We start from the raw sequence: 72,089 nt of genomic DNA on the forward strand, positions 1-72,089 counted from the left end.
TGAATACCATTATTCCAACTTAAAGCATATTGTCTACCGAAATTTCGGCAGCACTTCCCCTATACATGTAGCACCCCGAGAATTCAACTCGGCTAGAAATCATCAACAACAACCCAAACAACAACATTACATCAACCAAGAACATCAAAAACACAAATATCCTTCAACTAGTCATTTTTTTCTCACAAGTTGGCATAACCTTCATTCTAATCCAAACCTTCACTAATATCAATGATTTCATATCCATTATCACTCAAGATCATCACAATATAGATTTAGAGACATTTCATATCATTTTCCTTAAGTTATACACTTGATATACATAATATACAACTTTCCGCCAAAGTCATAATTTATGGAAAACATCAAATCTTTGGCATACAATTTCATAACAAGTTTCCAACTTCCAATTTCATCAATGATCATCATAATTCACAACCAAACAACTTCATTTCCTTAATGTCGGAAAACCATACTAAAACGACATAAGTTTCTACATTCCAATTCAATACAAACTTATATCATTCTAACTTCATTTACATATCAAGCATCACAATAACACTTTAACACACTAAACAACTTAATTCATTTCTATCACAATTCCAACATACTATACGGCCATATGCTTATTTTGGCAACTTCAACTAAATCATTCAACTTCCAATCCCAATATGAATTCCACCATACTTACAACTAGAATATAACATAGTTCAACACATTATAGGTATACAACACATAGACCCTCACGGCTACACACCATATTCCAATCCCACTTTGAAATCTTCCAATTTTTCCATACAATCAACTCATTCCCACATACTACAACACAAACAAAACATCGTAACACAATAAAAAGAGATAAATTCTTACCTTATTTTCTAGTCTTCTTCACTTGAATGAATGGTCACCTTGAAGAATTGAGTGCTTCTCTCTGCAAATCAACTACACCAAGTTGTAAAGGGACTTTGAATTAGTGAAAATCCGACAAGAGAATAATTTTTTTGGTAAGATTTTTGGTGGTTGAATTTCACTAGGGTCAGCCGAAACCCTCCTCCTCTTTGCTCTTGCTTGTTTTGTTTTTCTCTTGTTCAATGCTTCTTGAATTTTCTTGCAACTTAACCCTTTTTTATAATTAGTTGGTCACATGCTAAGTCACATGACCAACATCATGGGTTTGGGCCAAGCCATGGCATGGCCGGCCACCCCCCACTTATGGGCCTTATTTTACTTCTTATTTTACAAGCCCAAATGGCTACAAATTTTATTTTTGCAATTCCCGAAACTAATTTCCGAAATTCCACGTTTTGCCCTTAGCCTTAGTCAACACTTCCACATTAATATTCTTTCATACACAACTCCTATGTCAAATAAAAATTTAGCTATGACCTTATTTCTTACAAGCCAAGAATATGTCCAAATTTTTCCAACGTGTTAAAACACGGGATATAACAATCCTGGATGTGGGATTCCCCGGACGCGTGATGATGATGATATGATGAAAACACCGAGCCTATATGGCTGGCTACGGTATTATATATGTATGTATGAAAATGTTTTTTTTAAAAGCTAAGCATGCATGATATCTGCCTTAAGAGGCATTTAGAGGTACAAATTGATCTCTTTATCTTATGTTATCTTGATCCTTCCATTATTTTGTTACTCATGCCTTGCATACTCGGTACATTATTCGTACTGACATCCCTTTTTATTGTGGACGCTGCGTTCATGCAGGTACACAAGGAGATGGACCAGACCCCTAGGCTGCTTCTTCAATGATTGTACATGAGCGCTCTATGTGTTCAGGAGCTGTGGTTCAGCTGGTATTATTCTTTTTTGTACATATATGGGCACGGCGGGGTCCTGTCCCGTCTTTCTGATGTTATGCACTCCATGTAGAGGCTCGTAGACAGATCTGTATAGTTTGATGTTCTGTGCCCTTTACGGTTCACATTATGTCATATCATTTTGGCAGCATTGTCGGCTTTTGTGTATATATATATATTGGCATAGTGTGTTAGCGAATTAATAGATGTGCTTTTAATTCTTGGACTCCTGCCCTTACAGATTATGATATTTATGAGTTATCTTTGTGTTCCGCCTAGATATGATTATGATATGTATGTCAAGAGGTGCTCGGCAAGTTAGCTCTGAGTGCCCGTCATGGCCCTCCGGTTAGGTCGTCATAGTCATAGAATATCACGCCCCAAATCTGGAGTGGCGTGACTGTCACGACCCAGCCCCGTGGGCCGCGACTGGTGCCCTTCCGGGACACCCCAAACGAACTCACACCCAGATCATCGTAATCAGACTCGACCAAACTCAACGTACGTTATTCGAACTCAACATCGTAATCAGATCTCTGCCGACCACTTATCCTAAGCAGTCGCCCGTACAGATCAGACAAATCACAAATCAGAAAGGAGGCGGAATATACATCGCCAAATTTCACACACACACATCAGAATGGTGGCGGAATGCACATCGCCCCCAAGTACATACACATACATACAAACTCAGAGGCCGACTTGGCCATAGCAGCGTACGGGCCGCTTAAGAATGCAAAACAGACTCACATGCAAACACACCGGACCCACGACCCACAAATCTGACCACAGGCCTCTAGACAAAACAGAACATATGAACATATGACGAGACAGGGCCCCGCCATACCCACACATCCACAAATGTACAGAATACAGACACAACAAAAGACATGTACCAAAGTAGGCTCCGGATCAAAGGGGAGCTCTCCAACACAGCAGAATGAGTAGCCTAAACTGGAGGACCACCCAAACGAGCTTCTGTACCTGCGGGCATGAAACACAGCCCCCGAAGAAACGGGGGTCAGTACGGGAGAAGTACTGAGTATGTAAAGCAGAAGGTACAGAAATCACAACCACAGCTGGAGTCAGAAAGAACCAACACACCAACATCGCAAACAAAGCAAACCTGTGCGGGAGGCGAACGTACAAATGCAAATCAAATCATGTATAGGGTTTAGGAACGTGGTCACCCCCCGACGCTGGTGCCACAACACATCATAACTCCAGAAGGTTTCAAATCTCCGTACAATCTCCAGACACATCATATCACACACACATCATATCATCAGAACGTATCAAATGCCATATCACATCATAACTCCATAAACGGTAACCGGCCCTATGGCGAGGCCTCGGAAACCGTAACACATCATAACTCCCGAATATATTATAGTGCGCACGATCACAAAGTCGGCCCGGGTACCGACGAACGAAGTCATAGCAGGCAGCACGAACAGAGTAGTGCAGAAATCATATGCATATCAAAAATAATTTGTCGGACTTAACATATAGTTTACGTAGAGGTATATACTGACGCCCGAAGGATCGGAGTAGGAATCAGACTGATTAAAGTATGCGTATAAAAGTTACGAAGTTCCAAACTGCCAAATTCGCAAGAAAACTGTTCATAAGTCATTTTCCGAAAATCTCACATCATTCAAAGTACAGAACGTACATTAATGGCATAGAAAGTTTCAAACACATCCTTGGGTCCTAAACAGACGGTTGTGGATCATAACGGACACAAATGAATCAAACAAACCGAATAAGGGGAGCCTCGGGGCTCGCGGGCCCACCTCGAGTCAAATTGAGGTGGCGGACACAAATCACAGACTTTCGGCTCCATAGAGCCATCTACAAAAGTTTCGAAGAGTTTCGGACACAACAGCACAAGTTATGGAGGTACGAACATTCTTTTAACCAAATGTGACAAAGAGGGTTCAATCGCGCTGAGTGAATAGTGCTCGAACTTGAACCTCGATTTCCAAGAGTAAGATTATTCCCGAGGGGCCGATCTTAACCTAGTATATCTAGGACATGCCAAAAGAATGATAGGTAGGCTTTACATACCTGGTTGGCGCCTTACGCTCATCAAATCGCAATTCCCGTTTCGTCCAGAAACTGCAAATGGTCACTTTTACCAGTTACTATTTATGAGAATTAACATTTTAGTCTTTGGGCTATATTTGGCTACCGAAATTTCGGCAGCACTTCCCCTATAAATCTAACACCCCCGAGACTTAGCTCGGCTCAAAATATAACAACATCAACAGCCCAAACATCAATACACAATACGAATCACAATCAAACACACTAACTTCACAATTGCACCTCATTCCATAAGTTGGTAATCCTATTTCCAAACTTCACAATTTCAACTCATATCCACATTATTGTATTCATTCTTTCAAGATTATTCCATTACATAACAAACAAGTTCCAAACCACATACAAACATCCCCAAAGTTCACTACTTTCCCATTTTCATTCAAAACACCAAAAGTTACGACGAACGTTCTAACTTGCGTCGTTTCATTCCAAACTCATTATCATCAACCATAAATCATATTTAAAGTCTTTAGTATCATATATATACTATGATATACACAAATATACCAAAGGTATACACTTTCCGATAACGTCCGAAATTATTTTCTAACACCAACTCAATTCCTTAATCAATCCTTTACAACATAATGACCACAACAACACATCATTCAAGCTAAATAAGATCAAATTCTTATGCCTTAAACCTTATAAAACCCACGGCCAAACACACTCTTTTTGCACACACACGCCATGCACAAACACAACACCATTCCAAAATCTTCATGCCAATTCAATCACTAACACATATGTATCCATTTCATAGCATTAAAACATAAAGATCTTACCTTTTTCTTGAATTTCCGATTTGCCGCAAACGAGCACCTTACGCCAATCTAATTATACCACCACGAAGAGCACCTCGAACTCATCAATCATTCCAAAAGAGACTAGGTTATTGGATTAGAAACAAGCCACGAAAGTTTTTTTCTTTCTCTTTCTTTTTCGGCCGATAGCACCTTCAATGGTGTTCTTGAGATTTTTTTTTTTTTGATCTTGATAAAGCTAACATATATCATATATATCCACTCCTAGGTCATGAGCATAGCACATGACCTTAATAAATGGACTTGGACTTGCTCCCTTGGGCCGGCCAATTCACTTCCTTTGGGCCTCAATTTTTGTATTCCATTTTCTTAGCCCAATTCATAAAATGTCCCGTTTTGTAATTCCCGAAACTAATTTCCGAAGTTCCAAATTTACCCTCGGCCTTCCCCGACGTCTTAACATTAATAACTCCATAACCAACATATTCATATTCACCAAAATCAAAATATTTCCTCAACACACAAGTCTTCTTTATTTCTTGATTTCCCGTTATACGAAAATACGGGACATAACATTCTCCCCCGTTTAGAACATTCGTCCTCGAATGTTGAATCGACCTCAAGGGTGTCGTACTACTCCGGGAGGGTTCTCTTGATAGGTCCTTTATTGATTTCTCCGACATGTCTTCTTTACCAATACTAGGGTAGATTTTTCACATCACTGACCCAAATACCTTCATAATACATTTTCTCATACTCTACGTAATCACCGAACTCTGCACTATATCCTCGTAAGGGACGGACGCTTTCCAGACATCATCGTCAATATCATCTTCTTTTCACACTCCTGAGTTTCCTTACCACATCGTCGTAATCTCACTTTACTTCATATCAGACACTTCATGCCCAACAGATTCAGAACTAAAACCGAACGGATTCATAATCGGAAGCAGACATACTCAACTATGGCGGTTGGATTCGTAGTCAACATCGAAGGTACAGAAGCATATCAGACACATCTGAGATCGGAGTCAGACGTATAAAGGCGTATCAAACGAACTCGTAGGCAGAATCAGACACACTAAGATATACCAAACAGATTCACAATCAAAGCCAGTCGTACGGAATCATATCGAACAAACCCGAATTCAGAAGCAAACATACAGAGTGGTTTCATACCGAATCGTGATCAGACAAACCGAAGGGTATCAAACACACACGCGGTCAAAATCAAACGCATCGAAGCATATCAGACGGATTTATATCCAGAGTCAGACCCACAGAGGTGCGCCAGACAGAAACGGATTCGGAATCAAAGCGCACAAAAGGTTCATCGGACGGGAACCTAGTCGAGCGCAGAAGTACAGAGGTGTACTAGGTAGAGCCTCATCGGAATCGGAAGTGCAGAAGCACCACAGATGGGATGTCAATTTAGAATCAAATCATTCATATTAAAGCTCCAATAATTCATGAGAATGCCCCTTGATTTGCAAACTCATTCACCAAGTCGTCACACAATTTACCTTGCGTCTTACGTATCGATTCCTTCAAATTTCCAATTACTCACACTGCTTATCTTTTCTTTATCACAACATTAGTCGCCGGGCTCAGCTCTTAGCCCTCCTAGGCACCAAATGAGAATCATACACACACATACACATACATATACACCTACACACGTTTACTCATACCTTACCGGCGAACATCTCTGGCTGTTATTCAAATTCGTTCAATTTCCCAAGAGGTGTTGTATCCTTTCCTTTTCGCCCATTTAGTCCGCCTCGTTCCGCGCGACTCTCGAAAGGGCACTAATTATTCTCCACACATTCTATTCACCTTTGGTTACCCCAAATTCCCATTTACGTTAATCATACTTACACTTGTGCAAAATTTTGCGTTACTTCCCAGGGGGTCACCCATCCCAGAATTGCTCTGGCTTGAGCACGCTTAACCCTGAAACTTTTACACATTTTGACGCGTTAGGGCTGATATAATTTCGCCAATTGCCTCGCACGACCTTTGTCACGTAATTTTAGGCCAAACGGGGTCTTAGCAAATTTTTCGGAAATTTTTCGTAGCGGGTCCCATTCTGACCCAAAGAGGTCGTTTGCTTTTCTGGCTGTGAGGTCTATCGTTCTAGTCTTCCAAATCCCATATATTTTCCTCCCACATGTACAGATAACTGCCTCGGATATTTTCATTAATTCGGATTCTTACCTTACCTTTACTGACACACACAAAAAAAAGTATATCTCATAATACTGAGGTACAAACCTACCATTGCACATATTCATTAAACAAAAAGGTTAGTAATATACCTGGGTCTGCGTCTGGGGGTGCCTCTGGGTCCCGACGACCAGTCAGAGCATAGATGCGGTTCGAGGGACCGCTAGAATCTGAAGCCCCACCACGGCCTCTACCGCGGCCCGCTGGTGCTAGCATACCTCGCCCCGTAGAGCGCGTGGCCGAAGGGGTAGATGACGAACCAGCAACGGATCTCATCGGCGGTGCTGCGCTGCCGGAACCGCCTGCCCACGGACAATCCCGCATGATATGGCCCTGGCGGCCGCAAGCAAAACAGGCCCCCGTGGCCCTGAAGCACTGGGGGGTGCGATCTTCCGCAATACGAACACTGGGGTATGGGTGGCCTAGACTGACTGGGACCCCTGCTCGACTGAGGACCTGGGGCTCTGGAACTCTGGTCTGCCCTGGACGGTCCTGCTCCATCAAACCTCTTACCAATAGACTGTGTGTCCCGGCCTGACGGCGGAAAGTGCCCGCTGGACTGATACTGCGGCTGCCCGCCCCGTGAATCTCCAGGATACCCCGCTGATCTGGCCCTCTTGGGCCGTCTCCCATCATACTCTCGGCTGGGCCGATCTGCTCGGTGCCGGTTCTCCATCCCCTGGGCGTAGGCCTGTAGACGGGCAATGTCCATATCTGTCTGCAATGATACCGCCATGCACCCGTCAATCAAGTAACGATCCAGCCCCATAACATACCTATGCATCCGATCTGTCATATTTGCCCCCACGGCAGGGGCATACCGGGCCAGGGAATCAAACTCCAAATTATATTCACGGACGCTCCGACCCCTCTGCTGCAGATGCAAAAACCGATCAGCTCGCTCCCGTCGTAACTCTGGGAGCAGAAAGTGGCGGGTGAAAGCAGTCACAAACTGATCCCACATAGCTGGAGGAGAACCCTCACCCCGGGATAGCTCCCAAGTCTCATACCAATGCGCGGCAACATCCCGAAGTCTATGCGAAGCTAGCTCAACCGACTCGGTCTCTGAAGCCCTGACCAAGTCTAATGCACGCCGCATCCCCCGAATGAAGTCATGGGGGTCCTCGTCGGGCTTAGACCCGAAAAACTCTGGAGGGCCGCATAACAAGAACTCCCGAACTCTCAGGCTTTCCCGCCTGTCCTCATCATCATCGTCCCTCCGCCCGCGCCTGCGAGCCTGTCCGGCTACAATCGTGGTCAGCAACTGTATAGCCTCCCTCAGGGTCCTATCCTCCGCCCCTGGCTGAGGAGCTGGAGTCTCAGGAGCGGGTACACGGACCTCTGGAGCTGCTGAAGGTCCCGCTCCAGGCTGTACTAATGGGGGTGTAGCAGACCCCTCAGAATGAGGTGTAACCCCCGGCAAATCATAAACACGAGCCCGAGTAGCCCGTTGTGCCCGACTGGTCTCTCCCATCTTCGCCTTGCCCTTCTGGGCCGCCGTTGCCTTCTTCGGAGGCATCACTGCAAACACAACAACGGGTCAGATCAGAATGACCCTATTAACACAGCTCTATCGCACGATCTAAGATTCCAAAGAAAGGGCAACACAACATCCTAGATGTCCTGTAGCTCCTTGTTTATAGATGTGGTGCACAACACATCGATAAACAAGACTCTACTAGACACGGCCTGTAGACATTCCGAGGACAAACCGCTCTGATACCACTTTTGTCACGACCCAGCCCCGTGGACCGCGACTGGTGCCCTTCCGGGACACCCCAAACGAACTCACACCCAGATCATCGTAATCAGACTCGACCAAACTCAACGTACGTTATTCGAACTCAACATCGTAATCAGATCTCTACCGAACACTTATCCTAAGCAGTCGCCCGTACAGATCAGACAAATCACAAATCAGAAAGGAGGCGGAATATACATCGCCAAATTTCACACACACACATCAGAAGGGTGGCGGAATGCACATCGCCCCCAAGTACATACACATACATACAAACTCAGAGGCCAACTTGGCCATAGCAGCGTACGGGCCGCTTAAGAATGCAAAACAGACTCACATGCAAACACACCGGACCCACGACCCACAAATCTGACCACAGGCCTCTAGACAAAACAGAACATATGAACATATGACGGGACAGGGCCCCGCCGTACCCACACATCCACAAATGTACAGAATACAGACACAACAAAAGACATGTACCAAAGTAGGCTCCGGATCAAAGGGGAGCTCTCCAACACAGCAGAATGAGTAGCCTAAACTGGAGGACCACCCAAACGAGCTTCTGTACCTGCGGGCATGAAACACAGCCCCCGAAGAAACGGGGGTCAGTACGGGAGAAGTACTGAGTATGTAAAGCAGAAGGTACAGAAATCACAACCACAGCTGGAGTCAGAAAGAACCAACACACCAACATCGCAAACAAAGCAAACCTGTGCAGGAGGCGAACGTACAAATGCAAATCAAATCATGTATAGGGTTTAGGAACGTGGTCACCCCCCGACGCTGGTGCCACAACACATCATAACTCCAGAAGGTTTCAAATCTCCGTACAATCTCCAGACACATCATATCACACACACATCATATCATCAGAACGTATCAAATGCCATATCACATCATAACTCCATAAACGGTAACCGGCCCTATGGCGAGGCCTCGGAAACCGTAACACATCATAACTCCCGAATATATTATAGTGCGCACGATCATAAAGTCGGCCCGGGTACCGACGAACGAAGTCATAGCAGGCAGCACGAACAGAGTAGTGCAGAAATCATATGCATATCAAAAATAATTTGTCGGACTTAACATATAGTTTACGTAGAGGTATATACTGACGCCCGAAGGATCGGAGTAGGAATCAGACTGATCAAAGTATGCGTGTAAAAGTTATGAAGTTCCAAACTGCCAAATTCGCAAGAAAACTGTTCATAAGTCATTTTCCGAAAATCTCACATCATTCAAAGTACAGAACGTACATTAATGGCATAGAAAGTTTCAAACACATCCTTGGGTCCTAAACAGACGGTTGCGGATCATAACGGACACAAATGAATCAAACAAACCGAATAAGGGGAGCCTCGGGGCTCGCGGGCCCACCTCGAGTCAAATTGAGGTGGCGGACACAAATCACAGACTTTCGGCTCCATAGAGCCATCTACAAAAGTTTCGAAGAGTTTCGGACACAACAGCACAAGTTATGGAGGTACGAACATTCTTTTAACCAAATGTGACAAAGAGGGTTCAATCGCGCTGAGTGAATAGTGCTCGAACATGAACCTCGATTTCCAAGAGTAGGATTATTCCCGAGGGGCCGATCTTAACCTAGTATATCTAGGACATGCCAAAAGAATGATAGGTAGGCTTTACATACCTGGTTGGTGCCTTACGCTCCTCAAATCGCAATTCCCGTTTCGTCCAGAAACTGCAAATGGTCACTTTTACCAGTTACTATTCATGAGAATTAACATTTTAGTCTTTGGGCTATATTTGGCTACCGAAATTTCGGCAGCACTTCCCCTATAAATCTAACACCCCCGAGACTTAGCTCGGCTCAAAATATAACAACATCAACAGCCCAAACATCAATACACAATACGAATCACAATCAAACACACTAACTTCACAATTGCACCTCATTCCATAAGTTGGTAATCCTATTTCCAAACTTCACAATTTCAACTCATATCCACATTATTGTATTCATTCATTCAAGATTATTCCATTACATAACAAACAAGTTCCAAACCACATACAAACATCCCCAAAGTTCACTACTTTCCCATTTTCATTCAAAACACCAAAAGTTACGACGAACGTTCTAACTTGCGTCGTTTCATTCCAAACTCATTATCATCAACCATAAATCATATTTAAAGTCTTTAGTATCATATATATACTATGATATACACAAATATACCAAAGGTATACACTTTCCGATAACGTCCGAAATTATTTTCTAACACCAACTCAATTCCTTAATCAATCCTTTACAACATAATGACCACAACAACACATCATTCAAGCTAAATAAGATCAAATTCTTATGCCTTAAACCTTATAAAACCCACGGCCAAACACACTCTTTTTGCACACACACGCCATGCACAAACACAACACCATTCCAAAATCTTCATGCCAATTCAATCACTAACACATATGTATCCATTTCATAGCATTAAAACATAAAGATCTTACCTTTTTCTTGAATTTCCGATTTGCCGCAAACGAGCACCTTACGCCAATCTAATTATACCACCACGAAGAGCACCTCGAACTCATCAATCATTCCAAAAGAGACTAGGTGATTGGATTAGAAACAAGCCACGAAATTTTTTTTCTTTCTCTTTCTTTTTCGGCCGAGAGCACCTTCAATGGTGTTCTTGAGATTTTTTTTTTTTTTTGATCTTGATAAAGCTAACATATATCATATATATCCACTCCTAGGTCATGTGCATAGCACATGACCTTAATAAATGGACTTGGACTTGCTCCCTTGGGCCGGCCAATTCACTTCCTTTGGGCCTCAATTTTTGTATTCCATTTTCTTAGCCCAATTCATAAAATGTCCCGTTTTGTAATTCCCGAAACTAATTTCCGAAGTTCTAAATTTACCCTCGGCCTTCCCCGACGTCTTAACATTAATAACTCCATAACCAACATATTCATATTCACCAAAATCAAAATATTTCCTCAACACACAAGTCTTCTTTATTTCTTGATTTCCCGTTATACGAAAATACGGGACATAACAGTGACCGGCACTCGACGCCAAACTTGGCCCGAGCGAACCAATCTAGATCTGAAACTCTGGGGAATAACTCCCAACTTAAGCTGGTAAGGCCCACCTGCACACAGACAATACCAACAAGCCGGCGAGGCCACAATCTGGATATATGTAAATACTGACTATTTCTTCTGAACTGGGCACACACACCAAATATATATATATATATATATACAACTGAACCAGCCTACGAGGCTGCTATGGTCGTACAAAGCTAACAATATCCGAACAACCATATACAAGCCGACGAGGCTGTCACACTGACACACTATAAACAAAACTCGTCAACAAGCCTCTAGGGAATGCATGATTTTACCACACAATCTGTAATCAAAAGGAGAGACTCCAAGGACCGGGCAACTCCGAATAAAAAGAGAGCTCACCAATCAGCTGATATCCGATTCTACCTACTGAGGAGGTCTATCAGTCTGTCGATCTGTACCTGCAGGCATGAATGCAGCACCCTCGGCAAAAAAGACATCAGTATTAAATAATGTACCGAGTATGTAAGGCAAATAATAACTAAAACTGAACTGAAAACAATACAATCTGGAGGCCAAAGAATTCTCAGAATGTCCCTCTGATCTGTCTCAAATAAAATGCAATAGCATGATATCATATGTCTCACTGACCAAGTGGCTAGGCTAAATAAAAGTCTCACTGACTCGTCAGCCAGACAATTCTTTTTAACTGACCCGTCGGCCAGGCTAAATAAATGTCTTACTGACCAAGTGGCCAGGCTAAATAAAATTCTCACTGACCAAGTGGCCAGGCTAAATAAAAGTCTCACTGTCCAAGTGGCCAGCCTAAATAAAAGTCTTACTAAGCAAGTGGCCAGGCTAAATAAAATATATGTCTATCATGTATGTGCAAAAGAATACCGATACTGTAACATGTCTCTTCTGTCTCTCTATGAACTCAAGGACATAGGAAGGGAATATAGTCCCTCAGAAAGAATAACAGAACACTCGGAAATCATGTAACAATATGACAAGCTCTACTTAGACAATTTCTGGTCACAAGGTTATTACGCTTTTAACTTATATGAAATCATGCCAAGAAAAGAAGGAACAACCTTAACATACCTTTTGGGTCTCCTTACTACTTAACGCTTATCCTCCCAAGCTCGTAAATCTGCATTCAAGAGAATTCATACTATTGTTAGGCTTATCGTTATATGCTGGTCTTAAGCTTCCAAATTAAACCACTTTAGAATCTATCGAAATTTGGGCAGCATCTCTCCTATTTATATCCCTAGCCCGAAATCACAGTATCAACAACCAACAATAACAACAACAACAACTCTAACATCAACAACATCATCATTAGTACCAACATACTCCATACAATATTCCATATGATGTTTACCCGATTTCTGAACCAACTCATTTACTACACGATGATTTAATAAGTCTATCTTTGTAAATAACCCTAAATCAATATCAATAAAGAGAGATCCATACCTTGTTCTTACTAGAACAACAATATTTTCAATATCTACTTTGAATCCAAGCCAAAATCCATCGCAAAACGATACTATAATCACAACTATACGTTACTCGAGCCTTGATTAGTACTCCGCCACTTAAAATCACTAAAATCCCTTAATTCTATGGTACATATATGTCTCTCTATGTTTTCTAAGATTTTTAGGAAATTGTTTGGATGAAAAATGGGGATTTTTGTCCTTATATAGTGGGTTGAAGTCGGTTGGCACTGACTTAAAAATTTCTCTGCGCATTCGCGCTTCCTTGTGGCGAGTTCGCGCATGGTCGCTTCGTGCCCCCTCTGCGCGTTCGCGCTACCATTAGGTGCGTTCATGCAGGGTTATTTCCCTGCTCTGGTAGTCCGTCTTAAAATGCTCACAACGTTTGATTCCGATGTCGGATCGATGCACATTTTGTTGCATTGAAAACTAGACTTCCCGAACTTCAATTTAGGCTTTTGTTTCACTTCAAAACTCTTGATACACTACGAGATATTCTTTTCTCAAGTTAGAACAAATTATTGTACGAAACCTTGCCCATCCTTTCTCCAAAGTTCCAACAAACTTAATTCCCTTAAGTCACTTGCCCTCCAATCCTTCCATGACCTAGTTCATGAACTTAAACCCTTAAAACCATAAAATAGGAGCATATAATCTCACATATCCTAGACAATAACTCCAGTGTCTACAATTGAACAACTAACACCTAACAAATCTCAATGTACAAAACTACGAGGTGTAATTCCTCCCTTCTTAGAAACATTCGTCCTCGAATATTGAGCTCTTAGGAATTCTACAAAAACTTTCGCCTGAGTTTCCCCTGTAATTGTATCACTACAGTCCTGCCACAACAATATGTAGTGCCTCACAGGGCTACAAAATCATACCCATATTGGCCACAAACGACCAAGAAATCATTCAAAGAAGCATCACATACTTGAAGACAGTGATGTCTCTGTCTGAACTTCTTCTGGGAGTGGAAACAAATGTGGATACCTAGACTTCATATCTTTCTCAGCTTTCCAAGTCATTTCTTCCCGATTATTGTTTCTCCAAAGAACTTTAACTGAGGCTAAATCTTTAGTTCTTAGCCTCCAAACTTATCTATCCAGGATTGCAATGGAACTTCTTCGTAGGATAATGGTTCAGTGATCTGGACATCATCCACAGGTACAACTTGTTATATCTCGTATTTTGCATATTCGGAAAAATTTGAAATAATTGTGACTAGTAAGAGATAAGGCAATATTTTAGTTTTATTTAATATATATGTTGTTCATGAAAAATATTGAGGCGGAAATATAGAGGAAGGCTAAGGGCAAAATTGGAATTTTGAAAATTAGTTTCATGACTTACAAAATATTAACTAAAGTAAATGGGCTAGGAAAAAAAATGAAAAAAGTCAAAAAAAAAAAAAGGCCCAATGGGTGTAAGTGGCCGGCCATAGAAGGGCAAATGGCCCAAGCCCATGTGATAGATTTAATCCAAGTAATAAATAAAAGGAAGGGGCCACTAGTCTTCAACACACTAGAACTTTCAAGACAAAACAAAAGAGAGAGAGTGAGAGCAAGAAGAGTTCGGCCAAGGGAGAGAAAGAGAGGAAATTTTTTAGCCCATCAACCTTTGATCCAAAAATCATAATTTTCTAGTATTCTTGCTAAGTTCAAGACCCTCTTCAACGTGGTATAATTATTTAAGCGAGAAAACTACTTTTGTGGCAAGTGGAAAATTGAAGAAAAGGTAAGGATTCTATCCTTTTTATGTTATGGAAGGTTTATATATATGTTGTAGTGAGTAGAATTGAATGAAAATCATGGAAATGTCGTGTGTTGTGTGTGGGTCGTGTGGGTGTGTTGTGTGTGTGTGGCCGTGTGGTTCCTATTGGTGAAGGAAGATGAATTAAATTTATTTAGTATGTTAATTGTGTTGTTGTGGCCTTGTGATGTAAATGGAAGACTAATGGTTCAAGTTGGCATGAAAATTGGTTGAAGTTGTTGTAGGAAATTATGTGATTTTAATATAGTTTTTATGTAATTATGGAAATGGAGTTGCTAAAGTGTGAATTGTTGTTGTTGTTGATGAAATTGGAAGAAGAAAATGCGACGTTGTAGCCTTGTTGCATTTGTGGAGATTTCGGGTGGAATATGATGTTGGTGGGATTTTTTGAACATTTTGTAGATTATTTGAAATGCTTTTGAATTGTATTTGAATGATCTTGGATTAGTAATGAATATGTGCGCGTTGATATTGGCTTGAAAATACGTAGTTAAATTGAATGTGATTAGCTACGTAGAGATAGAAGGTTACTAATATTAGAATGCACTTTAAATTGATTCTTGATGTTATTGGTATGGTTGTTGGTATGGTTGCTGATGAATTTGGCCGAGTTAAATTCTCGGGGATGTTGAATTTACAGGGGAGATGCTGCCGAAATTTCTGTAGACAAGTACTAGTTAGAATTGGATTTTTAAGTACTTGTAGCTAATGTTTGGTAATTGATAACGTTATTGTAGATATTGGAGAGCCCGAGACTTGAGTCGGGATTTGGTTAGCGAGCAATCGAGGTATGTAAAGCCTACCTTTCCTTTTGTCACGACCCAGCCCCGTGGGCCGTGACTAGTGCCCTAACTGGACACCCATACAGACTTGATTACCAGATCGACATATCAAAGACTTATTCAAATTTAACATACGTTATTTATACGGATACTGAGAAACAGACGTCACCTTAAGCGGTCACCTGTAACAGAAATATCATACAAAAGCCGGCAAGCTGGCGGAATACACATCGCCCGGATATACATGCATATACAAACATATGGGCCGTTTTGGCCATAATACCAAACCGGACCGCTTAAGGCACAAGTCACAGACATAATCGAACAAACACGACCCATGACCCACATATATGTCTACAGGCCTCTACAAACCATAACAGAAACATATGACGGGACAGGGCCCCGCCGTACCCTCAAATAGTCATATATACAGAAATATGTATGACAAAAGATATGTACCAAAAATATGATTTCCGGAACAAAGGAGTACTCCAAATAGCATAATAAGTGTCCTACACTGGCGGGTCACCAGAACGAACGTCTATACCTGCGGGCATGAAACGCAGCCCCCGAAGAAAGGGAGTCAGTACGAAATATGTACTGAGTATGTAAAGCATGAAATACAGTAATCCGAGTCATAACTGAAGTGAGAGGTACAGAAAGTGGATACAGAATTAGTATATCAAAACCTGTGCTGAAAATATAAATAATGCAAATAAAAATCATGCATAGGGCTCAGGAACGTGGTCGCCACTCCGACGCTGGCGCCACAACACATCATACTCCAGAAAGTTTCAAATCTCCATACAATCCCCGAACATATCGTATCATCATAACATATCACAACATCAGAACACATCATATGCCATATCACATCATAACACCGTATATAAGCGGTACCCGGCCCTATGGCGAGGTCTCGGGGAACCGTAACACATCATACTGCCGAATATAACATAGTGCGCCCGATCACAAACCGGCCCGGGATCCGACGAACGATATCATAGTAGTATGCACGAGCGGAGTAGTGAGGAAACCATATGCATATAAGTACATAAATAAATTTCAAAACTCAATGGACAAATATATTTACCGACATCTGAAGGCTCAAAAATAAGATTCGGGTCAATCGGAATTAGTATAAGAAAGTTACGAGTTTTTGAAGTACAAAACCCTCTGACAAACATTTCATAAGCCATACTTGAAAATTCAAGTATCATTCATATTAGAAAACTTTTGAACATCATTATGGATCAAATATTCATATTAGGAAACTTTCAAATAACATTATGGATCAAATCAAATGGAGACTTTTGGACCATATTTACGTACCAAAATATTCATCAAAGACTTTAGCCATCTCGATTTTCTTTCGAACAACATTCGGAAACATAACAACTAGAGTCTTCGAATATCACAAATATGTATCAAGCCATATGAAATAGCTTATGGAAGTCAAAGATGTTAGCCATCCTAGTGGCTCTAAGAGTAGGATTTTCTTTATAAGCATACATATACATTTTTGTTCATTTCAAAAGGATCATGCCAAAAGAAGGAAAGGTAGGCTTTACATACCTCGATCGCTCGCTAACCAAATCTCGACTCAAGTCTCGGGCTCTCCAATATCTACAATAACGTTATCAATTACCAAACATTAGCTACAAGTACTTAAAAATCCAATTCTAACTAGTACTTGTCTACAGAAATTTCGGCAGCATCTCCCCTGTAAATTCAACATCCCCGAGAATTTAACTCGGCCAAATTCATCAGCAACCATACCAACAACCATACCAATAACATCAAGAATCAATTTAAAGCGCATTCTAATATTAGTAACCTTCTATCTCTATGTAGCTAATCACATTCAATTTAACTACGTATTTTCAAGCCAATATCAACGCTCACATATTCATTACTAATCCAAGATCATTCAAATACAATTCAAAAGCATTTCAAACAATCTACAAAATGTTCAAACAATCCCACCAACATCATATTCCACCCGAAATCTCCACAAATGCAACAAGGCTACAACGTCACATTTTCTTCTTCCAATTTCATCATCAACAACAACAATTCACACTTTAGCAACTCCATTTCCATAATTACATAAAAACTATATTAAAATCACATAATTTCCTACAACAAATTACAACCAATTTTCGTGCCAACTTGAACCATTAGTCTTCCATTTACATCACAAGGCCACAACAACACAATTAACATACTAAATAAATTTAATTCACCTTCCTTCACCAATTGGAACCACACGGCCACACATACACAACACACCCACCCGACCCACACACAACACACGACATTTCCATGATTTTCATTCAATTCTAATCACTACAACATATATATAAACCTTCCATAACATAAAAAGGATAGAATCCTTACCTTTTCTTCAATTTTCCACTTGCCACAAAAGTAGTTTTCTCGCTTAAATAATTATACCACGTTGAAGAGGGTCTTGAACTTAGCACGAATACTAGAAAATTATGATTTTTGGATCAAAGGTTGATGGGCTAAAATTTTTCCTCTCTTTCTCTCCCTTGGCCGAACTCTTCTTGCTCTCACTCTCTCTCTTTTGTTTTGTCTTGAATGTTCTAGTGTGTTGAAGACTAGTGGCCCATTCCTTTTATTTATTACTTGGATTAAATCTATCACATGGGCTTGGGCCATTTGCCCTTCTATGGCCGGCCACTTACACCCATTGGGCCATTTTTTTTTTGACTTTTTTCATTTTTTTCCTAGCCCATTTACTTTAGTTAATATTTTGTAAGTCATGAAACTAATTTCTAAAATTCCAATTTTGCCCTTAGCCTTCCTCCATATTTCCGCCTCAATATTTTTCATGAACAACATATATATTAAATAAAATCAAAATATTGCCTTATCTCTTACAAGTTACAATTATTTCAAATTTTTCCGAATATGCAAAATACAGGATGTAACATCCTCCCCCCCTTTAAAACTTTCGTCCTCGAATGTTAAACTAGCCTTAAAGGGTCTTGTACGCATTTCGGGGGAGTTTCTTTTTATGGGCAGCACATATAAATCATTTACCAATTAATATAACCAATTAAGAAATTTAGATTACCTGTAGGCATAGGAAACAAGTGAGGATACTTCTTCTTCATCTCGTCCTCCGCTTCCCAGGTCATTTCTTCCCGGTTATTGTTCCGTCACAAGGCTTTAACAGAAGGTACATCTTTGGTGCGCAGTCTCCTCACCTGACGATCCAAAATAGCTACAGGCTGTTCTTCGTAGGACAATTCCTCTGTTACCTGGATATCCTCTATAGGAAATATTCTGGAAGGATCACCAATACACTTACGGAGCATTGATACATGGAATATCGGATGTACTGCCTCCAGATCAGATGGTAAGTCTAACTCGTAGGCGATCTCGCCTATTTTTTGAACAATCTGATAAGGCCCAATATATCTCGGACTGAGCTTTCCTTTTCTGCCGAATCTCATTACACCCTTCATAGGCGACACTTTCAGAAATACCCAATCACCAATCTGGAACTCTAAAGATCGACGTCGTTTATCTGCATATGATTTCTTTCAACTCTGGGCTGCTAATAACCGTTCTCGGATGAGTTTCACCTTATCGACTGCTTGCTGGATCATATCTGGACCAATCAATTTATTTTCACCCACGTCGAACCAACCAATCAGAGACCTACATTTTCTACCATATAGGGCTTCATACGGCGCCATCTGAATGCTGGAATGATAACTATTATTATAAGAAAATTAAATAAGCGGCAAATGATCATCCCAACTACCTCTGAAATCAATAACACAGGCCCGTAGCATATCTTCCAGCGTCTGAATAGTACGCTCGTTCTGCCCGTCGGACTGAGGATGGAATGCTGTACTAAGACTCACCAGAGTTCCTAACCCATCCTGAAACGACCTCCAGAAGTTAGCCGTAAACTGGGCACCCCATTCGGTTATAATAGATATAGGAACTCCGTGAAGTCTTACTATCTCTTTAATGTATAACCGGGCATAATCCTCAGCCGAATAAGTAGTCCTGACCGGAAGAAAATGGGATGATTTTGTCAGCCTATCAACAATAACCCATATAGAATCATACTTCCGAGAAGTGCGCGGAAAACCTGTAATGAAATCCATATTAATTATTTCCCATTTCCAAGCTGGAATTTCCATTTCCTGTAACAATCCACTGGGCTTCTGATGCTCGATTTTAACCTGTTGGCAATTTGGACACTGAGCAACGAACTCTGCAATGTCTCTTTTCATACCATCCCACCAATATAAACATTTGAGGTCATGGTACATTTTTTTGGATCCAGGATGAACAGAATACCGAGCATAATGTGCCTCTCCCATAATCTGTCGCTGCAACCCTGCAACGTCAGGCACACATAACCTACCTCCATATAATAATACCCCGTCAGGTGAAATTTTGAACTGGGTCCTTTCCCTATCGAGGGCTGTGTCTCTGTACTGTACCAGAATAGGATCCTCGAACTGACGTCGTGTTACTTCTTCCATAATAGATGATTTCGCAACTTCTCGAACAGAAACCCCAATATTTCCAGAATCGGCCAAACAGACTCCAAGACTGGCTAACTAATGAATCTCACGAACTAATTCTTTCCTTTCTGGCTGCACGTCGGTCAAACTGCCCATAAACGTGCGGCTAAGTGCATCTGCTACAACATTGGCTTTTCCAGGATGATACAAAATGTCGACGTCAAAGTCTTTCAATAATTCGAGCCATCTTCTCTGCTGCAAATTCAACTCCTTTTGCTTAAAAATATACTGAAGGCTTTTGTGGTCCGTATAGATATCAACATGAACCCCATATAAGTAATACCGCCATATCTTCAAAGCATGAATTACCGCGGCTAATTTCAGATCATGAGTAGGATAATTTCTCTCGTGCGGTCTGAGCTGCCGGGAAGCATATGCTATAACTTGACCATGCTGCATTAGTACACAACCTATCCCAATACCGGAAGCATCACAATAAATAACATACCCGTCTGACCCTTAAGGAAGAGTTAAAACTGGAGCTGTAATCAATTTTTCCTTCAGCAACTGGAAGCTGCTTTCACAAGCATCGGTGAACTGAAATTTTGCTACCTTCTGAGTTAGCTTCATTAATGGTGCTGCAATCGAAGCAAAATTCTCCACAAATCTCCTGTAATATCCGGCCAATCCCAGAAAAGTGCGTACCTCAGTCGGTGTCGTAGGCCTAGGCCAATTCTGTACAGCCTCAATCTTCTGTGTATCGACCCGAATACCATCTGCTCCAACGATATGCCCCAAGAATGTCACTGAGGTTAACCAGAATTCACACTTGGAGAACTTAGCATATAATTTCTGTAGTCGAAGTATGCCAAGTACTGTCCTCAGATGATCTGAATGCTCTTCTGCTGATCGTGAATAAACCAGAATGTCATCAATAAATACGATCATGAACATGTCTAGAAACGGCCTGAATACCCGATTCATCAAATCCATAAACACTGCTGGGGCGTTGGTCAGCCCAAAAGACATCACCCCGAACTCATAATGCCCGTATCGGGTCCTGAAAGCAGTCTTCGAAATATCTGCCTCTCGTACCCACACCTGATGATAACCCGAGCGCAAGTCTATCTTCGAAAAATATTTAGCACCCTGCAACTGATCAAATAAATCATTAATCCGGGGAAGGGGATATTTATTCTTTAGTCACCTTATTCAGCTGTTTGGAGTACTCCTTTGATCCGGAGCTCATATTTTTGGTACATATCTTTTGTCATACATATTTCTGTATATATGACTATTTGAGGATACGGCGGGGCCCTGTCCCGTCATATGTTTCTGTTATGGTTTGTAGAGGCCTGTAGACATCTATGTGGGTCATGGGTCGTGTTTGTTCGATTATATCTGTGACTTGTGCCTTAAGCGGTCCTGTTTGGTATTATGGCCAAAACGGCCCATATGTTTATATTTGTATGTATATCCGAGCAATGTGTATTCCGCCAGCCTGCCGGCTTTTGTATGATATTTTTGTTACAGGTGACCGCTTAAGGTGACGTCTGTTTCTCAGTATCCGTATAAATAACGTATGTTAAATTTGAATAAGTCTTTGATATGTCGATTTGGTAATCAAGTCTGTATAGGTGTCCAGTTAGGGCACTAGTCATGGCCCACGGGGCTGGGTCGTGACACAACTCTAGAAGGATCTCCGACACACTTACGAAGCATTGACACATGAAAGCCTGGATGGACTGTGTTACACCTCAGAACTTTGGGTTGCTAAGCGATGAAGGGACCAATGTAAATTTTCAGAGAAGTTAAAGACAAGGGAGAAAAGTCCGTTAAATGAAACTTCACCGCATTCCTGCGAGAAGGGGGTTCGATGGTCGTCTCTTGTACTGTCGAACAGGTCGACGTCCCGTCGATGGCGCCGTAAAACTGAGCTGGAACAAAAACCACTCGACGAACAGGTCGACACTCCGTCGATCAGTTCGACGGACCGTCCTTCTCACCGTCGAATGAGGAGAAATGACAGATTGTTCACTGGAAATTTGACGATATCGACGGTCAGATCGATGCCCCGTCGATCCAATCGATGCTCCGTCGATCATACCATACATCACGGACGGGACTGATTTCATGAATTTATATATAAGACTCCTCCTTCATTTTTATTTCATTTCATCTTCGACTCTTCTCTCTTTAAGAACTCTCTAGAACCTTCTCCACCATTATTCCACAAGAAATCAAAGGAAATCCATGGTCAAGTACACCAAATACATGAAATCAAGTTTATGAGACCAATTAAAAGTTCATCTAAGCCAAAAAAACTCAAGAAGAGTGAGTTAGGGTTTTGGGTGCAAGAAAAGAAGTTCCACTCAAAAGCTGTTCATCCATCATCTACGGTGAGTTTTATGACCCTTTTATATGGTTTGAGTGGTTGAAAGTTGAAACACTTAAATTGTGGAAAGACATAGAAATTGGGTCATGAATGTGTGAATAGTGATTGGTGTGAATTATGAATGTTGGTATACTGTGATTGTGAAAATGTTATAAGTGACATTTAGACCATGCAATAAGTATTATATATGAGAAAACGCGATAACGAGTTATAATCATAATTATGGAGAAATTTAAGAGAAATGGTGAATTGCGGTAAAAGTAGACAAATGAGGATTGTTGATGCTATATTGTGGATGTTGTTATTAACGTTGGGAGTTGATATCGAATGTGGGAAAAGTAGTGTAAACAAAGGAAGTGCTGCCAAATTTTTCGTAGAAATAGTGAACTGATTTTATAGACGATTAACTAATGTTAGTGCGAATTCTGTCTTGACGGTAGAAACGTGATATCGAGGGAGAACAAGCAAGCGATATCTTAGCTAAACGACAAAGGTATGTGAGGCTAGTCCTTTCCTTCTATGGCATGAATCCTATAATGTAACTTTCTTTCTTCTCCATGAATCTCTTGAGTTCCTAAAAGATACGAGCTGATATCTCTAATTTGCTACACAAGGTAATAAGTTAGAGTATAGGAGTTTTAAATGTTCATAATACGATGTCATTATTACTTACACTCACCTCATATACTATTCCCTTCAAGGTGAGGCAGGATGTTAATGAGTGCCCATAATGGAATCGGGGATCACGACCTTACGTCACCCCGTCAAAGCATTGTTAACCTTGAACCTTTATGCATGCATCATGATGAGTATGTTATACTGATGATATCACACCGCGCCTATTTGGCCGGGCAATCACCGCTAAGGGGGGCAGCTATACACCATGGCCAGACGGCATGGGCAGACACCACTAGTGGGCGGCAGGAGATGATACCCCGGACGCGGGAGGCCTGGACGCAGGCTAATGCTAATGATTATCACACCGATCCAATATGGACGGGAAGCTTATATATTTATGTATTTATGATATGATGATGATTACGAGTAAGCCATCATGCATCACTCATTTTCTATGTGACAATCAGATACAGATGTTCCTCATTGATGTTTCCTTTATTTCATTGATGTGATATTATTGCTTATGCCTCTCATACTCAGTACAATGTTCGTACTGACGTCCTTTTCCTTTAGACGCTTTTTTCATGCCCACAGGTAGACAGGGAGGTGATCTTGCTCCAGACTCGAAGGAGCTGTCAGCTGTTGAGAGCACTCCATTGTTCCGGAGGTGTTTATGGTTATTCCTTTTGTGTACATGCATGTTTTGGGCACGACGGGGTCCTGTCCCGTCCATATGTCTAGTACTCTAGAAGAGGTTCGTAGATACGCAATGTGGGTGGTATGGTCTCACGAGCTTGCTACTACGTGTACATATATATGTGTGTGTATATTTTATTTCAATGACCAAAAGGCTTGTGCACATAACAGTATTTATATTTTCGAAGGAAAGATGATTTTCTTGTAGCTTGGGTATAATATTGATAAAATCATTAGATGAGAGTGATAAGCAGTAGAATGAGGGGTGCTCGGTGGTTAGCCCCGGGTACTCGTTGCGACCCCTGGTCGGGTCGTGACAGACTACCTCCAATTCTGAGGGTAGATCTAACTCATAGGCTACTTGACCCACTTTGCTTACAATCTTGTAGAGTCCAATGTATCGAGGGATAAGCTTACCCTTCTTACCAAATCTCATAACGCCTTTTATCAGCGACACCTTCAGGAATACCTAATCATTAACTTGGAACTCTAAGTCTCGTCGGCGATTATCCGCATAAGACTTCTGTTGACTTTGGGATGTTAATAATCGATCCTGAATAAGCTTAACTTTCTCCACCGCTTGTTGGATTAAATCTGGCCGTACTAATTTCATCTCTCCCACTTCAAACCATCCAATTGGTGATCTACACTTCCGCCCATATAAAGCTTCATACGGGGCCATATGAATACTGGAGTGGTAACTATTGTTGTACGCAAACTCAATAAGTGGCAAGTGATCATTCCAATTACCTCTAAAATCTAGCACACATGCCCTTAACATATCTTTAAGAGCATGAATAGTACGTGCTCAGCCTGTCCGTCTATCTGGGGGTGAAATGCTGTGCTAAGATTCACCTGAGTCCCCAAATCCTCCTGAAAAGATCTCCAAAAGTTACCTAAAAACTGCGCACCCCTGTCTGAGATAATGGATACAGGAACACCATGAAGTCGGACTATCTGCTTAATATAAAGCTTCGCATAATCTTCGGCGGAGTAAGTTGTCACACCCCGATATTACTAGGGTGTGATGGGCACCCGACCCCATACTCGGAGCCGAGCGAACCCGCTGACTCTTATTACACACATAGTCTCCTTGAACTCTTAAGTCTAATATAATGAAATACATAGTAAAGCTTTCAAAATCTTTCTTTTCATCGTACTCAATTCAAATAAATTCTATCGTCACATGAAACTTGTAACATGAAACACAATAACACATCGGCTGGTGGAGCCGCTTACAATACCGACATTCTATACCCACGACTCTGTCTGCAAAGTCTTTAACTTCGAACAAGACATCACAGCATAATACTCTGACCCGGCAACTCTCCAGGGGCAAATGGAGCTTGCCAACTTCGCTGGAACATCTTCTATAATGGCTTCTACTCATCTGGGTGTACCTGCGCGGCATGAAACGCAACCCCCGAAGAAAGGGGGTCAGTACGAGCATTGTACTGAGTATATAAGGCATTTATGATAACATATAAAGAAGTATAAAAACCATAGGAATAGAGTATGACTGTATCTACTTGCCCCTTAAGGCGGAGTCATGCATGCTCATTCTTACCGTTTCACATATCACATATTCATAAATAACGGTCTGAATCGAATAACATCATTAGCCCGCGTCCGGGTCTCCCGCGTCCGGGGTAATCATCCCACGCCGCCCATTAGTGGTGCTGCCCGTGTCATAACACGGTGTTATTATCCATAAGCCACCCGCCTTAGCGGTGCTGCCCGGCCGTATAGGCGCGGTGTAATCATCCATAAGCCGCCCGCCTTAGCGGTGCTGCCCGGCCGTATAGGCGCGGTGTAATCATTAAAACTTAAGCATGCATAAGAGCCCAATCAAAAGCTATAACTCCATCGGAGTGACGTAATGTTGGCAAGCTCCGATTATATTATGGAATAATCATCATGACTTTGTCTCACCTTGAAGGAGCAATTTTTATAAGATGAGACTAGCAACGAATAACAACGTTAAGAGAACATAGAATACGATCATAAATCTCATAAGGCGTCGCTTCATATACATATGCACATAGAACAAAATTTTTTAACACTCGATGGGTACGTACATAGCTCGACACTTGAAGGCTCAAAAATAAGTTTCGGGTCAATCCGACTTAGTATAAGAAAGTTATGAGCGTTTGAAGTACAGATTCTTCTACGAACGTTTCAAAAGCCATTCTTGGAAAATCAAAGCAATAATCATATCAATTACCTCTCAAAGTTTTCTATGGATCAAATTAACATAAAGCTTTTGGAACCACACACTTGTATCAAGACATAGCAAAATAGTTCTTCGGAAGTCAGGAACATTAGCCATCCTAGTGGCTCCAAGAATAGGAATTTCTTTAAAATCATACATATACTTTGTCGTGTTGGTTTCACAAAGACCATGCCAAAAGAAAGAAAGAGTAAGTCTTACATACCTGTCCCACGTCCAATTAGCTACGCTTATTTGTCCAAACTTGCTAGTCTACATTCAAGAGAATTGACATAATCATTAGACTCATCGACTTATACTTGTCTTAGTCTTTCAAATGAATTCATTTATATTCTACCGAAATTTCGGCAGCATTTCCCCTGTAAATACACCATCCTCGAGAATCTAACTCGGCCAATTTATCAACAATAATCCGAGAATTCAACTCGGCCAAATTATCAACAACAATACCAACAATCATATCTCCGACTTCAACAATTATTTCAAAATACATTCTAACATTAACAATTCTTTCTACACAATCCGACGACATCCCATTTATACTCAATTCAATCACATGAAATCCAGCCAATACCAATGATCTCACATTCAAGTACTTGCCCAAGACCTTACAAGCAAAATTCAAGAATACTTCAAACAATTCACATAATATTCCAAACAACCCAATCGACATATTACTTCACCCGAAGCCTTCCGAATTCAACAAAAACAATGACACACATTTCCTTCTTTCAAATTCAATTACAACAACCCAACTTACAATCTTCCAAACACATGTCTCACTTTCAAATTCATGAATTATATTTACAACCTACACATTAGCAACTCTATTCTTATAATTATAAGGAACCATACTAATATCACATTAACTTCTTCAACAATCCACAAACGACTTCCACTTCATTTCAAACCATTAAATCTTCATTTTACATCATAGATTCTACCACAACAACAATTAAAATACTAAGTAAACTCAATTCATCACATCTCACCAATCCAACCCCTGTTCGGCCACATCCCTATACACACCTATTTCATGAATTTCATCCATTTCTACATACAAAAACATGCATAAACCATTCATAACATATATAAAAGAAGATTGAATCTTACCTTCCTCCACTTGTCTTCTTACTTGGCTAGGGTTTATAAATCACCCAAATGAATGCTTGGCTTGCTCCAACAACTCCCTCATGTTAGTGAGGACCTTCCAATTGGTGGAAATAATAGAAGAAATAATTTTTTTGTGATTGATTCCCATAACTCCAAGTTCGGCCAACCATGGCCGAACCTCCCTCTCTCTTCTTCTTTTTCTTTTCTCTCCAAGCTTCTTGATTTAAAATGATGACTATGTCTTATTTGGTCATCAATTGTATATATATATATATATATAAATATATATATTTTCTACCAACACAAGGTGGACACATGTCCCCTTTCTTGAAGTTTCTTAAATTAAACAAATATGACCACTTGGCTTGTTACATAAGCTTGGTCCATATATATTTATAATTAGCCCCATTTAATAAAATATGGACATACACCACACGGCCAAGAGAGACTTGGCTTGAGCATTCTTGAAAATTTTGTGAAATTCCCATTTTGCCCCTAGCCTTCCACAATATTACCATGAACCTTCTTGTGAATTTCCCTTTTTACCCTTAGACTTTATCAATATTTCCATACTAATAAATAACTTGTACAATAAAATAATTTTGGAAAATAGTCTTGTCCTTAACCTCTCGCAATCGTCTTGAATTATCCGAACGTACAAAATACGGGCTATAACATAAGTAGTCCTGACAGGTAGAAAATGTGCTGATTTTTTCAGTCTATCAACAATTAGCCATATAGAATTAAACCTAAGCTGAGACCAAGGTAAGCCTGAAAGGAAATCCATATTAACTACTTCCCACTTCCATGTCGGGATCTCCATAGCCTGCAATAATCCGCCAGGCTTCTGATGTTCAATCTTCACCTGTTGACAATTAGGACACTAGGCTACGAACTCCGCTATATCTTTCTTCATTCCATCCCACCAATAAACCTCTTTGATATCGCGGTACATCTTTGTTGACCCTGGGTGGATAGAATAGCGGGAGCAATGAGCTTCCGCCATAATCTTCTGTCGTAACCCTGTAACATTGGAAACACACAACCTATCTCGATATTGGAGGACTCCATCTCCAGTAACCTCGAATGGTGATTTCTTCTTTTGTGGAGATGTATCCTTGTAATAGGTCAATGAAGGGTCTTCATACTGACGCCTTTTCACCTCAGCCACTAAGGATGATGTGGCTATAGTCTGAATAGTAACTCCTACATCTCATGAATCTATTACTCTGACCCCCAAGTTGGCTAACTGAAGAAGCTCTTGAGACAACTCCCTTTTTCCAGCCCGTAGGTATGCTAAACTACCCATAGATTTGCGGCTGAGGGTATCTGCTACCACATTCGCTTTCCCCGGGTGGTACAAAATATCAACATCATAATCTTTCAGCAATTCTAACCACCGCCTTTGCTACAAGTTTAGCTCCTTCTGCCTGAAGATGTACTGAAGACTCTTATGATCTGTATAAATGTCAACATGAACGCTATATAAGTAGTGTCTCCAGATTTTAAGTGCATGAATTACGACTACTAACTCTATGTCGTGAGTCGGGTAGTTCTTTTCATGCTTCCTGAGTTGTCTAGAAGCGTAAGCAATCTCCTTGACGTGCTGCATTAATACATAACCCAACCTCTCGAAGCGTCACAATAGACAACATAACCCTCGGATCCCTCTGGAAGCGCCAAAACTGGTGTTGAAGTCAACCTATCCTTCAATTCTTGAAAACTCCGCTCACAAGCATATGTCCATTGGAACTTGGCTGCCTTCTGAGTTAACTTCGTAAATGGGGAAGAAAGAGAAGAGAATCCCTCTACAAACCTTCTATAATATCCTGCTAAACCCATAAAACTATGAACCTCTGTTGGCGTCGTAGGTCGAGGCCAAGTCTTCACAGCCTCTATCTTCTGAGTATCCACTTTGATGCCCTTATCTGAAACAATATGCTCTAGGAAAGCCACAGAGTTTAGCCAAAATTCACATTTGGAGAATTTCACATACAACTTCTCGTCTTGAAGGACTCTGAGTACCGCACACAAATGATCTACATGTTCAGTCTCTGATCGAGAATAAACCAGAATATAAACATAATCACGAACAGGTCTAGGAAGGGTTTGAATACACGATTCATCAGATCCATAAATACAGCTGGAGCATTAGGCAACCCGAAAGACATGATAAGGAACTCGAAATGACCATATCTAGTCCTAAATGCTGTCTTCGGAATGTCTTTTCCTCTGATCCTGACCTGGTGATAACCCGACCTCAAGTCTATCTTCGAGAAATATTATCACCCTGCAGTTGATCAAATAAATCATCTATCCTCGAAAGTGGATACTTATTCTTAACAGTCACCTTATTCAACTGTCTATAGTCGATACACATCCGTAGCGAACCATCCTTCTTTCTTACAAATAATACTGGGGCTCCCCACGGTGATGTACTAGATCTTATAATGTCACGACCCAACCGGAGGGCTGCGACGGGGACCCGGTGCTAACCCACCCCGGGCACCCCTTAACGTACCTTTATATTTACATCTAGGTGAGCCATATATTAAATCATACTATTTCCATTGGGCAACAACACATACATACATATCACCATTAATAGCAATGCCCATAGCAATGTACAAAAGCCGACGAGGCTAACAAAATGACATCCAAAATATAGGCCGACAAGGCCAATTACATCTAACCATACATACATGTCTACGAGCCTCTAAGGAGAGTATGCCATATCATATAAGAGGGATAGGACCTTGCTATGCCCATAAATATATACACAAAAGAATGAGTACCAAAAACTTTAGCTTCGAAAGAAATGGAGCTCCGCTATGTAGTCCCTGAGTAATGTAGCTATGAGTCAAGTCTGTCTCCCTGGCCACCTGTGGGCATGACGCAGCGTCCACAAACAAAAGGACGTCAGTACGAAGAATGTACTGAGTATGTAAAGCATGATCAATAGCATTATAGAAGCATAATAAGCAACATAAGAAATAGCATAAGATGGGAGATAGTAGTATCATCGTCATAAGCACTTACTTACTTTTCATAGGGACTTTCCATTTCTAATTCGAGATTTTTGTACATACATCTGTGTTCAAATCCGTACTCATATCCTTACTCATTTACATTTCGTATCCATAGTCGTATTCATATACATATTCTTACTCATATTTGTATCATATTCGTATTCATACTCATATCTATATCACATACATATCCATATCATATACATAGCATTTACATAGCATGCCCGACCACGAAGGTTCGGTGTTTCACGTACCCGACCATGGCTTGGCTCGGTTATCATACATACCTGACCAACTAAGGCTTTAGGGTTGCACATACCTGGCCCTACCAAGGCTTCAGGGTTATTCGTACCCAACTGCAGAGGTGCGCGCGCGTTACATAAATATATACATATTCTACCCGACCTTATAAGCTCGGGGTTCCATAATAGTCATACATAGACACATATACATAATAGCTCATAAGCATCTTTAGCATCATTACTATTTTCATCGTTTTCATTTTCGTTATCACCATTATTGTGGTCATCATTATCGTCGTTCATTACATCTATCCTTATAGGGTTATTCGTCATATGAGGAATTTAGTACAATCGTAATACATATCAAGAATTATAAGCTTTGTAGCTTTTTGAAGATAGAATCATTTGGAGAGCATCATAGGCTCGTCGAAGAACAGATATTTGGCCAAAGAACCATGAATTATGAAAGAAGAGTTAGCCTTACATACCTTTCCATTCAACTATTCTATCACTTGCACGTTCTCCTTCAATGCTCATGTCTATACCTTCATTAGAGTTATACTATCATTAGAAAACCTATAGCTAGCATACATGACTAAAGCTAGAGAAAATTGGAAAGCATCTCCTTTATTTATACGACATTCCTCCATATCGTAAATCAACTCCCAAACGTCAATAATACATTCACAATATCATAACAATAGTCTTTATTCATTCACATTATCTATATTTCTCAATTCACTTCCAATCATCCATACCCATGGTCATAACACACGACTACGTTCATTCATATACAATGGCTATCCCATTTTCTTAACACCATTTATAACATAACCATATCACAACACATCAAGAATCATGACTCAATTCAAGCTATTACTCACAAACATCACTATTCTCACATGCAAGACCCATTTTCTATATCCTTCTACAATCCAAGTGTTTCAACTTTCAAATACCTTAAAAAACATGGAAATACCATAAATATTACCTTATATGGTGTAGGGATGAACCTTGGGTGAAAACACATCACTTGAGCAAAACCCTAGTTTCACCTTCACTTAGATTCCTTGCCTTGGATGAACTTTAATGGGTTTCTTACACTTGATTCACTTAGTTTGATGTTGTTGATCACTAATATCTCTTGAATTCTTATGGGAGAAGTGTAGAGAGATGTTTTAGAGCGAAGGGGTGTGAAAGGAAATGAAATGAAATAAGACTTGGATCCCTTATTAATAAAACAATTCTTTCCCGACCAGTTTCTACGGACCAACATACGGTCCGTATAAATTATACTGACCGTATGTATGGCCGTAGATTTGGTCCAGAGAGGGGTGCTATTCTGGGCTTATTATACAGTCCAACATACGGTCTGTATGTTTTATACGACCAGTATGTTTGGCCGTATAATCCCCAGTTTCCCGAAGTTCGTTTTCGTCGGCTCGTTTGATCTCCAATCCTTATGGAACCTTCTTAGCACTTGTTTATCACCTCATTAACAATCTAAGGGGTGCTATAACTCTTCTCCAAAGCATTATTAAATCCTCGTTAACATGTTACTCATAATCCCTTTTCGATACCTATTGTATGCCTTGCCTTCTCTTGGCAAGCTTTCTTCCCCTATCTTGAACATCTTTGAAATATTAACTAGGGTCATCAAATGTAATTCCTTACTTATTGAAATACCTTATACTCGTTCTATTCATTGGTCTATTCACTGTGCAATAACGGAAAATTTTCTGAGGTGTAACATTCTTCCCCCCTTAAGAACATTCGTCCTCGAATGTTAAGTTCTCAGGGATTCTATAAATTTTTTGCCAGAGTTTCCCCTATAATACGGCACTACCATCCTGTCACAACAGCCCATAATAACAATGCCTCACAGGGCCACAACATAATAGCAATACAATTTGGCCACACACGACCCAAATGTATGAAAAGAAAGCGTACATACCTTATGATCTTGATGTCTTATCATGGATTTCTTCTAAGGGCTGAAATAAGTGTGGGTACTTGAATCTCATAATTTCTTTCGCTTCCCATGTCATTTCTTCTCATTTGTTGTTTTCCATAATACCTTAACTAAGGCCACTTCTTTGTTTCTAAGCCTCCGTACTTGCCTATCTAGTATGGCAATGGGTACCTCTTCATAAGTCAAATTTTCTGTCACTTGAACATCATTTACTGGCATGATCCTAGTGGGATCTCCAACACATTTACAAAGCATCGAGACATGGAAAACTGGGTGAACTGACTCCAAATCTAGAGGTAGATTTAACTCATAGGCCACTTTGCCTACTTTGCGCACAATCTCATAAGGCCTAATGTATCAGGGACTAAGTTTCCCCGTTTTGCCAAATCTCATTACACCCTTCATTTGTGACACTTTTAAGAATACCCAATATTTCACTTGGAACTCTAAGTCCCTTCGATGATTATTTGCATAGGAATTTTGACGACTTTGAGCTGCTAATAACCGATCTTGTATGAGCTTGACTTTCTCTATGGCTTGCTAGATCAAGTATGACCCTATCAATTCAGTCTCTCCTACCTCGAACCACCTAATTGGGGATCTACACTTTCGCCCATATAAAGCCTCATACGGTGCCATTTGTGTTATATCCCGTATTTTACATATTCGGATGATTCCAGATAATTGTGACTAGTAAGAGATAAGGCAATATTTTGATATTATTTAATACATAAGTTGTTCATGAAAGTATTGATGCGGAAATATTGAGGAAGGCTAAGGGAAAAATTGGAAATTTGGAAAAAAGTTTCATGAATTACAAGAATTACTCACAAATAATTGGGCTTGGAAAAAAAAAAGGGAAATAAGCCCAAAGTGGCCGGCCAAAAAGTGGGGACATGGGCCAAGGCCCATGTAAAGGCTAATTAAGTAAATAAAAGGGAAAAAGGGCCACTATTATTCACCATCATTCAAGAACTTTCAAGAAAAGAAATTGAGAGCAAGAGGAAGAGGCCTTTCGGCCAAGAAAAGAATTTTTTTTTCTTGAAGCCTTCAACTTGATTCAAAAAAATAATTTCTTCTAGTATTCCTACTAATTCAAGGGTCCTCTTTAACATGGTATAATTATTGAAGCAAGAAAAACATCTATTCTTGCAAAAGGCAATTTTAGCCAAGAGAGAAGATAAGTGGAAAAGGTAAGAATTCAATCTCCTTTTATATGTTATGGATGGTTGTGTAAGTTGTAGTATGCAGAAATGAATGAAATTCATGAAAATATGGATGTTAGGTGGCCGTGTATATGTATGTGTCTGGCCGTGTGTGTTGTGTAAGATTAAGGGGCCAATTTTGCTTAGTATTTTGGTTGTTGTTTTTATGGATTCGATGTTGATAATGAAAGTTTAATGATCCTAGTGAAGTTGTAATGGTTGGAGACTTGTGTCAGAAGTTAATGTGAATGGAATATAGTCTTCTTGTAATTATGGAAAACAATGTTGTTAGTGTGTGAATTGTTGGTGGAGTTCATGAAATTGAAGGAAGAAAATGTGTTGTTATTGTTCTTATTCCATTTGGAAGATTTCGAGTGGCATAGCACATGGGTTGGATTATTTGAATATTGTACAGATTGTTTGAAGTATTCTTGAATATTGTTTGAATGGCTTCGGATTAGTACTTGAATGTGTGAGCAAATATGAATTGAACGTAAATGGAAAATCGTCAAAGTTTGTAGAAAGAAGTTGTGAACGTTGGAATGTGTTTTAAATTGATTGTCGATATTGTTGGAATAATTGTTGGCATTGTTGTTGCTAAGTTGGCCAAGTTAAATTCTCGGATTTGTTGTTGTATGTTTAGCCGAGTTGAATTCTCGGGGATGTTGCATTTACAGGGGAAATGCTGCCAAAATTTCTGTAGATTAAGTGTTGGTTTAGAATTGGATTCTAAGTGTTTATGGCTAATGATTGGCATATACGAATATTGTTGTAGATCTTACGAAGCGAAAGACTTAAGTTCGGATTAGCGTAAAAAGCGGGCAAGGTATGTAAGGCTTACCTTCTTTCTTTTGCATGATCTTTATGTAACGAGCAAAAGAACGTATATGTATGATTTCAAAGAAATTCCTGCTCTTAGAGCCACTAGGATGGCTAACTTTCTTGATTTCCATAAGCTACTCCGTATGATTTTGATGCGTATTTATGATGTCCGAAGGTATATGTGATTTGTTTCCAAATGGTATTCGAAAGATAATCGATATGATTAAAGTCTTGATTTTTTCAAATGCTAGCACGTTCGACTATTCCATCGAGTTTTTGATATACTTTGATATGTACATATGATTCTAAAAGCTACATTTGATTTGATCTATATGATATCCGAAAGATACTTGATGTGATTGGTGCTTCGATTCTCCAAAAATGGCTTCTGAAATATTCGTAAAAGCTTCTGTACTTCAAACGCTCATAACTTTTTCATACTAAGTCGGATTGACCCGAAACTTGTTTCTGAGCCCTCCGATGTTGGTAATTATATTTATTTGTCGAGCCTTGATTTATATGCATATAGTTTCTCACTACTCTGCTCGTGCACGCCTTAATATGTCTAATCACCGAGTCCCGGGTCGGGTATGTTATCGTGCGCACTCCTCTGCATTATTCATCTAGTCCCTTAATGGGCCGGGTACGGTATATGTTTATGATGATATGATGATGATGTGTTATGGTGGCCAGGAGGGCATATGATGATTTGATTCACCGAGTCCCTTAATGGGCCGGGTACGGTATGATTCATTCACCGAGTCCCTCACTAGAGGGCCGGGTACGGTATGTATATATGTATATGCATGATGACATGATGGCATACTGATATGATGATATGACTTCACTTACCGAGTCCCTCAGTAGAGGGCCGGGTACGGTATATATGTGATATATGATGTTGATATGCATGAATCTATTCACCGAGTCCCTTACTAGAGGGACGGGTACGGTATATGTATACATGTATTCATGATGACATAATGACATGATTTCAGTCACCGAGTCCCATGATGGGCCGGGTACGGTATGTGATATGAAAATGTTTGATTTTGTTCCGTACTACACAGGTACAGTGGTTTCTTGACTATGATACTTGACTCTTGGAATCTCTATTTCAGTTATGATCCTTCCTATTATATTTCATGCCTTACATACTCAGTACATATTCCTTACTGACCCTCTTTCTTCGGGGGCTGCGTTTCATGCCCGCAGGTACAAACGTTCGTGTGAGTGACCCGATAGCTTAGGCTATCCGTTCTACTGCCTTGGAGTGCTCCCTTGTTCTGGAGCCCATATTTTGGTACATTCTCTTCCGTAATGTATATGTATGTGTATATTCAGGGGTACGGCGGGGCCCTGTCCCGTCATATGATTCTGTTGTGTTTGTTAGAGGCCTGTAGACATATGTGTGGGTCATGGGTCGCTATTGTTCGGTTATGTCTGTGATTTGCGTCTAAACGGTCCTATTTGCTATGACAGCCTTAACGACTTGTTTGTATATATATACTTATGTATATGCTTTGGACGATATGTTCTACGACAGCCTTGGCGGCTCCTATATGATGTGTTTGATATGTGCGACCGCTTAAGATAACATCTGCCCTCAATATCTGTAATAATTAATAGATGTTGGATATGGATAAGTCGTTGATATGCTGATTTGGTAAGTAAGTGCGTATGGGTGTCCGACTCGGGCACTAGTCACGGCCCATGGGGTTGGGTCGTGACAAAAGTGGTATCAGAGCGGTTTGTCCTCGGAATGTCTACAGGTCGTGTCTAGTAGAGTCTTGTTTATCGATGTGTTGTGCACCACATCTATAAACAGGAGGCTACAGGACATTTAGGACGTTACCTTTCTTTCGATCTTAGATCGTGCGATAGAGCTGTATTATTAGGATGGTTCCTTTTTGACGAAATGTTATGTTTTCAGCGATGCCTCCGAGAAAAGCGACAGCTGCCCAGAAGGGCAAGTTAGCAGCAGTTGGAGAGACTAGGCAGGCCCAGAGAGTTACTAGGGCCCGTGCCCAGGCCATGCTCGATATTGCACCCCAATCAGCGGGTTCTGCAACACCCCCACCATTAGAGGAGCCTGGAGCAGCAGCCGCTGCCACCACGGATCAGGGGGCGGCTCCACCATTAGCCCCGGAGTCCCCAGTGCCCGAGCCTCCAGCTCCGCAGCTAGGGGCGGAGGACAGGGCGATGAGAGACGCGGTACAATTATTGACAAGATTAGTAGCAGGACAGGCTCGCAGACGCGGGCTAGGGGGCGATGATGTGGATAGACATGACAGTTTGAGGGTTCATGATTTCTTGACCTGTAATCCCCCAGAGTTCTACGGGTCCAAGCCCTAGGAGGACCCCCAAGACTTCATTCGACAGATGCAGCGTACGTTGAGACTAGTCAGGGCTTCTGAGACTGAGTCTGTCGAGCTGGCTTCACATAGACTGCGGGATGTAGCGATTAATTGGTACGAGTCCTGGGAGCTGTCCAGAGGCGAGGCTGCTCCTCCAGCTGTGTGGGACGAGTTTACAGCCGCCTTTCTCGGCCATTTTCTGCCTCCCGAGATGCGGCGAGCGAGGGTTGACAGATTTTTATAGCTGAGGCAGAGAGGCTGGAGTGTTCGAGAGTACAACCTAGAGTTTGACTCACTAGCCAGATATGCGCCCACCATCGTGGCTGATATGACGGACAGGATGCACCGATATGTGATAGGGTTGGATGACTACCTGATTGATAGTTGTATGCCGATGGCATCTCAGTCCGGGATGGATATTGCACGGTTACAAGCATACACACAAGGAATGGAGGATCGACATAGAGGGCGTCAGCCCGATAGAGATCGTGATAGGAGGCAGTCCAAAAGGGCTAGATCAGCTGCATATTTTGGGGAGTCTCGAGGCGGCCAGCCTCAGCAGGAGCACGGCGGATATTTTTCTCGGCCATCCCGCAGTACGCCTCCACAGTTCAAAGGTAGGAGACTTGATAGTACCCGGCACACAGGAGTAGGCCAGAGTTCCAGGGCCTCAGGTTCGCGGGTGGACAGAGGTTTCGGTCAGACGAGGCCACCTTTGGCTCGGTATTCCCATTGTGGTAGGCCCCATTTCGGAGAGTGTCATTTTGCTACAGATGCTTGCTTTACCTGTGGCCGTCCAGGCCATGTTATGAGGGAATGCCCGTTTAGGGGTGGTCCTGGTGGTTCAGCCTAGCCGGCCGGATCAGTTGCTGGTTCATCTTCCCCTTCTGTAGCTATGCGACCGACACCGGCAGGTCGCGGTAGGGGTCGAGGCGGAGCTCCCGGTTCTAGCGGTCCTTCGAACTGTTATATCCCGCATTTTGTGCAATCGGATAATTCAAGGCAATCGCGGGAAGACAACAAGCAAGGCCACCCTTTATGTTGTATGGTACATGACTTGCTTATGAAAAGTCTAGAAGTGGAAATACGGAGGAAGACGAAGGGCAAATTTGGAAATTGGAAAAAAAATGCTTCATGAATTACATAAACTAGTCAAAAATATAAGTGGGCTTGAAAGTCTTTTTGGGCAAAAATTAAAGGCCCAACCGGCCATTGATATGGGTCCAAGCCCATGTGGGATTAAATGGTAAATTATAAAAGATGGATAGGTCATCTTTATCTCATAACACTTCTAGAAAATTCAAGAAAAGAAGAATAAAGAAAGAAGGAGAAAAGCCCTTGAGGCTTTCAGCCATAGTGAAGATCCAAGAGAAAATTGGTAAAAATTTCCCCAAAAATCATTTTCTACTCCTTGGAGGGTGCATAACAACATGGTGGAGTTATTGGAGTGGTAGAAACAAGTATTTGTTCAAGGTACCAAGCATAGCTAGCTTGAGTAGCTAAGTAAAAGGGGTATGATTCAAGCTTACTTTTCATGTCTTATGAATGGTTTTTATGTGTTGTAGTATGTTAGAATGAATGAAATTCATGAAGGAGAGAATTATAGTGTATGGCCGTGTATATGAACATGTGTAGGAGCCATGCTTCAATTAATTTAATTAGTGTTTGGTTGTTAGTGTTGCGGATATTATGTCGATAACGAAAGTTGAATGAATTTGGAAAGGTTGTAGTGTGTATGCTTGATGTGGCCGTGTGTTGTGCATGTGTGTGCATGGTGGCCGTGAGCTTATGGTGAAATATAGAGGAAAATGAGTTAAGTTTATTTAGTGTTTTGGTTGTCGTAGTGTTGTGGATGCCTTGTTGTTAATGAATGTCCAATGAACTTAATGAAGTTGTAATGGTGGAGACTTACTTCAGAAGTTGTATGAATAGAATGTAACGTTTCTTTGTATGCATGAAAGGCTATATGATTAGTATGATGTTGTTGGAATGTAAATATGAGGTTGTTATTGATTTTCTTGAAGTTGGAAGGTTATGAAGAAAGTGGTAAATTGACATCATGCCTCTTGAATGGAATATGTGAATTTCTAGTAAAGTTGTTGAAGTATGTTAATAGGTTGGCCGGGTTTGAATTCCCGGATTTTGTTTGCTGAGAAATTGACTAAATTGAATGTCGAGGATGGTATATTTACAGAGGAAATGCTGCCAAAATTTCGGTAGCAAAGTGTTCCCTCAAGATTTCGACTCTAAGTATTCTAATAAGATGTTTTGGTAAACTTGACCAATTTGCAGATTTGGACGAAATTGTGACGTGAATTTGGAGTAGCTAAAGGAGCGGAAAGAGGTATGTAAGGCTTCACCCTTCTTTCTATGGCATGTCTTGGTTGTAATAAGTCAGGTACGCGCCTCGGGGACAACCCTAATCCCCGGGATCCGCACCTACAGTTTTCAACTTTTCGTTCAATCGAATTGAAGTAGAAAGTGTGCAAAGTGATGAAAATACCTCCTAGACCCCTATAACTTGTATAAATGGAACACGATTACCCTAAGACCCACACAAGTAACGCTATGACACGTGACATACGTAAATCGTATACGCTACTTCATCCGGCCCGAGGTGGGCCCGTTACTCTCGGATTCCCCTATAGTCTTGGTTGACTTACTTAAGGTGAATTCAAAGGGGACCTTTGATCCCGATCTTGTCACCGAATGATAAAGTACTATGACTACTCTAACAAGAGTGTTTCTATGGGATAATGATAACGACAATGTTAGACAAGAGAATGCGCTTGATAAGTACGACCGGAACGATCCTATGACTGAGATTTCTAAGCTAAGGATCCAATGTGAATATGAAATTGATAAACTAATTTTCTAAATCATATTTATATCTTCTAGTTATAACTTTATTTTCTAAGACTCCAAAGCCTATGACTGTCATCTATAATGCCCACGATTTCATTCTACGGTTACTGTAACACTATTCTCTGTTGATAGTCTCGCCTTAAAATTACTTGTTCCTTCAAGGTGAGACAAAGCTATCACTAGCATTCCGTAATGTAATCGGAGATCGCCGACCTTATGGCACTCCGATGAATACATGATTTTCCTTGGCTCTCTCGTGTGATTATATGATATATGTATATAAAACGGGTATATGTGTATGGATATGTATATATATATAAGATAAAGTAAATTGTATATAAGAAATGTATATGTATGTGTGTATGGGGAAAAGGGAAGGGCCACTGTTATATCACCACCTGATTCAGCTGGATTCCATCCTGGACGCGGGATGCCCGGACGCGGGATATGGGAAGAGCCGTACGCGGCGACTGTATACATATATATATGATGTATGATACATATGTAATGTAATGTGTTGGGTCACCGTTGGGGAGGGGGTTGGGAGAGCCGATGTATTCGGCGTCTGTAAATGTGAATGAAAGATACCGTTATTGAAATGTACTGTTTTCTGCACACGAGAATAAGAAATATAAAAATGTTGACTCCTATGCCCATGAAAAGAAACGTTTCAAAGATGAAAAGACAAGCCTACATGATAGCCGACCTAAAGAGGGGCCTTTCTATGTACAGGTTACGTTCTTGCCTCGTTATACGCCCTATGGCTCCGTGATATTATTATTGATTGTACTCTATGTTACTGCTTGCATTGTTTTCCATGCCTTACATACTCGGTACATTATTCGTACTGACGTCCCTTCTTGTGGACGCTGCGTTCATGCCGCGCAGGTTAGCAGGTATACGGACCGGGTCTCTAGGGCTCTATCTGCAGCATTGGGCAGCGCTCCAGTCGTTCCGGAGCCTCATATCATTGGTACTATTTTGTGTATGTATAAAGGTACTATGTCTAGAGGCTCATAGGCAGATATACACAGTTAGCTATGTACAGTTAAACGTATTGTATTTTGAATGGTTCGCGTCCCGGTGTAACGCGATATTAGAAAGTTTACTGCTAATGTTAATGAAACAAAATGTGTGCCACTGTTCATACAGGATAGCGAAGGGGTGCTCGGTACAAGTATCGGGTACTCGTCACGGCCCCTAGTCGGGTCGTGACACGAACCGCTTATATGCTTTGGTCAGCCGACAGGACCAGGAGGCGTCACCAGACGTGGTTGCAGGTATACTATTGATCTGCTACTGAAATGTATATGCATTAATAGATTCAGACTCTATTTTATTATATATTCCCCCCCCCCCTCCCTGATTGTTAGAAAAACTGGGATAAGAACCCGAAATTGATAGGACCGTTTGAGGTAGCTATTCATGCAGATAAAAAGTGAATGTTGAGGATTTAAAAGGCTAACTTGGTAATTACATAATGAGAAAAATAAAAGACCCTCTCTAGATCGGAGTGGGACCCGCTACGAGAACTTTTCGGAAATTGTTAAGACCCCGACTTATCCTTGATTATGTGAAAAAGGTCGTGTGGGGAAATGGGTGCAATTATACCAGCATTAACGTATCGAAATGTATGGAAATTCTGAGGTTAAGCGTGCTAGGGCCAGAGCAATTTTGGTATAGGTGACCCCCTGGGAAATGTACAAAATTTTTCACAAATGTAGATATGAGAGGCAAATGGGAAATTGGGATAACCTAAAGGAAATTAGAATATACAGAGTGGTTAGAAACCTGAAAGAGGTCGTGTGGGTTAAGGCAGACCAGATTGGGGGAGAGAAGAAAGCACGACGCAGCTTTGGAATGAGAGTAAGTTTAAATAAGCGTTTGGGAAATGTTTTGTAAGAGAAATGGTAGTAAATGTATGTGTATGCATAGGACATCTTATTTATGACCATATTGATCGACAGGTGAAATCATAGCAATCAGTATTGCGATGTATAAGAGACACTAACTGAACGAAATTCAAGAGACAAAGTGAAGGGTATGGTATAGATGTTATGAAATAAACTGATACTGATCTCACTACAAGTAAGATTAGAAGATTCTAATACAACGATATTTGGAAAGAAAAGATAGTAAGTAAATGGAAGACAAGGAGATCAAAATGTCGGAAAAAGGTGAAAAAGTAAGAAATATAATTAGGCAAAGTCTCTAAAAGAGCCGATGGGCAAAGCAGGAAATTATTTGCGTAGAAATTTGAAGGACAGGTCCGAAAAAGAATTAGAATGTAATAGTGTAGGACAAAAGAGAGATAAACTTGAAAAAGGTTAACGGTGGAAATGGGACAAGCATATGGGAGTACGAAGGATACTTTAATAAGTTGGTGATAGCGAATCGACTACTTGCCAAGGAAAGGATAATTTGGCCGAATCTTCCATCGTGGAAGGATATAACTACTAAAGGATAAATGCGTAGCCATATCAATATGGTTGCTTTGAACATAGAGAATCTTTCTTGAAGGATGACTTAAGAATGGAACCGATTCGCACGAATAAAAGTAATATCTTACGAACTTCAGAATCGATGCTACAAACAATAAGAAAAGAAGGTAACTGGAGACGGATATGCACCAGAAATGTTAGTGACATTGTTAGACATAAAGGACAGAGGTATGTCAGAATGGAAAGAAAAGTAAGTGTTGGAAATGGAAGCCCTTATGAGTATTCCGATTAAATACGAGAACGTAGTTAACAAGGAGATAGACAGGATAGACTCCATAATTAAAGGACTGCAATTGTAAGAGGATCGCGGAAAGCGATGGTTACTTAAAGGGCAAAGACGTATTTGGACCCTCTTAATAAAGGGGGGGGGGGGGGGAGAACATACTAGATCCGAAACGAATTATGAGGACCTGAGTTCCAGAAGAAAGCAATAAAGAGAGTAAGAAAGGTATACAGGCTAAATCCACAAGGTCAATGAAGAGGATAACAGATCCAAAAGACGCCTCGGGTGACAATAGTTATAATGAAGTGACAACAGTTGGTAGTTGATAACTTCCTGAAGAAAGGAAGCACATTGCTTATATGAATAAAAGATAAAAGAAGCCATCGGGTATTAGAAGATAGTTCATGGACCATTAACCACACTGAACATGGGGGTAAATGCTAGGGAACTGAAAGAATAATTAATGTGAAGCTATGCTCAATTATGATTATAAGAAGTCCACGCCGGAAAGCCAACAAGGAATAATGATCGATGGAGCGATTACTAATCCAAGGAAGTTATAGACAAGTATACTGGCATCGAGGAATGTGAGGAAAGGAAATAAGGAAAAGTTGGGGCAAGAACCCAAAGATGTTGCGAGTTAAGCAATTAACTCAACACGAATCATAAGTTGTCATGCGTATAGTTGGACTGCAAAGGACGAGGAATGGCAAAGCAATATCACGTATACGTTTTGGATATGGATATAACTAGCCTTGGGAAGGAACATAACCATTGTGCTCATTAACGACAAAGTCGTGCTGAGATAAACACAAGAATATGTCATACAAGAGCAGGGTAATTGCCCATTAGCAAGGTAACAAGGAACGAGAAAAGAAGAAATGAAGAGGAAGTATCCCTAATGGTTTTCTACGCCACAGGTGGGCTAAGCTTCCAAAATAGATATGTTAAATGATCGTATGTAACAATTATAGAGGAGACCTCCCCGAAGTATCATAATGCACCATGAGGCCAGTTTAACATTCGAGGACGAATGTTCTAAAGGGGGGGGGGGGGGGGGAGGATGTTATATCCCGTATTTTACATATTCGGATGATTCCAGATAATTGTGACTAGTAAGAGATAAGGCAATATTTTGATCTTATTTAATACATAAGTTGTTCATGAAAGTATTGATGCGGAAATATTGAGGAAGGCTACGGGCAAAATTGGAAATTTGAAAAAAAGTTTCATGAATTACAAGAATTACTCACAAATAATTGGGCTTGGAAACAAAAAGGGGAAATAAGCCCAAAGTTGCCGGCCAAAAAGTGGGGACATGGGCCAAGGCCCATGTAAAGGCTAATTAAGTAAATAAAAGGAAAAAAGGGCCACTATTATTCACCATCATTCAAGAACTTTCAAGAAAAGAAATTGAGAGCAAGAGGAAGAGGCCTTTCGGCCAAGAAAAGATTTTTTTTTCTTGAAGCCTTCAACTTGATTCAAAAAAATAATTTCTTCTAGTATTCCTACTAATTCAAGGGTCCTCTTTAACATGTTATAATTATTGAAGCAAGAAAAACATCTATTCTTGCAAAAGGCAATTTTAGCCAAGAGAGAAGATAAGTGGAAAAGGAAAGAATTCTATCTCCTTTTATATGTTATGGATGGTTGTGTAAGTTGTAGTATGTAGAAATGAATGAAATTCATGAAAATATGGATGTTAGGTGTGGCCGTGTATATGTATTTGTGTGGCCGTGTGTGTTGTGTAAGATTAAGGGGCTGATTGTTCTTAGTATTTTGGTTGTTGTTGTTATGGATTCGATGTTGATAATGAAAGTTTAATGATCCTAGTGAAGTTGTAATGGTTGGAGACTTGTGTTAGAAGTTAATGTGAATGGAATATAGTCTTCTTGTAATTATGGAAAACAATGTTGTTAGTGTGGCATAGCATATGGGTTGGATTATTTGAATATTGTACGGATTGTTTGAAGTATTCTTGAATATTGTTTGAATGGCTTCGGATTAGTACTTGAATGTGTGAGCAAATATGAATTGAACGTAAATGGAAAATCGTCAAAGTTTGTAGAAAGAAGTTGTGAACGTTGGAATGTGTTTTAAATTGATTGTCGATATTGTTGGAATAATTGTTGGCATTGTTGTTGCTAAGGTGGCCAAGTTAAATTCTCGGATTTGTTGTTGTATGTTTAGCCGAGTTGAATTCTCGGGGATGTTGCATTTACAGGGGAAATGCTGCCGAAATTTCTGTAGATTAAGTGTTGGTTTAGAATTGGATTCTAAGTGTTTATGGCTAATGATTGGCATATACGAATATTGTTGTAGATCTTGCGAAGCGAAAGACTTAAGTTCGGATTAGCGTGAAAAATGGGCAAGGTATGTAAGGCTTACCTTCTTTCTTTGGCATGATCTTTATGTAACGAGCAAAAGAACGTATATGTATGATTTCAAAGAAATTCCTGCTCTTAGAGCCACTAGGATGGCTAACTTTCTTGATTTCCATAAGCTACTCCATATGATTTTGATGCGTATTTATGATGTCCGAAGGTCTATGTGATTTGTTTCCAAATGGTATTCGAAAGATAATCGATATGATTAAAGTCTTGATTTTTTCAAATGCTAGCACGTCCGACTATTCCATCGAGTCTTTGATATACTTTGATATGTACATATGATTCTAAAAGCTACATTTGATTTGATCTATATCATATCCGAAAGATACTTGATGTGATTGGTGCTTCGATTCTCCAAAAATGGCTTCTGAAATATTCGTAAAAGCTTCTGTACTTCAAACGCTCATAACTTTTTCATACTAAGTCGGATTGACCCGAAACTTGTTTCTGAGCCCTCCGATATCGGTAAGTATATTTATTTGTCGAGCCTTGATTTATATGCATATAGTTTCTCACTACTCTGCTCGGGCACGCCTTAATATATCTAATCACCGAGTCCCGGGTCGGGTATGTTATCGTGCGCACTCCTCTGCATTATTCATCGAGTCCCTTAATGGGCCGGGTACGGTATATGTTTATGATGATATGATGATGATGTGTTATGGTGGCCAGGAGGGCATATGATGATTTGATTCACCGAGTCCCTTAATGGGACGGGTACTGTATGATTCATTCACCGAGTCCCTCACTAGAGGGTCGGGTACGGTATGTATATATGTATATGCATGATGACATGATGGCATACTGATATGATGATATGACTTCACTTACCGAGTCACTCACTAGAGGGCCGGGTACGGTATATATGTGATATATGATGTTGATATGCATGAATCTATTCACCGAGTCCCTTACTAGAGGGACGGGTACCGTATATGTATACATGTATTCATGATGACATAATGACATGATTTCAGTCACCGAGTCCTATGATGGGCCGGGTACGGTATGTGATATGAAAATGTTTGATTTTGTTCCGTACTACACAGGTACAGTGGTTTTTTGACTATGATACTTGACTCTTGGAATCTCTATTTCAGTTATGATCCTTCCTATTATATTTCATGCCTTACATACTTAGTACATATTCCGTACTGACCCCCTTTCTTCGGGGGCTGCGTTTCATGCCCGCAGGTACAGACGTTCGTGTGAGTGACCCGACAGCTTAGGCTATCCGTTCTACTGCCTTGGAGTGCTCCCTTGTTCTGGAGCCCATATTTTGGTACATTCTCTTCCGTAATGTATATGTATGTGTATATTCAGGGGTATGGCGGGACCCTGTCATGTTAGAGGCCTGTAGACATATGTGTGGGTCATGGGTCGCTATTGTTCGGTTATGTCTGTGATTTGCGTCTAAACGGTCCTTTTTGCTATGACAGCCTTAACGGTTTGTATGTATATATATACTTATGTATATGCTTTGGATGATATGTTCTACGACAGCCTTGGCGGCTCCTATATGATGTGTTTGATATGTGCGACCGCTTAAGATAACATCTGCCCTTAATATCTGTAATAATTAATATATGTTGGATATGGATAAGTCGTTGATATGCTGATTTGGTAAGTAAGTGCGTATAGGTGTCCAGCTCGGGCACTAGTCACGGCCCACGGGGTTGGGTCGTGACAATTTGAATGCTAGAATGATAACTATTATTATAAGCAAATTTAATGAGGGCTAAGTGATCATCCCAATTACCTCCAAAATCTATTATACATGCCCGTAACATATCCTCAAGAGTCTGAATGGTACGCTCATCTTGTACATCAGTCTGCGGGTGAAAGGTCGTGCTAAGGCTCACTTGGGTCCCTAAACCCTCTTGGAAGGACTTCCAAAAATTAGCTGTAAACTGAGTTCCTCTATCAGAGATAATAGATACTGGGACACCATGGAGTCGTACTATCTCTTTAACATAAAGCTTTGCATAATCTTCCGCCACATATGTCGTTTTGACTAGTAAGAAATGAGCTGACTTTGTGAGTCTATCCACAATCACCCATATAGAATCATATTGTCACGACCCGACTAGGGGCCGTGACGGGTACCCGGGGCTAACCACCGAGCACCGCTCGTTCTATTACTCATCATACTTATTAATGCTCTTTTATCAAGTTTATACTCAATGATAAGATAATCATCTTTCATTTTGAAAACATAATTACTTTCATATACATATGCCTCTCGGCCATCAAAATAATATATATATATACATAGTAGTAACCTTGTGAGACCACATCACCCACACTGCGCATCTACGAGCCTCTACTGGAGTACTAGACATAAGGACGGGACAGGACCCCATCGTGCCCAACATATACAAATATACACAAAAGAATAATCAAGCACCTCCGGAACTAAGGAGTACTTTCAATCAGCTATCAGCTCCTACGAGTGAGGATCAAGATCGCCTCCCTGTCTACCTGTGGGCATGAACACAGTGTCCAAAGAAAACGGACGTCAGTACGAACATTGTACTGAGTATGTAAGACAGGAATGAAATAAATATAATAGAAGGATCATGAGCCATAAAAGAAAGATATAACTTGCATGAGTTTCATAGGCAAATACATTTCGTACATATATCATATTTTACATAATCATGGTACATATGTCATCACATCACCTATATCATCAAATCATAATCCTCATCGTTAACAAGCGTCCGGGTAACCATCACATGCTGCCCACTAGTGGTGATCATGCCCGGCCCTCTAGGCTCGGTGTAAACATAGCAGCCCGCCTTAGCGGTGACATGCCCGGTCATTTAGGCACGCTGGAATCATATCGTCATATAGTCAATCATAACCCATCATTATTACACATGTCATGATCATATCATAATCTTATCATAGCTTGGCATTTTCATACATAACATAGGCATATTACAGGCTAGCATTATTGATCATTTTATAGACATACCATGACTTAGCATCATTTCACATTTATCATTAGGAGCATACATTAGGCTTTGAAAGCGACTATGGCTATGTCGGGGTGACGTAAGGTCGTGAACCCCCGATTATATTATGAACATTTATGAGTATTCTGCCTCACCTTGAAGGAAATAGTGTATAAGGTGAGTGTTAACAATAATGACATCATTAACGTTATCGGATCATCATACCATGAACTCTCGAATCTCTCTACTTTAACTCATCATCATCATTATCATGCTCGAATGTAGTTTGGTATATTTACGAACTCATAAGCTTCATCATATAGGAGAATCATGGAAAAACTTAGAAGATTCATGCCTTTGAAGGAAGGGATTAGCCTTACATACCTTTTGTCACGACCCAGCTAGGGGCCACGACGGGTACCCAGAGCAATTACCGAGCACCGCTTACTCTACTGCTTGTCTTGCTCATTTATTACTCTTTTATCAATTTTACATACCAATTATAGGAAAATCATATTAAATTAAAACATAAATACTTTATATACATTCGCCTCTTGGCCATCAAAATAATATACATACATATGAAAACATCTTGCGAGACCATCTAACCCACACTGCGTATCTATGAGCCTCTACTAACATAATGAATACATGGACGGAACAAGACTCCGTCATGCCCAAAATATGCATATATGAATGTACATCAAAAGGATATCCATAAGCACCTCCGAACAATGGAGTGCTATCTATCAACTGACAGCTACTGAGGACCTGGCCCAAGCTCTCCTCCCTGTCTACCTGTGGGCATGAACACAACGTCCGAAGAAAGGACATCAGTACGAATATTGTACCGAGTATGAGAGGCATACATAATGAAAGGAGACATCAACAATATGGGGATAACATCAACATGAGACATCTGGATCTGACTGATTATCATAAATGAAGTAATGCATGCTATCTTACTCATAATCATCATCATAACATGTATGCATCATATGCAAGCTGCTCGTCCATGTCAGAACGGTGTGATAATCAATGATATTAGCCCGCGTCCAGGCCTCCCGCGTCCGGGGTACCATCTCATGCCGCCCACTAGTGGTGTCTGCCCACGCCCGTAGGTCGTGGTGTATCTGTATCGCCGCCCGCCGAAGCGGTGTCTGCCCGGCCAACTAGGCCCGGTGTGAATGCAATCATGACATGCTTAACGTAAATACTCATAGTAATATGCTTATCATAAAATACTTATCTTATCATAATGTGTATATAAGACTCATGATCAACTTTACTCTATCGGGGTGACGTAAGGTCGTGATCCCCCGGTTACATTATGGAACCATTATGGACATTCTGCCTCACCTTGAAAGGACTAGTACATAAGGTGAGTGTAGGCAAGGAATAACATCACCATCATTCTAGTGTCATCATATCGTATAACTTATCTCATATAGACATTCATAGGTATCATAATATTCATAATATTATTCGCAATATTCATAATATTATTTGCAATATCATAATCGACAATCGTCATTTACGTACATTTGGCAAAATCCACCATTTTCCTCCAATTTTCCCTTATTTCTACTTCTAGATCATCCTTGCGTTTTCATGCATTTAATTCTTGTTTCATGATATAAACATCATTTATAACGTATTTGTACTCACAACACTTCAATATTCATAGTTCAATTCCACTATCATTCATTTATGTCACTATTCACTCAATAATGACCCATTTCTATGTTCTTCTACATTTCAAGTGTCTAAGCTTTCCAATACTTCAAACAACATGGAATAATCATGAAACTTACCTTGGATGATGGTTGAACAATCCTTAAGTGGAAATACTTCAATTAGCCAAAACCCTAGTTCCACCTTCTTGGGAATTTCTTGACTTAGAAGATCCTTTGATGTGTTCTTACACTTAATTCCATGAAATTAGTGTTGATAATCTTAAGTTTCCTTGGATTTTCTTGATATTCTTAGAGTTGAAGTGTTGAAGAACACTCTAGAGTTTTCTTGAAGTGTTTGGATGAAAATGACGTGAAATGGGCTTAAGTCCCTCTTAATAAATCACAAAATCTGATCTTTAATGAATTCTTGTCGGGATGAATAGTGGTCGTAAACCACCATATACGGACCGTATTTTGATTTATGGTCCGTCCTCCATGGCCGTATTTAATCATTTCAAAGATAGAAAGTTTTGGTTGAGGAACATGGCAGTTTACGACCTGGTTTACGGTCCGTAAACCAGTTTACGAGCCGTAAACTGGGTCGTATTTAACCATATCAACACTTTGACAGAAACTTAGATTTTTGGCAAGCTGAAGGACGATTGCACTATACGGTCCGTAAATCACTTTACGGGCCGTATAGTGCCATATACGACCACTGGACAGAAAATTTTCCGCGACTTTCTTATTTCCAAAAATTCTTAATTAGCCATTCCTGACTTAACAAAGCACCATACACTCAAACTTTTCATCATTCCACTCATCATACAAGTACGGAGAAATTTCTGAGGTGTAACATTCTTCCCCCCTTTTGGAACATTCGTCCTCGAATGTTCGACACTTGGGAATTCTAGAAAAAAATTGCCAGAGTTTCCTATGTAGTTTGGACATTACCTTTCCATTACAACAACCCACAATATCTTCGCCTCACAGGGCTATATCGCAATATCAAGACATTTATGGCCACACACGACCAGAAACGTAAAATTAAAACATACATACCTTACGTCATCGACGTCTCATCTTGAATCTCCTCTAGGGATTGGAACAAATAGGGGTACATAGATTTCATCTTCTCATCCGCTTCCCAAGTCATTTCTTCCCGATTATTGTTCCGCCATAAAACTTTGACTGAAGCAACCTCTTTATTCTGAAGCCTTCGTACTTGTCTATCCAAAATGGCAATGGGCCTTTCCTCGTATGTTAGCTTCTCTGTTACTTGCACATCATCAACCGGAACTATTCTTGTTGGGTCTCCAATACACTTGCGGAGCATCGAAACATGGAATACTGGATGCATGGATTCGAGCTCTGAAGGAAAGTCCAATTCATAGGCTACTCGACTCACCTTGCGAATGATTTGGTAGGGTCCGATATATCTGGGACTTAGCTTTCCCTTCTTGGCAAATCTCATCACTCCCTTCATCAGCGATACCGTCAGGAACACCCAATCGCCCACTTGAAATTCCAAGTCTCGTCGGCGATTATTTGCATAAGACTTTTGGCGACTTTGAGCTGTTAACAGTCGGTCTCGAATCACTTTAACCTTTTCAACTGCTTGTTAGATCAAGTCGGGGCCTATCAATTGTACTTCTCCGGTTTCAAACCATCCAATTGGAGATCTGCATTTTCTTCCATATAAGGCCTCGTATGGAGCCATTTGAATACTGGAATGATAGCTGTTATTATAGTCAAATTCAGTAAGAGGCAAATGCTCATCCCAACTACCACCAAAGTCCAGCACACACGCTCGTAGCATATCTTCCAAGGTCTGAATAGTACGCTCGGCTTGTCCGTTGGTCTGCGGATGGAATGCCGTGCTGAGCTTAACTTAAGTACCTAGACCTTCTTGAAAGGACTTCCAGAACTTGGCTATGAACTGTGCCCCTCTGTCTGTGATAATGGCTAAAGGAATACCGTGAAGTCGTACCATCTCTTTGAGATACAATTTAGCATAATCTTCCGCTGAACATGTGGTTCTAACGGGGAGAAAATGAGCTGCTTTTGTGAGTCTATCCACGATCACCCATATAGAATCATACTTCCCTCGCGCACGGGGTAATCCTACCACAAAATCCATGTTAATTTCTTCCCATTTCCACGTAGGAATTTCCATTCTTGCAATAACCCTCCTGGATTTTGATGCTCGGCTTTCACTTGCTGGCAATTTGGACATTGGGCTACAAATTATGCTATGTCTCGCTTCATGCCATCCCACCAATATATCGATTTAAGATCATGGTACATCTTAGTTGCACCTGGATGAACGGAATACCGGGAATAATGTGCTTCCTCTAGAATCCGTTGACGCAAGTTTGCTACATTCAGTACACATAGCCTGTCTCGATATCTAAGAACCCCTTCTATGGAAACTTCGAATGGAGACTTTTCCTTTTCCTGAGATAGATCTCGATAGTGGCTTAACTGAGGATCTTCATATTGCCGTTCCTTCACTTCTAGATTCAATGATGAAACTGTGGGGTCATTGATGCTAATACTTGCATCTCCTGAATCAATTGTCCGTACGCCGAGACTTGCTAACCGATGGACTTCACGAACCATTTCTCGCTTTTCCGAAGGAACTCCACATAAACTACCCATCGATCGGCGGCTAAGTGCATCTGCTACTACATTCGCCTTTCCTGGATGATATAGGATGTTCACATCGTAATCCTTCAGTAATTCTAACCATCGCCTTTGCCGCAGGTTCAACTCCTTCTGTTTGAAAATATATTGAAGGCTTTTTTGATCCGTATAGATGTCCACGTGCACACCATATAAGTAGTGTCTCCACATTTTCAATGCATGAATGACCGCAGCTAGCTCAAGATCATGAATGGGATAATTCTGTTCATGTTTTCGCAACTGTCTCGAAGCATATGCAATAACTTTCCCATTCTGCATCAATACACATCCTAATCCCACACTGTAGGCGTCACAATATACTACATAGCCATCTGATCCTTCTGGAAGTGTTAGCACTGGCGCTGAGGTCAACCTGTTTTTCAAATCTTGGAAGCTATGCTCACAGGCATCACTCCACTGGAATTTAGCCGACTTCTGGGTTAACTTTGTCAATGGGGCTGAAATATATGAGAAGCCCTCTACAAATCTTCTCTAATATCCGTGGGCGTCATAGGCCTTGGCCAAGTCTTCACAGCTTCTATTTTCTGAGTGTCGACTCGGATACCATCATCTGAAATAATATGACCCAGGAATGCAACAGAATTAAGCCAAAACTCGCACTTCGAAAACTTTGCATACAATTCCAGATCTCGAAGAACGCCAAGAACAATTCTTAGATGATCTGCATGTTCTGATTCTGTGCGAGAATATACCAGGATATCGTCGATAAATACTATCACAAAGAGATCCAAGAACGGCCTAAACACATTGTTCATTAAATTCATAAACACTGCCGGGGCATTCGTCAACCCAAATGACATTACTCGAAACTCGTAGTGACCATATCTTGTCCTGAAGGCGGTCTTGGGAATATCTACTTCCCTAATTCTCACCTGATGATAACCCGATCTCAGATCTATCTTGGAGAACCATTTAGCGCCCTGTAATTGATCAAACAAATCGTCAATTCTGGGAAGAGGGTATTTATTCTTTATTGTCACCTTGTTCAACTGCCTGTAGTCGATGCACATTCGTAGAGATCCGTCTTTCTTCCTTACGAACAGGACTGGTGCTCCCCACGACGAAGAACTAGGCCTGATGAAATCCTTCTGGAGCAAATCCTTCAATTGTGCGTTTAGCTCGTTCAACTCTGCTGGAGCCATTCAATAAGAAGGAATAGAGATAGGCTCGGTGTTTGGTAATACATCAATGGCGAAATCAATCTCCCTTTCTGGAGGAAGGCCTGGTAACTCGTCGGGAAACACATCTGGAAATTCATTCACTACCGGGACAGACTGGAAAGTTGGCACTTCCGCTTCCGTGTCATGAACCCGAACTAGATGATAGATGTAACCTTTTGCTATCATCTTCCTCGCCTTGAGGTAGGAAATAAACCTACCCTTTGGGGAAGCTGTATTACCCTTCCACTCAAGTATGGGCTCTCCCAGAAATTGGAATCGAACTACCTTGGTCCGACAACAAACATTAGCATAGCACGATGCCAACCAGTCCATACCCATAATTACGTCGAAATCTATCATCTCAAGTTCAATCAAATCAGCCCTTGTCTGACGATCACATATAATGACTACACAGTCTTTATATACTTGCCTCGCTATTACAGGATCACCAACCAGAGTGAATATCTGGAATGGTTTAATTGGCTCAGGTCTCACCCCAACACAATCAGCGATATACGGAATAATATATGAGAAGGTAGAACCCGGATCAATCAGAGCATATACATCACGGGAAAATATAGTCAAGGTACCTGTGACAACATCTGGGGAAGACTCAACATCCTGTCGCCCAGCTAAGGCATATACACGGGGCTGCACAGCACCAGAAGTGGATACCCCCCTCTACCTCTGCCTCTGCCTGCTGTAGTCTGAGGAGTCTGTGCTGTTGGGCGCGCTGAAGAAGAACCCGCTGCTGAACCTGTGGGCTGAGTCCCCGCTCTATCTCTCGCTGAAGGGCAATCTCTCATCATATGACCAACCTGCCCGCAAGCATAACAAGCATCCGAACCCTGACGACATTGTCCGGAATGCAATTTACCGCACTGGCTACACCGCGGTACTGAAGGCCTCCTCTGGCTAAAGTCTCCCCTAGGCTGCGAATCTGAAGCCCTCGAACTCTGCCCCTGGCCTGGCTGAAAAGAATGATCAACCCTCCTATCTGGGAATCTGGGAGGTGCACTGGTCGCTGACTAACCTGAGTGTCTGGAATGCGTCTGTCTTGGTCCCCCTCGGTACTCACTGCTCTCCCCCATAGATCTAGCCCTCTTACCTTGTCTTCTGTCACCCTCACGATCACTTCTCTGCTGTCGTTGTCGTTCCTCGAGGTTCTGAGCATGGGCCTGTATTAGAGAAATATCCATCCCGCCTTGCAAAGAGGCTGTCTGACAATCTCTGAACAAGTGTGGTCCTAAACCACTCACAAATCTATAGACTCGGTCTCCCATGTCAGCCACCATAGTCGGAGCATACTGGGTCAATGAGTTGAATTGCATACTATACTCTCGGGCACTCATGCTTCCCTATTTGAAATTCAAGAACCTGTCCGCTCTAGCTCGGCGGACTTCAGGTGGCAAGTAGTGACGAATAAAGGCATCTACAAACTCTTGCCACACGGGAGGTGGTGCATTCTCTCCTCTTGTTATCACCCAATTCTTATACCATAGTACTGCCACGTCGCAAAGTCTATATGAGGCCAACTCCACGGATTCAGTCTCAGAAGCATGCATTAGTTTCAGCGTCCGCAACATCTCATCGATAAAACCTTGTGGGTCCTCATCCGGCTTCGACTCGAAAAATTCTAGAGGGTTTAGAGTAAGGAAATCACGGGCTCTTGTACCAGCCGAACGATCACTTAGGCCCGCATTCTGTCGTTGTGCCTGAGCCGCAACCAACTGTGTCAATAAATGTATGGCCTTGGACACTTGTTGACCCGAAGCACCCGGTGGAGGAATCGGAGCTGAGGGTCCTCCCTGCTCTTCTACATTGGGCGCGACCTCACTTTGCAATTCACTTTCCTCTACCTCCGCCGGAGGCTCCCTTTCTGCCCGCTTCTTCGTCGTAGCTTTGCCTTTCTGGGCAGCTGTAGCTTTTCCTTTTGGCGGCATTTTTCTGAAACCATAACGCACTTTTAGGAAGAACATAATCCTAGACATGGCTCTATCGCATGATCTCATGAGAAGAAAGATGGTCATTTTCCTAAATGCCCTGTAGCCTCTTGTTTATTAGCGTAGCGCGCAACATACCATAAACAAGACTCTACTAGACACGGCTCGTAGACACTTCCTAGGACTAACTGCTCTGATACCACTTCTGTCACGACCCAGCTAGGGGCCGCGACGGGTACCCGGAGCAATTACCGAGCACTGCTTACTCTACTGCTTTTCTTGCTCATTTATTACTCTTTTATCAATTTTACATACCAATTGTAGGAAAATCATATTTAATTAAAACATAAATACTTTATATACATTCGCCTCTTGGCCATCAAAATAATATACATGCATATGAAAACATCTTGCGAGACCATCTAACCCACACTGCGTATCTACGAGCCTCTACTAACATAATGAATACATGGACGGAACAAGACTCCGTCATGCCCAAAATATGCATATATGAATGTACATCAAAAGGATAGCCATAAGCACCTCCGAACAATGGAGTGCTATCTATCAGCTGACAGCTACTGAGGACCTGGGCCAAGCTCTCCTCCCTGTCTACCTGTGGGCATGAACACAGCGTCCGAAGAAAGGACGTCAGTACGAATATTGTACCGCGTATGAAAGGCATACATAATGAAAGGAGACATCAACAATATGGGGATAACATCAACATGAGACATCTGGATCTGACTGATAATCATAAATGAAGTAATGCATGCTATCTTACTCATAATCATCATCGTAACATGTATGCATCATATGCAAGCTGCCCGTCCATGTCAGAACGGTGTGATAATCAATAATATTAGCTCGCGTCCAGGCCTCCCGCGTCCGGGGTACCATCTCATGCCGCCCACTAGTGGTGTCTGCCCACGCCCGTAGGTCGTGGTGTATCCGTATCACCGCCCGCCGAAGCGGTGTTTGCCCGGCCAACTAGGCCCGGTGTGAATGCAATCATGACATGCTTAACGTAAATACTCATAGTAATATGCTTATCATAAAATACTTATCTTATCATAATGTGTATATAAGACTCATGATCAACTTTACTCTATCGGGGTGACGTAAGGTCGTGATCCCCCGGTTACATTATGGAACCATTATGGACATTCTGCCTCACCTTGAAAGGACTAGTACATAAGGTGAGTGTAGGCAAGGAATAACATCACCATCATTCTAGTGTCATCATATCGTATAACTTATCTCATATAGACATTCATAGGTATAAGCTTTTAACTTCTTAGAATGTAAGAACTCATGGGAAGAATAGGGATTCAAGCTAAAAGATTCATGCCATTAGAAAGAAGGACTAGCCTCACATACCTTGGTCGTTTAGCTAAGATATCGCTCCCTTGTTCTCCATCGATATCACGTCGTTACCTTCATAAGAGAATTCGTATCAACATTAGTAAACTAACTATAAGAACGCGTCGCAAATTCTAGGAGAAGTTGGGCAGCGTCTCCTTTGTTCATACTACTTTTCTCACGTTCTATGTCAACTCCCAATATTCATAATATTATTCGCAATATCATAATCGACAATCGTCATTTACGTACATTTGGCAAAATCCACCATTTTCCTCCAATTTTCCCTTATTTCTACTTCTAGATCATCCTTGCGTTTTCATGCATTTAATGCTTGTTTCATGATATAAACATCATTTATAACATATTTGTACTCACAACACTTCAATATTCATAGTTCAATTCCACTATCATTCATTTATGTCACTATTCACTCAATAATGACCCATTTCTATGATCTTCTACATTTCAAGTGTCTAATATTTCCAATACTTCAAACAACATGGAATAATCATGAAACGTATCTTGGATGATGGTTGAACAATCCTTAAGTGGAAATACTTCAATTAGCCAAAACCCTAGTTCCACCTTCTTGGGAATTTCTTGTCTTAGAAGATCCTTTGATGTGTTCTTACACTTAATTCCACGAAATTAGTGTTGATAATCTTAATTTTCCTTGGACTTTCTTGATATTCTTAGAGTTGAAGTGTTGAAGAACACTCTAGAGGTTTCTTGAAGTGTTTGGATGAAAATGACGTGAAATGGGCTTAAGTCCCTCTTAATAAATCACAAAATCTGATCTTTAATGAATTCTTGTCGGGATGAACAGTGGTCGTAAACCACCATATACGGACCGTATTTTGATTCACGGTCCGTCCTCCATGGCCGTATTTAATCATTTCAAAGACAGAAAGTTTTGGCTGAGGAACATGGCAGTTTACGACCTGGTTTATGGGCCGTAAACTGGGTCATATTTAACCATATCAACACTTTGACAGAAACTTAGATTTTTGGCAAGCTGAAGGATGATTGCACTATACGGTCCATAAATCACTTTACGGGCCGTATAGTGCCATATACGACCACTGGACAGAAAATTTTCCGCGACTTTCTTATTTCCAAAAATTCTTAATTAGCCATTCCCGACTTAACAAAACACCATACACTCAAACTTTTCATCATTCCACTCATCATACAAGTACGGAGAAATTTCCGAGGTGTAACACCTTTTTTTTTTTAACTAATCTATCGCTTGCTTGTTCTCCTTTAATGCACACGTTCTACCTTCAAGAGAATTCGTATCGATATTAGCTAACAATTATAAGAACGGACTTACTAACGCTAGAGAAAATTGGGCAGCACTTCCTTTGTTTATACTAATTTTCTCATGTTCTATATCAACTCCCAAACGTTAATATCAACATTCACAATATCGCACACGACGATCATCATTTATCTACATTTACCACAATTCACCATTTCTCTTCAATTTCCCCACAATTTATGGTTATAGCTCATTATCGCGTTTTCTCGTATATAATACTTATTCCATGGTCTAAATGTCATTTATAACATATTCACAATCACTACATACCAACATTCATGATTCACCCCAACCACTATTCAACAATGACACTATTCACTTATTTATGACCCATTTTCTATGTCTTTCTGCAATTCAAGTGTCTTAGCCTTCCAATACCTTAAAAAACAAGGTATGGTCATGAAACTTACCTTAGATGATGGATGAACAAGCTTTTAATGGAAGTACTCTTCTAGCACCAAAACCCTATTCTCTCACCTTGAGTTTTCTTGGTGTAGATGAACTTTGGCTAGGTTTCATACACTTGTTTTCATGGATTTGTTGTTAATCTTGGTTTTCCCTTGAATTCTTATGGATGAATGATGGAGAATATTCTAGAGGTTTCTTGAAGTGTAGAGAGTGGAAATGAAATGAGAAAGGGTCCCTTATATTAAATTGAAAGCTGTCCCGACCAACTTATACGAACGAACATACGGTCCATACATTTTATACAGACCGTATGTGTGTCCGTTTGTTTGGTCCAGAGAGTGGTGTCCCTCTTGGATAATTATACGGCCTCACATATGGCCAGTATAATTTATATGGTCCGTATGTTTGGCCGTATAGTGCCCAGTTGTTCCGTTTTCGTTCTCGTCGACTCGTTTGATCTCCGATCCTTATGGAACCTTCTTGACACTTGTTTAACACCTCAATACCAATCTAAGGGATGTTATCACCCTTCTATAAGACATCACTATGCCATCATTAACTTGTCACTCATAATTCCTACCCGACACATAACATATCCTTTACTTTCTTTGCCAAACTTCTTTCTTTTTGTCACATGTCTTTGAATCTCGATTATGACCATCAAATGCTATTTCTTACTTTCCCAAATCATCGTATACCTCGTGTTCCTTGCTAGCCTATTCACTGTACATTAACGGGGTTTTTTTTCCAAGGTGTAACACATATCTACGTCGAGAATGGGGTAAGCCTGTAATGAAGTCCATGTAAATCACTTCCCACTTCCAAGTTGGAATTTCTATAGCTTGTAGCAATCTGCCCGGCTTTTGGTGCTCGATTTTCACTTGTTGACAGTTGGGACATTGAGCTACGAATTCTGCTACATCTTTCTTCATCCCATTCCACCAATATATAGATTTATGATCATGGTACATTTTCGTCGCTCCAGGGTGGAAAGAATAACGGGAGAAATGGGCTTCTCTCAATATTTGGTGGCGTAAACCTGCCACATCAGGAACACATAATCTGCCTTGGCATCGAAGAACTCCATCTCCTGAAACCTCAAATGATGACTCCTCCTTCTGAGGGAGTGATTCTCTGTAATGCATTCGCATGGGATTTTCGTATTGTCGCTCTTTCACTTCCACTACTAGCGACGAGACTGATGAATTCTGCATGGTAGTTCCCCTGCTACCTGAGTCCACTACCCGAACTCCTAGGCTAGCTAACTACTGGAGCTCACGAGCCATATCTCTTTTCTCTGGTCGTACATCACACAATTTTCCCATGGTTCTGCGGCTAAGAGCATCGGCCACAACATTTGCCTTTCCAGGGTGATACAAGATATCAACATCATAATCTTTTAGAAATTCCAACCATCGTCGTTGCCGCAAATTCAACTCCTTTTGCTTGAAGATATACTGAAGGCTCTTATGATCTATATAAATATCCACATGGACACCATATAAATAATGTCTCCACATCTTTAATGCATGAATCACTGCAGTCAATTCAAGATCATGGGTTGGATAATTTTTCTCATGTTTCCGTAATTGTCTTGAAGCATACGCAATCACTTTACCATGTTGCATCAACACACAGCCTAGCCCAATGCCTGAAGCATCGCAATAAACAACATAACCTTCCAATCCCTCTGGAAGTGTCAGGACTAGGGCAGAAGTCAATCTATCTTTTAGCTCTTGGAAACAACATTCACAAGCATCTGTCCATTGAAACTTAGCTGATTTCTGGGTCAGCGTTGTGAGTGGTACAGAAATAGAAGAAAAACCTTCGACAAATCTCCTATAATAACCTGCTAAGCCCAGAAAGCTACAAACTTCCGTAGGAGTTGTGGGCCTTGGATAAGTCTTCACGGTCTCAATCTTTTGGCTATCTACCCGAATACCAGCGGCTGCAACAATGTGCCCCAGAAATGTCACTGAGTTCAACCAAAACTCACACTTAGAAAATTTTGCAAACAACTCTCGAGTTTGAAGAACTCAAAGGACAGTACGCAAATGGTCCGCATGTTCTGCATCCGATCTAGAATACACCAAGATATCGTCGATGAATACAATCACAAATAGATCTAGGAAGGGCCTGAACACATTGTTCATCAAATCCATAAATACTGTCGGTGCATTAGTTAGCCCAAATGACATTACTCGGAACTCAAAATGGCCATATCACGTTCTACAGACTGTCAATGCACATTCTCAAGGAGCCATCTTTCTTTCGGACAAACAATACGGGTGCTCCCCACGGGGATGAACAAGGCCTAATAAAGCCTTTCTCAAGCAAGTCTTTCAATTGCTCCTTCAACTCTTTCAATTCTGCGGGAGCCATTCTATAAGGAGGAATAGATATAGGCTTGGTGTCTGGCAACACATCAATAGCAAAATAAATCTCCCGCTCGGGAGGGAGGCCTGGAAGCTCTTCCGGGAATACATCCGGAAACTCATTCACTACGGGAACTGACTGAAGAGTTGGCGGTTCAGCTTCTACATCTTGAACCTGAACTAGATGATAAATGCATCCTTTTGTGATCATTTTCCTTGCCTTTAGATAGGAAATAAACCTACCTTTTGGTGACGCAGTATTCCTTTTCAATTCTAAAACTGCTTCTCCCGGAAATTGGAAACGAACCACTTTCATTCTACAATCAACACTGGCATAGCAAGAAGCCAACCAATCCATGCCCATAATAACATCAAAGTCTACCATTTTTAACTCATGCAAGTCAATCATAGTACGACGGTCACAAACCACAACTATACAGTTTCTATATACTCGGCTAGCTATTACCGATTCACCAACGCGTGTAGACATCTCAAAAAGTTTGATCGACTCCGGTTCGACTCTAAACCGACCCGCAATATACGGAGTAACATATGACAATATGGAGACCGGATCTATCAAAGCATATACATCATGAGAAAATACCGAAAATATACCTGTGACCACATCAGGAGAAGACTCAAGATATTGGCGTCCAACCAAAGCATAAATACGGTGCTGAGGATAGCTAGAACTGGGGACTCTCCTTCTGCCTCTACCATGGCCAACTGGCGCATGTGAACCTGGCCCCATAGGGCGTACAGATGATGAAGATCCGGCTACCGACCCTGAAGGCTGGGTCTTACCTCTACCATGAACTGAGGGGCAATCACGCATAATATGGCCTGGTCAACCACATGAATAACAAGCTGTCACGACCCGACTAGGGGCCGCGACGGGTACCCGGGTGTCACACCCCGATCTTGCTAGGGTGTGATGGGCACCCGACCCTTACTTAGGGCCGAGCGAACCCTCAGACTCTTGCTGCACATAAAATCACGTCAAACTTTTTAAAACAAATAAGTTAAGGCACATAATAATTTTTTTTTTCAGAAATATTCTTTTTCGTAGCTTCCAAGCCGAACAAATCTAAAGTCATACAAAATTCAATACATAACACAGACCGACATATCGGCTGACGGAGCCGCTTACAGACTGACAACTAATACCCACGACGCTGTCTGCAAAGTCTCTAACATAAGTCCAGAAAGCATAACATACAAACTCTAACTCGGCAGCACTCCAGGAACAAAAGGAGCTTGCCATCTGCACTGGAATATCTTCTATACTGGCTTCAACTCAGCTGGGAGTACCTGCGCGGCATGGAACGCATCCCCCGAAGACAGGGGGTCAGTACGGAATATGTACTGAGTATGTAAGGCATGCATTACAAAGAAACAGAACCGTAACTGAGACAGATAGAACTAACAAATAAGTACAGTATTCAGAGTACCAGACGCTTATTATTTTTCAGACACAAAGCATGCATACCTGTTTCACATGTCAGTGGAAGTACAGAAGGTAAGTGTTTTAGCCAAAGTACCAAAATACTTATTCTACAATTACAGATCGCTTGTCCGAAGAGGTACAGAAAATACAGAATACAGAACGGAGTACCGAACGTACCGAATGCTCAGGTGATGTCATATATCGGACAAAATACAGAACGTACAGAATACTCAGAGTGCTTACTTTCCGGACACAAATTATGCATATCGGAATCATGTAACATCTTCACAGATAACAGATCCCGGCCCTGTGATAAGGGACGCGGTAACAGAATCATCATATGTCAAAATTATGTGTCAATATGTACATATGTAGATAGCAGATAACAGATCCCGGCCCTGTGATAAGGGACGCGGTAACAGAATCATCATATGTCAAAATTATGTGTCAATATGTACATATGTAGATAGCAGATAACAGATCCCGGGCCTGTGATAAGGGACGCGGTAACAGAACCCGGCCCTCTGGGAAGAGACGCGGTGAACAGAATCATATGCCATCCTGGCCGCCATCCCCATATCATCATATATAGATAACAGAACCCAGCTCTCCTACCGAGGGGCGCGGTGAACAATGCAGAGGAAACGCACGGTAACAGAACCTGGCCCGGGACGCAGTGAAAGAGACATTAAGTCATGCACGAAGCAGAAGAAGGGCACGATAACAGAACCTGGCCCGGGACGCAGTGAAAGAGACATTAAGTCATGCACGAGCAGAGTCATGAGAAACCATATGCACATAAATCCAGACTCAATGAATAGGTACACTTGTCGACATTCGAAGGCTCAGAAACGAGTTTCGGGTTCTTCCTAGTTAGTATCAGGAAGTTATGAGCATTTGAAATACAGAAACCTCTTCGGACTTCTAAGCGATCCGAGACGGTACATAAAAACATTAAGGCTTACAAAGAATACTCATATCAGAATACTCGGATCAGAAGACTCATATCCGGATCTTCATAGCCGAATACTTATAGCGGAATACTTATATCGGAATACCCGTATCAGAACACTTATACCAGACACTCGTACCAGTATACCTAACTCAGAATACTTATATCAGAATATTTATATCGGATTATTTATATATTGGGTGCTTATATCAAAATACTTATATCGGAATATTTACATCAGAATGCTTATATCAAAACATTCGGATTAGACCGTTCGTATCGGAGTGTTCATATCAGGATAGTCGAGTCAGAATACTTATATCTGAGTTACTAGATACTTATAGCAAACTCGGAACATTAGCCAAAGTTTCTCTTAATTATCATACGGAAATAGGGCAAATAAAACAATACAAATAGGTCTCGGGGGTTGTGGGCCCACCTTGGGTCAAGTCGCGGTGACATACGTAAAACTATAAACATTTGGTCTTATACGGTCATCTACGAAAGTTTCAGGGTAATCCAGTTCCGTTGGTGGAAGTTGCCTATGTTCAAACTACCTTTTCACTAAACATAATATAATCATTTCAATTATACTGAATGAAAAACAGTTAAATATAAGCTCGGATTTCTAAGAGTAGAGTCATCCCCGAGGCTCGAGTCATAGCCTATCACATCTAGGACATGCCAAGAGAAAGAGGGGGTAAGCCTTACATACCTTAGCTGCGCCTTACGCTCGCTCAATTTCAATTCCCGTTTCGTCCAAAATCTACAAATGGTCATGTTTACCAATTGTCAATAGTAAGACTTTTAACATTCAAATCTTTAACTCATCACTTGTCTACAAATATTTGAGCAGCATCTCCCCTATACATATAACATCCCCGAGATTTAACTCGGCTCCAACATCAATAACCAAACCAACAACAATACCAACAACAATAACAATCACCACAAAACACAACATAGCATAACTGGTCCTCTTTCCAACATAGTACAATAACTTTCATTTCCAACGTCATATTTCCAAACCAACCGCAATGTTTTCACATTCATTACTAATCAAGATCATTACAATACGATTCGGAAGCATTTCATATCATTTCTACAAGCTATTCACACGATATACAAAATATGCAAACTTTCCACCAAAACCATAATCCATACGAAACTTCTAATCTTCAACATACATATTCATAACACATTTCCATCTTCCAATTTCATCAACAATAATCATAATTTGCACCTCAACAATTTCATTTTCATCATTACATAAATATTCCATAAAATCACAAAATTCCCCATAACAACTTACCAGCAAATCTTTCATGAATTCTTTTCCTTTCTACATTCCACAACACAACAACAATCAAAATACTAAATAAAATTAGCTCATCATGCCCCACCAAAACAGCCCCCTATACGGCTACCACATCAACACCGACAAACGAATTTATATCGCTATTTCTTCCGTCCTAATCCGTTAAATCTTTAAATAAACTTGTTAACAATGAAAAGGAACCTTCATATTACCTTAAGTAGGTAGCCACCACGTTATCACTCTCCTCCTTGGTTGATTTTTAGCTCAAATTGAAGACAACGCGACGTACAACACTTTTCTCTTCATGGGCTTCGGAATTCGGGGCTCGGATTTTGGTCAAAAATTGATTTTTCTCTCTAGGATATTTTCTGTCTTTTCCTCCAGAAATTTCTGGATGTTTAGGTGTGCCAAATGAGGGGGGGGGGGGGGGGGGACGCTGAAATGTTACTTAAATAAGATGGGTCATGGGCCTAACCCGGTTGGGCCTAGCCCATTGACCTTTCGACCTTAAAACGTCCATATCTCCTTGTACCGACGTCACCTGGGAACCCACGACCTATGGTTTGAAAGCTACTTCAATTATCTACAACTTATATTTCTTGGTAGTTTTCAAAATTCCAAACTTATAATACCGTTTTGGCTCCTCGAAGTCAGGTTACCCGAAAACGTTTTCTTAAAAATATTCGTTTGGAGGGCTTCCACTTTGATTTGGCCCAAGGGTCCTTCTTGAGTTGTGTTTAACTCCACGTATGTGATTCATATGACTTTTCAGATGTTCCAAAAAAAATCTCGATGTGTGGGCCCCACCTTAGCAAATAATCCGACGTTCAAAAATACGGGATATAACACCGGGGCTGACCACCGAGCACCCCTTACTTCCTCACTTGTCATAATCATTTTACATTTCTTTGTCATTCAGTAGAGCATAATCATAAAATGACCATTTTCCATATATAAAAATATGATTGATTTATATATACATGGGCCTCTGTAGGCTAACAAAATAATATGTACAAATATGCCGTAGTCATTTAGTGAGAACATCTAACCCACACTGTGTATCTACGAGCCTCTACTGAAACACCGTACATATAGACGGAACAAGACTCCGTCGTGCCCAAAATTCATAGATGTACCAAAAGAATAGGCATAAGCAACTCCGGACGATGGAGTGCTCTCAATCAGCTGGCAGCTACTAGGAATCTGGGTCAAGCTCGCCTCCCTGTCTACCTGTGGGCATGAACCCAGCGTCCAAAGAAAACGGACGTCAGTACGAACGTTGTACTGAGTATGTAAGGCAGGAATTAAATGAGCTAGAAAGATCATAAGTCATGAGAGAAGGACAAAACCTGCATGAGTGTCATAAGCAACATACTTTTTACATATGTCATATCTTACATTATCATAGTATATGTGTTATCATATCCAATATATCTTCTCATACATCATCACATACAGCATCCCATCGTAATCCACATCGTTACCCGCGACCGGGTAACCCTTAAATGCCGCCCACTAGTGGTGATCATGCCCGGCCCTCTAGGCTCGGTGTAAACATAGCAGCCCGCATTAGCGGTGACATGTCCAGCCAACTAGGCGCGGTGGAATCATATGCAGCCCGCCTTAGCGGTGACATGCCCGGCCAACTAGGCGCGGTGAAATCATATGATCACACAACTCACATTTCACATTATTAATACACCTCTCATAACATAGCATCATCCTATCAGTTCTTAGCATTACATACGTAACATAGTTACATTATCAGCTAGCATCATTAATCATCTTATTTACATGTCATACATTAGCATTAACAGTATACTCTAGATTTTAAGAATGATCACACTATATCGGGGTGACGTAAGGTTGTAAACCCCCGATCGTATTATGAACATCCGTGAATATCGTGCCTCGCCTTGAAGGGAGTAGAACGTAAGGCGAGTGTTAACAAGAACAACGTCATCACCTTCACTTCCGTACCCTTATGTGATACGTTATATCGGAAGACTCATAAGCTTCCTCTTATAAAAGGATTAGGGAAGGTTTAAGGATTCATGCCTTTTGAAAGAAGAGATGAGCCTCACATACCTTGTCATTTAGCTTCGTTATCGATCACTTGCCTTCCTTCGATGTCACGTCGTTACCTTCACGAGAAGATCACATTAACATTAGTTAATCGGCTATATGAATACATCGTTAATTCTAGAGAGAATTGGGCAGCATTTCCTTTGTTTCTATGACTTTTCCCACATTCTATTTCAGCTCCCAAACATTCACAACAACACGCACAATATCATATCAGCAATCGTCATTTGTACACATTGAGCAAAATCCACCATTTCTCCCACATTTATGATTATGTCTCGTTATCGCATTTTTTTGCATATCTAGTACTTGTCCCATGGTCTAAACGCCTTTTATAACATATCCATAACCACAACCTATTCATACTCATGATTCCCTCTAGCTACCATTCAATTACAATACTACTCATTCATTTATAATTCACTTCCTATATTTTCTTACAATCCAAGCACCTTAGTCCTTCAATGCTCTAAACAACCTAATATAGCTGTGAAACATACCTTGGATGATGATGGAACAAGTCTAGAGTGGAATTCCTTCTTCTTCACCAAAACCTTGTTTCTTCCTTTTTGGGATTTCTTAGTTTGAACCACTTTTAGTTGAGGTTCATGGACTTGGATTCATGAATTTGATGTTTTTGATCTTGGTCCCCTTTGATTTGTCTTGTGGATGGATGTGGGAGAATATTCTAGGGTGTTCTTGGATGGAAGAGAGGGGAAACGAAGTGGAGGAAATGAAAAAAAATGATCCCTTCTGTAATTTTAAAAGCTGGCCGTGGGACTTTATACGGACCAACATACGGTCTGTATAATATATACTGACCGTATGTTGGACCGTACATTTGGTCCAGAATGCAATCTTCATCTTGGCCAATTATACGGTCTAACATACGGCCAGTATAATTTATACGGACCGTATGTTTGGCCGTATAATTCCAACTGAAGCGACTTCCGTTCTCGTCGACTCGTTTGATCTCCGATCCTTATGGAACCTTCTTAACACTTGTTTAGCACTTCAATACCATACTAAGGGACGTTATTACGTGTCTCTATGACATCATTATGCCCTCGTTGATTCGTTGCTCATAATTCTTATCCGATATGCAACATACGACTCAATTTCCTTAATAATTTCCTTTCCTCATCTCGGATGGTTTTAAATTCTCGTTTAGGGTCATCAATTACTATTTCGTACTTCTCAAAACATCGCGTTCACTGTGACCTTCGCTCTCCTATTCGTTGTACATATACAGGGAATTTTCCAAGGTGTAACATTCTCCCCCCCCCCCCCCCCCCCCCCTTTTTGGAACATTCGTCCTCGAATGTTAAAACACTCTGGAATTCTAGAAAAATTTCGCCAAAGTTTCCCCTGTAATAGGGCACTACCAACCTATCACAACATCCCACAATATCATTGCCTCACAGGGCTACAACATAGTATCAACATATCTATGGCCACACACGACCATAAACATAAAAAGTAAGCATACATACCTTATGATCTTGGTGTGTCATCATAGACTTCTTCTGAAGATTGGCATAGATGCGGATATTTAGCTTTCACGTTCTCCTCCACTTCCCAAGTCATTTCTTTCTTGTTATTGTTTCGCCATAAGACCTTCACTGAAGCCACTTCTTTATTCCGGAGCCTTCGCACTTGTATGTCTAGAATAGCAACAGGCACTACTTCATATGCTAATTTTTCTGTTACTTGGACATCATCAAAAGGAACTATTCTTGTTGGGTCTCCAATGCACTTGCGGAGAATCGAAACATGGAAAACTGGGTGCACGGACTCAAACTCTGAAGGCAAGTCCAATTCATAGGCTACACGACCCACTTTACGGACAATTCTATAGGGTCCAATATATCTTGGGCTCAGTTTCCCCTTTTTACCGAATCTCATTACCCCTTTAATTGGTGACACCTTCAAAAATACCCAATCGTTGACTTGAAATTGTAGGTCCTGTCGGCGGTTGTCCGCATAAGACTTTTGGCGACTTTGAGCTGTCAATAATCGGTCTCGGATCATTTTGACTTTCTCCACCGCTTGTTGAATCAATTCAGGGCCTATTAGTTGTACCTCTCCTACTTCAAACCAGCCAATCGGGGATCTATATTTCCTTCCATATAGAGCTTCGTATGGAGCCATTTGAATACTGGAGTGATAGCTGTTATTATAGGCAAACTCGATCAAGGGTAAGTGATCTTCCCAACTACCACCAAAATCTAATATGCATGCCCTTAACATATCCTCCAAAATCTGAATAGTTCTCTCGGCATGCCCATCGGTCTACGGGTGAAATGCCGTACTAAACTTCACTTGGGTACCTAAACACTCTTGAAAAGACTTCCAGAACTTAGCTGTGAACTGTGCCCCTCTGTCTGTAATAATGGATATCGGGATACCATGGAGTCGCACAATCTCTTTCAGGTACAATTTAGCATAGTCTTCAGCCGAATACGTGGTTCTGACTGGAAGAAAATGAGCTGCTTTCATCAACCTATCCACAATCACCCATATAGAATCATGTTTGCCTCGGGAGCGGGGTAATCCTACAACAAAATCCATGTTGACCACTTCCCACTTCCATATAGGAATTTCCATCTCTTGCAATAAGCCTCCTAGCTTCTGATGTTCAATCGTCACTTGTTGGCAATTCGGACATTGAGCCACAAACTCTGCTATATTTTTCTTTATGCCATCCCACCAATATAACATTATGAGATTGTGATACATCTTTGTTGCACCCGGGTGAATAGAATACTGAGAATAGTGTGCTTCCTCCATAATCCGTTGACACAATTCTGCCACATCCGGCACACATAGTCTGCCTCGATATCTAAGGACCCCATATGTGGAAACTTCAAATGGAGACTTCTCTTTTTCATGAGACACTTCTCTGTAATGACATATTTGTGGATCTTCATACTGGCGTTCTTTTATTTCAATATTCAAAGGCGAGGTTATAGGATCACTAACACTGATTCCTGCGCTCCCCGAATCAATCACCCACACTCCAAGATTAGCTAACTGGTAAAGCTCATGAACTATTTCCTTATTCTATGGAGGGAATTCACTTAAACTGCCCATTGATCGGCGGCTAAGCGCGTCGGCTACTACATTCGCCATCCCGGGGTGGTATAAAATATTCACGTCATAGACTTTCAGCAATTCTAGCCACCGCCTCTGCCGCAGGTTCAACTCCTTCTGCTTGAAAATATATTGAAGGCTCTTGTGATCTGTGTAAATATCGACGTGCACACCATACAAATAATGCCTCCATATCTTCAACGCATGAATAACCGCAGCCAATACGAGATCATGAGTGGGGTAATTCTTTTCATGTTTCCGCAACTGTCTCGAGGCATATGCAATAACTCTATCATGCTGCATCAGTACGCATCCTAATCCCACACCAGAAGCATCACAATATATAACATAACCATTTGGCCCATCCGGAAGTGTTAGAACTGGAGCTGAATTCAATCTGTCTTTCAACTCTTGAAAACTGCGCTCACAGCCATCACTCCATTGAAACTTGGCTGATCTCTGGGTTAGCTTCGTCAATGGGGCTGCGATGGAAGAAAAGCCCTCTACGAACCTTCTATAGTATCCTGCCAATCCAAGAAATCTACGCACTTCTGTGGGTGTCGTAGGTCTCGGCCAATTCTTTACAGCTTCAATCTTTTGAGTATCAACCCGTATACCATCATCTGAAATAATATGGCCTAGAAATGTCACCGAATTTAGCCAAAACTCGCACTTTGGGAACTTTGCATATAACTCCCGAGCTCGGAGGATTCCCAGCACAGTTCGCAAGTGATCTGCATGTTCCGCTTCTGTGCGAGAATATACCAGGATATCATCAATAAATACTATCACGAAAAGATCCAGGAATGGCCTGAATACATTATTCATTAAATTCATGAAAACCACCGGGGCATTAGTCAACCCAAACGACATTACTCGGAATTCATAATGGTCGTATCTGGTCCTGAAAAGAGTTTTGGGAACATCCGCTTCTCTAACTCTAACTCAGTGATAACCTGATCGCAAATCTATTTTAGAAAACCATTTAGCGCCCTGTAGCTGATCAAACAAGTCATCAATCCTGGGAAGTGGATATTTATTCTTTATCGTCACTTTATTTAATTTCCTATAATCAATGCACATTCGTAGGGAACCGTCTTTCTTTCTCACGAACAAGACCGGCGCTCCCCACGGCGACGAACTGGGCCTTATAAACACTTTTTCAAGCAAATCCTGCAACTGCACCTTCAGCTCTTTCAACTCTGCCGGAGCCATTCGATAAGGGGGACTAGAAATAGGCTCGGTGTCTGGCAATACATCAATAATTTCCCTTTCTGGAGGAAGACCTGGAAGTTCATCTGGGAATACATCTGGGAATTCATTCACTACCGGAACAGATTGAAGAGTCGGTGACTTCGCCTCAGTGTCGTGAACCCGAACTAGATGATAAATATAGCCCTTGGCCATCATCTTCCTTGCCTTGAGGTAGGAAATAAACCTACCCTTTGGGGATACCGTGTTACCCTTCCATTCAAGTACGGGCTCTCCCGGGAATTGAAATCGAACCAGTTTTGTTCGGCAATCCACATTAGCATAACATGAGGCCAACCAATCCATACCCATAATTACATCGAAATCTATCATTTCAAGCTCAATCAAATCGGCTTTAGTCTGGCGATCACATATCACAATGACACAATTTTTGTACACTTTCCTCGCTATTACCGGATCACCGACCGGAGTGAATACCTCAAAAGGTTTAATGGGCTCGGGTTTCACCCCAATGCAATCAGCAACATACGGAGTAACATAAGAGAAGGTAGAACCCAGATCGATCAAAGCATACACGTCACGGGAAAATATAGTCAATGTACCTGTGACAACATCTGGGGAGGACTCGAGATCCTGTCGTCTAGCTAGAGCATATACTCGGGGCTGAGTGGCACCTGGAGTAGATGCTGCCCCTCTGCCTCTGCCTCTGCCGGTTGCCATCTGGGGAGTCTGTGCTGTCGGGCGTGCTGATGAAGATCCAGCTACTGAGCCTGTGGGATGAGCCCCACCTCTACCATACCGCGAGGGACAATCTCGCATCAAATGCCAGTCTTCCCACAAACGTAACAAGCATCTTTGCCTTGTCGACACGGCCCTGAGTGTAATTTACGACACTGGCTGCATCGTGGAACTGGCGGTCTTCCTCGGCTATAATCACCATCAAATGGGGAACCTGGGGCCCTCGAACTCTGGCCTTGTCCTGACCGGGAAGAACGATCAAACCTCCTGTCTGAAACCCTAGGAGGCGCACTAGTCGCTGACTGACCTGAGTGCCTGGAATGCATCTGTCTCGATCCCCCTCTATATTCACTGCTCGCCCCCATAGACCTAGCCCTC

Source organism: Lycium barbarum, chromosome 1, assembly GCF_019175385.1.
Source record: "Lycium barbarum isolate Lr01 chromosome 1, ASM1917538v2, whole genome shotgun sequence".
Lineage (NCBI taxonomy): Eukaryota > Viridiplantae > Streptophyta > Magnoliopsida > Solanales > Solanaceae > Lycium > Lycium barbarum.